Source organism: Nomascus leucogenys, chromosome 5 (genome assembly GCF_006542625.1).
Source record: "Nomascus leucogenys isolate Asia chromosome 5, Asia_NLE_v1, whole genome shotgun sequence".
Taxonomy (NCBI): domain Eukaryota; kingdom Metazoa; phylum Chordata; class Mammalia; order Primates; family Hylobatidae; genus Nomascus; species Nomascus leucogenys.
In genome coordinates this window covers 21,934,386-22,004,911 of record NC_044385.1, presented here as the reverse complement: position 1 = coordinate 22,004,911, position 70,526 = coordinate 21,934,386, and the positions used below count along the sequence as shown (strand labels likewise).

General features: G+C 46.4%; 2 protein-coding genes and 1 pseudogene across 7 annotated transcripts in view; 1 reads left to right on the top strand and 2 right to left on the bottom strand.

Moving 5' to 3' along the window:
- Window positions 1–4,421, bottom strand: part of LEFTY2 (left-right determination factor 2) — a 5,049-nt gene extending 628 nt beyond the window's left edge. Inside the window, exons 1-5 of one of the 2 annotated variants that reach the window (XM_030812803.1) lie at window positions 3,816–4,421; window positions 2,902–2,930; window positions 2,684–2,799; window positions 2,290–2,529; window positions 1–578 (exon numbers count right to left, since the gene is read on the bottom strand). The exon at window positions 1–578 is cut by the window's left edge and continues 628 nt beyond it. In XM_030812803.1, the coding sequence (XP_030668663.1) occupies window positions 215–578; window positions 2,290–2,529; window positions 2,684–2,799; window positions 2,902–2,930; window positions 3,816–4,065 (999 nt within the window). In that variant the 5' untranslated portion in view covers window positions 4,066–4,421 and the 3' untranslated portion in view covers window positions 1–214. Of the gene's footprint in view, window positions 579–2,289; window positions 2,530–2,683; window positions 2,931–3,815 lie in introns of both variants that reach the window. The other variant, XM_030812802.1, reaches the window with a different exon arrangement.
- A 13,920-nt stretch (window positions 4,422–18,341) lies between these two features.
- Window positions 18,342–57,666, bottom strand: SDE2 (SDE2 telomere maintenance homolog). Of its 5 annotated transcripts, XR_004030082.1 has the most exons (10): window positions 57,496–57,666; window positions 53,573–53,690; window positions 51,186–51,297; window positions 50,688–50,857; window positions 49,208–49,328; window positions 45,817–46,309; window positions 40,834–41,394; window positions 30,181–30,255; window positions 25,498–25,727; window positions 18,342–19,190 (listed from the first exon to the last, which is right to left on the bottom strand). XR_004030082.1 is itself a non-coding variant. In XM_030812799.1 (7 exons), exons 1-7 carry the CDS (start codon window positions 57,613–57,615, stop codon window positions 41,278–41,280), a joined length of 1,251 nt encoding a protein of 416 aa, XP_030668659.1. In that variant the 5' UTR covers window positions 57,616–57,666; the 3' UTR covers window positions 40,661–41,277. The 5 variants fall into 5 exon arrangements, 4 of the variants coding, with proteins under 4 accessions (XP_030668659.1, XP_003275138.1, XP_030668660.1 ...); XM_030812799.1 differs by lacking the exons at window positions 18,342–19,190; window positions 25,498–25,727; window positions 30,181–30,255 and having other exon boundaries at window positions 40,661–41,394; XM_003275090.4 differs by lacking the exons at window positions 18,342–19,190; window positions 25,498–25,727; window positions 30,181–30,255; window positions 40,834–41,394 and adding an exon at window positions 42,711–43,435.
- Window positions 27,486–27,739, top strand: LOC115835136 (annotated as a pseudogene).
- Window positions 57,667–70,526: the final 12,860 nt, after the last annotated feature.

Sequence of the window (70,526 nt, the reverse complement as noted above, 5' to 3'; positions counted from 1 at the left end):
TACAGCTCAGCATCTGAGCTGCATTATTTACTCACGTAAGTGCTTAGGATGGGTGATGGACAGGAAAGACAGGAAATGGAAGGACACAGGGCGAAGGTCATACAGGAGCACTAAATTGGGATGGGGTAACTTGCTAAGTATAAAGTTAAGACCTACATTAAGACCACTTCTATGCACACATTCAGTTAGAGGGCTCAATGGATACACCAGGCGCCTATGGCTGGAGCCTCCTTGGCACGAGCGCCCCATCCGAGGCACAGCTGCACTTCTGCACCCTCATGTTGGGCAGGCTGACCACCTGGGGCCTGGTCCTGCCTCCCTCCTTGATGCTGACGATCACGGGCAGTGAGGCAGTCTCCGAGGCGATGCACTGTCGCGGCCCCAGAAATGGCCAATTGAAGGCCAGGGCCTCTGGAGGCTGCTGGCAGGTGCCCACACACTCATAAGCCAGGAAGCCCGGGGGCTCCAGCACCCAGTTCTCGGCCCACTTCATCCCCTGCAGGTCAATATACATCTCCTGGCGGCAGCAGCGGGTGCCCTCGGTCACTGGTGCTTCAGGGTCACAGTCGCCCTGAGCTCTGTGTGGGCAAAGAGAGGCAAGGTCAGAGGTCATCTGGAAAGGCTGAAGTCAGAAGGCCTGGGACACAGCTTAGTGGGCACCTGGGAGGGAGATTTATGACCCAGCTCTCACTATGTTCTAAAAGCTGGATATTTGTGAGAAGATGAATGAAAAAACATATCTGAAACATAAATAATAAATCAGCTACTATTAATTAGAGGTCTCCTAATAGGCCAGACAATGAACTAGGTACTTCACATGTATTATCTCAGGTGATGTCTGCATTTCATCCTCAGGTGGGTTCCAGCATTAACCCCATTCCACCTGGGGCCACTGACACCCAGAGGTGTTCGGTGATGGCCCAGAGGACCTGCAGCCAGTGGAAGGCAGAGCTAGATGGAGGCCAGGCCAACCGGTTCCAAGGCCTCTTCTTAACCACTGTGCTACACAGCCACCATCTGCTCCAGAGAGTTAACTTGTCCATGAGGAAAGAATTCATCAAAGCAGGAGGGAAGCTCATCGCCCCTAGTAACAGCTAAAGCTAGGATTTTTCAAAGATTTAATCACGGAGAAGGGTAAAGTGAAAGTAGATGATTACAATCACGTGTATATGAGTCAATGGCAACATAAAAATCCATTGAAAATTATCAAAGATATTTTTAAATAAAATGAATCATATAATTTCTTTTTTTTCTTTCTTTCTCTTTTTCTTTTCTTTCTTTCTTTTTTGTTTTTTTTTTTTTTTTTGAGATGGGGTTTTGCTCTTGTTGCCCAGGCTGGAGTGCAATGTTGTGATCTTGGCTCACTGCACCCTCTGCCTCCCAGGTTCAAGCGATCCTCCTACCACAGCCTCCCAAGTAGCTGGGATTACAGGCACCTGCCACCACGCCCAGCTAATTTTTATATTTTTAGTAGAGATGGGGTTTCACCATGTTGGCCAGGCTGGGCTGGAACTCCTGACCTCAGGTGATCCGCTGGCCTCAGCTCCCAAAGTGCTGGGATTACAGGTGTGAGCCACCATACTTGGCCTTACAATTTTTTTTTTGTCATTTCTTTTAAACATTTTTTTAAATTTTTTTAAGGATAGGATTTCACTGTGTGGCGGAGGCTGGTGTCAAACTGCTGGCTTTAAGCAATCCTCGACCTCAGCCTCCCAAAGTGTTGGGATTACAGTTGTGAGCCACTGTGCCTGGCCTGAATAATACAATTTCTTTTTCTTTTCTTTTCTTTCTTTTTTTTTTTTTTTTTTTTTTTGAGACGGAATCACGCTCTGTACCCCAGGCTGGATGGAGTGCAGTGGTGTGATCTCGGCCCACTGCAACCTCCACCCCCTGGGTTCAAGCGATTTTCCTGCTTCAGCCTCCTGAGTAGCTGGGATTACAGGGGCGCGCCACCACGCCTGGCTAATTTTTGTGTTTTTGGTAGACACGGGGTTTCACCATGTTGGTCAGGCTGGTCTCAAACTCCTGACCTTGTGATCCAGCCTGCCTCGGCCTCCCAAAGTGCTAGGATTACAGGCCTGAGTCACCACGCCTGGCCAATAATACAATTTCTGCCATTAGAAACCCTGACATGTAGTGGGCAATCGCTGGCATCCTGGGACAGTCCGCACCGCGCTCTCCCCACCCCCTCGCCCACTGCCACCATCCGGTCCCCCAGACAGTCCTGGGGACGGGGGTCTAGACCACTCAGTGGCTGCTTGTCTCTGGTCTGCCCAGTCCCGCACCTACCCATAGTCCCCAAGGTCCAGGGTGTGCAGCTCCAGCTGGGGCTCCCCAAGCCCGGCTGGCGCCCCCTGCGAGGCAAACCGGACCAGCTTGTGGGCGCCTGACGCCAGCGGGCCCAGATGCTCCCTCTGCACCGACACCTGTAGCAGCAGCGGCTGCCGGGGCCGGCTCAGCTGCTGCCAGAAGTTCACGGCCTCGGTCACGTCGAAGGCCTTCCAGCCGCTCTCGTGGACGGACACCAGCCTGAGACATGACACACACGACACGGAGGCCCAGTGCCGCGTGAGGGCGGGGACCGGGACAGGCCCCGAGGACCCTGCGCCGTCCCCCACGTCCCCGCCCCCAAGCCGGGCGAGCAGCCCCCTCCCCCTGTCCTGCGCACCCGCGCGACGCCCACCTGGAGTCGATGAGGGAGGTGCGGTTGGAGCCGTCGTCGCGGACGCGCAACCACTCGACGGTCACCCGGGCCCGGGCGCTGCGCGGGGACAGCCGCCCGTGCCTGTGCAGCGCGGCCTTGGGGACCGGCTCCTGGAAGAGCCGCAGCACGGCCTGCACCAGCTCGCTATTGGGCGGCAGCCGCTGCTCCATGCTGAACACCAGCAGGTGCGTGCTGGCCTCTGACGCCAGGAACCTGCCGGCCACCTCTGGGGACAAGAGCAGGGTCAGCAGGGCCTCCCCCGACTCCAGCGGAGCTCTGAGGATGGCAGGGCCACTGAGCTGGCAGCCAGGCCAGGAGACACCGGTCCTGTTCTATCTCTGGGGCAAACCCAGTTTACAAATCTCCCTTGGATCTGGGCCTTGTTTAGTAACAATTTCCATCCAGCAGGCAGGGGCGCCTGTGGGACCCTGGCTAGCAAGTTTGCCTCAGCTGAGATGCTGGGAGCAGAATCCTCACCCAGGTGCCTGGCATTGGGTCTAACTCTGGGCATTGAGGAGCTAGGGAGGCGAGAGGCTGCAGGAGGATTCAGGCCCAGCTGCACCCCTGACAGCCAGGTATAACCCAGGTAGTCTGCTTAGGTATTTTTCAGTTATCCAAACATGCTTCTGTCCACAAGGACTCGCTTTGATGTTCACCATGCTGGGAGATGGCTAAGACATAGTCATACTCCCCTTCCAGATGAGCACATGGAGAGAGGATTTTAAAGCCATTTACTCAAGGTCAGGCTCAGACCAGAGGGGCAGTGTGAAAACACACTCTGGGAGTCCAGCCGCACCAAGTGCCTTGAGGCACACACTCGCCTGCTCCCCAGCTCTACTTTATCTCCTCTACCCTTCACTTCTCTGATGCCTTGGCTTTTCCAGCAGGTCTAGCCTGGTGCAACTCCCCTGGGCTGGAGGGGAGCCCTCAGTGCACAGCTGGAGACCCTGGGCCCAGGCCCAGCCCCTCCTCACTGCTCCTTGGAACGTGGCCCTCACACAGCCTCCCACAGAGTCCCAAAAGGCCAGGGGCCCTTTGACACCTCCAGAGTGGGCACAACCGGCCTGCCCCCGACCATGGGACCGGGGGCAGCAGGGCGGGAGGGCCTCACCTCGGAAGCTCTGGCTGAACCTCTTCCCGCGGGAGCGGTCCCCGTGGCTGCGCCGCAGCAGGGCCACATACTGGGCCCTCACATGGTCGGGGATGACCAGCTTCTCCATGTCGGCTCTGTCCAGTACGGGCACCTCGCTGAGCTGCAGCTGCCGCAGCAGGCTGCCCAAGAGCTGCTCCCCGGTCAGGGCCGCCCCGGGGCCGGCCAGGGGCAGCACCCAGAGTGCCCAGCAGAGCCACAGGGGCCGCATGGTGCTGCCCTGGAGGGGCAGGAGGCAGAGTGGGGCTGTCCTCTAAGGAGGTTGAAGGAGGGTCTCAGGCAGCTGGGTGTGCTGAGAGCCAGGCTGGACCAGCTTTATAGCTGGCCCTGGGCTGGCCTGGGGTGAAGGGAAGAGGGAGGGAGGGAGGGAGAGAGGGAGGGAGGGAGGTCACACCCCTGGGACCTCCTGGGAGCTCACAGCCAGACAGGTCCCTGAGCCTGGAGGAGGGGGCTGTCTAGAAAGGACAGGGCTGTCTGGATGCCACCCAGGCCTGGGGCCTCTGGCTGTGCTGTCAGCAGCTTGACAACATTTTTAGTGCCTGTTGAATTTTCCTGGCCTTACTCCAGGAAAAAGTGAGTCTATTCTGTGAAAAACAAAGTCCTACTACCCAGCTGCTTAAATCACTTAAAGTCTCTTCTGGAGGCTGGGCTGGGTCCAGGTTTGCGAATCATAAAGGAAGGGCGGGAAGGATTCTGCCTTCCTGCTGGTTCTGGCCACGTTCACAGAAGCCCCTTTGTCATCTCCCTCCAACCTACACTCCTTGCACACGCCCTGCCTCTCCCCGCACCAGGGGTCCCTCAGGGTTGTCTCACCGTCCTTGCCCTCTCCCCATGACATCCTCTGTCTAGACACAAATCTGGCAGCTCTACTGTCTTTAGGAGTCCCAGGAACAGCAATTTCAGCAAGTGCCTTTGCAGTCACATGACCACAGCACAGGAGTCCTCCCTTCAGACAGCAGAATTATTCTGGGGTGTGCTCTCCCCAATGAGCTGGCTGGCCGGTTCATGCCACCAGCACTCCGCTGGAGCCCAGGTCATTTCCAGACACAGACGAGGGACAGGAACTTAGAAAGCAGAGGCCAGAGCTGCCCAGAGGCATGGCCTGTCCAAAGCCACAGGTACTGGGGGCAGATTGAGGTGGGAACCCCCCTGCATCTCCTCAAACACATGTTTTAGACTGGCCGTGTTCAAATATGAGAACTGCCATCTGCTAACTGTTTGACCTGCTAGCAAGTTAGTTAATTTCTCAGTGCCTCAGTTTCCTCATCTACAGAAAGAGGGTGATGACCATAAGGTCTTCATAGGGTTAGTGTGAAGATTAAATGCATTAATACATGCAGGATGTTTCACCCAGTGTCTAATGACAGCTAAACGCTCTGTAAGGGTTTGCTATCATTATTATCCGCCTGAAATCTGCATTCACAGGGTCGTGGCTTTTTTTTTTTTTAGACGTAGCCTTGCTCTGTCACCCAGGCTAGAGTGCAGTGGCGTGATCTAGGCTCACTGCAACCTCTGCCTCCTGGGTTCAAGTGATTCTCCTGCCTCGGCCTCCCAAGTAGCTGGAACTACAGGTGCATGCCACACCCAGCTAAGTTTTTGTATTTTTAGTAGAGATGGGGTTTCACCGTGTTAGCCAGAATGGTCTCGATCCCCTGGCCTCATGATCTGCCTGCCTTGGCCTCCCAAAATGCTGGGATTACAGGCATGAGCCACGATGCCCGGCCAGGTCGTGGCTTTTTATAAAACTATCAACAACAATAATAGCACACATTTCCTGAATGCATGTGCCAGTCATTGTTCTAAGCTCTGAATGTGTATTCACACAGCCCTTAGGAGGCAGGTGTCAGTTCCAGGTGCATCTTGCAGATGCAACGTCAGAGTACTGCCTGGGGAAGTGACCTGCTCGCCAACCTCAATGAAGGGCTTGGGAGCTAAATGGAGCATCTGTCTCTGTAGGCAGCTCCTCCTGGCACTGGCATAGGGGATTTGAGGATGTGCAGGGGGAGGCTCTTCCCAAAACTCCACAGCCTCACTTGCCCATGTTCTGTCTCGTGAGTAAGGATGGTGGAGGAGGACAAGGACTCTGGGCTGAGGGGGCTGGCGGGCAAGGGGCATCTCCCTTCACCTTTTAAATGGGGGCACTCTGGCCCCTTTGTGGGAATGCTGTGTCACTGACAGGTCTCTCCATGTCATCCCCCTGCTTCTGTCCTCAAACATTTCAGGCAGAGGAAGAGGGAATCTTCTGGTGCTTGAAGGTGGAATTTCTTTTGGATGAAAGCCCAGGGACTTCATACCACCATATATATATATATATATATACACACATATATATATGCATTTACATATGTATATGTATATGGAAGTCTCATATTTGAACCCAGCCAATCTAAAATGTGTGTTTGAGCAGGCATGGGGGGCTTCCACCTCAATCTGCCCCCAGTACCTGTGGCTTTGGACAGGCCATGCCTCTGGGCAGCTCTGGCCTCTGCTTTCTAGGTTTTTGTCCCTTGTTCTGTGTCTGGAAATGACCTGGGCTCCAGCTGAGTGCTGGTGGCATGAGCCAGTCCACCAGCTCACTGGGGAGAGCACACCCCAGAATGATACTGCTGTCTGAAGGGCTTTTAGTAATGTGTGTGTTGGGGGAGTGTTTAGCGTCAGAGAAGGGGGAGGGATAAGAATAACACTGATAATAATCGTAATGGGCTGAGTGTGGTGTGACTCACGCCTGTAATCTCAGCACTCTGGGAGGCCAAGGCAGGAGGATCACTTGAGGCCAGGAGTTCGAGACCAGCCTGGACAACGTAGCAAGACCCCATCTCTACAGATAAGCATAAATAATAACCACAATGGCTAATAGTGCTTGTGGGCCATGCACTATTCTGAATGTTCTATATTTATTGTTAACTCTTTATTCTCACCATAACTTGAGGAGGAAGTTGCCATTATTATTTCCATTTTATAGATGAAGAAACTGAGCATAAAACTGTTGTCTGACTAGCCCAAGGTCATACAGATAGTAGATGCTAGAGCTCAGGGTATCTGAAGGGACGGAACAGATGTGATTTGGTCACGTGTCCACAAACCAAGGTAAGAGGAAATACAGAAATCCTAACAGCTGACCCCGGGGTGGGAGAAGGAGACCCTTGGGGTCATAGAATCATGACCTCAGCTGCTTCTCTGTTTCCCTTTCCTTTTCTCTCCCATCTGTATTTCCATGGGATTTGCGTAATTCACAAGGAGGAATTCAAATCCCATCTTGGCACTCATCTCCCATAGCTGGAACATCCCGTGAAATATAAATTCCCACCACTGTGTCCGGTCCAAACAGGACCTCCTGTTCTCTCTGTGACAAGGGTAGCTTTCTTCAAAAGAGAAGCTGTTGCCTTTCTTTGCAAGTGATTAACAGGGAAAGGACTTACTTGATGCAAACATTTGGGTCTTAAGTCAGGCCAAAAGGTGCAGAAGTGTCACATTTACAGGCAAGCCAGGACCTGCGGGCCTCAGTCTCTGGAAGCTGTTCTGGGCTGGTGTTTCATAAATATGCAATAGTCCACTACCCTTGCCGCTGGGCGACAGGAAGCCCTGTGGCTTATCACTGGTGCCAAGGATATTAACACCCAGGCTGTCCTTGCATGCCACTACCCCCTCCCCAAACCCCCAACATATAGACCCACTGGGAGCTCCCTGATGCTGGACACTCACAATGAGACCTCACAGGCCCCTGTTCTGGTTCAGCAGGGACCTGCTGTTCCAGGGCTGAGGGAGGCCAGGCCCCTGCTGCTGCTGCTTCCCTGACCTGCAGATGCCCATTCGAGGTTCTCTTTCAGCTAGGAAACGCCACAGGACTGAGAACCTCTGGAAGTCCCCGGGGGTTCAGGAGCTCCTTCTACATCTGGGGTAACAGACCAGCTAAATTGAAACCTCATTTCTAGAGAAGATAGCAAAGTGGAGGGACCCCCCCACACACCTTCTTGATTCCCTGCCTCCCCCTGAAGGGACCCCCCCACCTTCTTGATTCCCTGCCTCCCCCAGATGTCTTGCTGATATTTCTGCATCGGCCTCTCAGCACAGGACCAAAGCTAGAGCAGAGCCCTCAACAGAAAGTGAAACTACACAGTCAATATCCAGCCTCTCTAAGGACCGATCCTTCCTGCAGGGATGGGTGTCTGGGATGTAGTGCTCAGGGTGGCCCTGGGGGCCGCTGGTAGCCTAGGCAAGTAACCCACGATTGGGAAACTGAGATCCCTTCCTGATGTTGGGGAACCTCCCTTAGGTGGAGGAGCCTGGGAACATTTAGCACCAATGGAGGGGTTTGTCCAGCCGGACTACTTACCCTCTTTATTTCACCTGCTAATTTGTAGAATCAGAGAGAGCTTAGCGCTGAAATTGGCTATCCAGGCCATGCTCCTGCCACCCAGGTTTTAGAAACAAGAAAATGAGGCTCAGAGAGATGACAACTTCCCCAAACACACACAGTCGATGATCCATGATCAACAGCCCCATAAAGTCAGGTCTTCCCACTCCCAGACCAAAGTTCTTTCCACACCCTCAAACTATTTCCAGTCCTGCCCTGACTCCCTGAAGCCAGTAGGGTCATCTGTCAGCCCCAGGCAAGCTGGGGACTCAGTCAACCCAGGGTCGGGTCTGGGTGGGGGGCAAGGAGGCGTGAGAAGCAGACAAACAGACAAAGGCCAAATCTCCCAGACTCCTAAGGCCCAAGATACAGGCCTGGGTCCTAAATGTGGATTCCCGGCAGCCTGAAGAGTTTTGTTGGGGAAATAAAATAATTGGGCAATTAGCTAGCGGCCAAAAGAAGAGCTCGAATGTGGATTGGGAAACTTTTTACAATGGGCTGATTAGTCGTCAGGAGGGAGGGCAGCCACCCTTTGTCATGCAGCGGAAGGAGCTGGGCCTCTGAGGGTCTGAGTGGAGAGACTGGCTGTGGGGTCAGGTCAGGCTTGAAAAATTGTAAAATAGCCTCTTCTGTCCTGGTGGGAGGGAAGGTGTTTGGAGAACAGGGAATACTACTTAACCAAGCTGTCTCAAAAGTGGAAAAAAATGCAGACTGTTTCTGAACCTCTATTGTTAGGGGTTTTAAGATGTTGTGAAGACTTTTTTTTTTCTTCTTTGGAGATGTTATGTTGCAGATGCTCTAGGTGTAATTGTCTGGATTGTGTGTGAGGATATGGATGCTTTGCACTGCCAGCTGTTTTGTTGGTGTGCATATCCGTTAGGACTGAGGCACTTAGGACCAAAGTCTCTTCCAACCCAGACGACCTTCAGATAACCCAAACTTCTCTGCTTGCTCTGTCCTCCCCTGGACCACTCCTGTCTCCCTAATATGGTGTTATCCGGCCCAGCCATCCCACCCGCCCAGCTTGGCCATGATGGAACCACAAGGCAAACTGCCCCTGAGCTTTGGGGATGGGCTCCCCGTTCCTTACCTCCTCTCAGCCCCAGACAACTTTTCCACAACCCACTGCTCCAGCACCTCCCACCTTCCACCAGGTCTGGGGATGTTCCATGGGGGAGTCTCTGGGGGTAGTGATTTCTGCCCAGAATCACCTGAGAAACCTGTGTAAATACAGATTCCTGGACCCCAACTCAGGCCTCCTGAATGGACTTTGCTGGGAGCAGTGTCCAGGAATCTGAGTGTTAAAGATTCTATGTGCATTAGGTTTGAGAAGCAGGGGAGGGTGAGGATAGGTGGGGGCCAATAGCAGGCAAAGAAGCTGCCGGAGATTTCAGGTGAGAAGAACCCCATCATTCCATTAAACTTATAACCTGGCCCTTCTGGATGATTCCTCCACTTCCTGATTGCCAGTGATGAGAGAAAAGAACACAAATGGGAAAAAACTAGAAAAACATTTTTTCCTGAGGTATTTTCTGGGCTTTCTCTGAATATTTGAGAGTAAGAACAGGTGAACAGAGAGGTTTCTTTTCTCTCTCTCTAAATACCCTGAACATAATCATGTTATATACAAATTCAGCATTAAAACATTTATTTATTCATTTATTTTTTTGAGATAGAGTCTCACTCTGTTGCCCAGGCAGGAGTGCAGTGGTGCGATCTCGGCTCACTGCAACTTCCACCTCCTGGGTTCAAGTGATTCTCCTGCCTCAGCCTCCCAAGTAGTTGGGACTATGGGCACCCACAATTACGCGTGGCTAATTTTTGTATTTTTAGTGGAGGTGAGGTTTCACCATGTTGGCCAGGCTGGTCTCGAACTCCTGACCTCAAACGATCCACCCACCTTGGCCTCCCAAAATGCTGGGATTATAGGCGTGAGCCACTGCGCTTGGCCTCAGCATCATAACATTTAATGCTCCAAAGTTAACAGTATGTAGGTCAATAGATCTATCAAAATGTAATTATTTCCACCTTCCTCTAAATTTTTGTTTCTTCTCCACTCCCTCTGCCTCCCTCTCCTGCAAAAAACCCCTTTGTGTCTTTCCCCACAGCTTCAATACTTCTGGAAATTTTCTCCTACAAGACCCCTGACATAGGAGGCAGGAGACCAAGGTGCTGATTCTGACCTGTGCCTGCGTGGGAACACTTAGCCTGTCATTTCCATGCTCATGCAGAGAAGTTCCTATCTTGCCCCTGATCAGAAGCCACTATCATGACTCCCCGCATCACAGACAGAAGTTTCTTCTCCTTAGTTTACCCGGAAGCTCTTCTCCAGGTTCCACCCTGGCTTTCCAACCCCCACATCCTGCCCTTGCCACTGCCCTCCGCCCCCAGCATTCTGAGGCCCTGAATGCTCATCTCTTGCTCATTCTTTTTCCCATGCCTGCGTGCCCTTCATCTCTTCTTTACCTTTGAAATCAAGCTCATCTGGCAAGCCTCGGCATAACACTCACTTTCTTCATGAAAATCCTCCCGTCATGTTCTGACCACTCCCGCCTCTCGCTGCCTTGCTCATCACTGTGTTCTCCGGGTGCCCCTTGGTCCCTCATGAACACAGTGGGATGACACCTTCTCCTAGCATCATAGAGAGATATGCCCAGGTGCTCCCATACAGCACAGGCTCAGCAAAGGGGTTCCCTCTTACTCCATCCTGTAATTATGCCGAGCACAGTGCATAGAAAATAACTGGTGCTCAAATGCTATTTGCTGAAAGAAAGAAAAAGAGAGAGAGAATAGATGGATCATAGCTTTTTTGCTTAGAAATTTAAAATGGAAAATTTGAGACTTGAGATTTTAGTCCAGATTAAGGCCAGTATTACTTAAGGAAACTGGTAACCAACAAACACAACTTTAAAGTTGAAAAAACAGGCTGGGTGCGATCGCTCAACGCCTGTAATCCCAGACCTTTGGGAGGCTAAGTCTGGAGGATTGCTTGAGTCCAGGAGTTTGAGACCAGTCTGGGCAACATACTGAGACCCCATCTCTACAAAATATTTAAAAATTAGCCATGCGTAGTGGCATGCACCTGTGGTCCTAGCAACTCGGGAGGCTGAGGCAGGAGGATACTTTGAGCCCAGGAGGCAGAGGTTGCAGTGAGCCAAGATCGTACCACTGCACTCCAGGCTGGATGACAGAGCGAGACCCTGTCTCAAAAAAAAAAAAAAAGAAAGAAAAAGAAAAAAGGAAAAAAAAATACAGACAGTGAAGACGGTAAGAAGTGTCTCTCCTATTCTGACACCGAACCCCTGGTCAGCTTCCCCAAAGCAGCGCTCTATCTTGTATGCACTTCCAGGACAGTCTAAGCTTGCCAAAGCCCAGGTGTGTGATAACACTGTGTATGCAGTAACATTGTTCCCCTGTGCCCTGATTTCACGTGGGGGACACATCTTCAACCACCTCCCTTCCCTCGGAGACGCAGTTCTCCTGACCTCACAGGATTCCCTTGGCCTTTCTTTAGGATCACCCTGTTCTAGATGGAAAATGTTAAAGACTCGGATCATGTCTTCTAGGCTGTGGGTACTAAGTCCATGAAGCAGAGGGAGCGTTCCCACCAGCCCAGGGAAGAGGATCCGTGGGGGCTGTGGTATTGATAATGAGGGTCATTATCCTTTTCCCTAATCTCCAGAGTGTGGCTGATAAGCAGGGAGGGAGGATTTGCACATTCTGACAGATAATTGGAAAGGTGGGCCAAGTAAACAAAATTCAGAATAACGAATATGGGGTCATTTTGGAATCCCTGGGATAAGCCCTGTCCTGCTGGGGCAGATCCTCTTCTCCGAAGCTTCAGCATTTCATCAACAGCTCAGCCCTGCAGCTGTCGTGGAGAGGAAACGAGCTTTTGCCATCCACACTTGTGAGAAGCTACTGGCGTGTTTGACCCCCTTCCTGCATGTTCATTAGGGAATGTGACACTCCAGCCACCAAGCGGCCCTGACACCTCCTAGAAACACTTTTTGCTTCCTCTGCAATGCAACCCTAAGCTATCCCTTCAGCATTTGGCCTGCCTCTTGGTTTTGGAGCCCTGAGAGGTTCCTGGTGGGAGCTGATGAGTTTTCCAAAGAACCTTTTGGGTGGGTAGGGGTGTGTGTGTGTGTGTGTGTGTGCATGCACGTGTGGTGTATGTAATTAAAGACATGTCTTGGTACAAAATCAAATAGCACAGAAGGGTCTACAGTGAAAAGCAGTAAGCAATAATCTCCACTCCACCCTTCCCCACTCCAACGGTCAGTTTTGAGGGTTTACCTCCAAAACAACAAACAGAATACTTGTGCCTCTTTTTTTCTTTTCTTTTTTCTTTCTTTTTTTTTGAGATGGAGTCTCACTCTGTCGCCCAGGCTGGAGTGCGGTGGCACGATCTCGGCTCACTGCAACCTCCACCTCCCGGGTTCAAGCAATTCTCCTGCCTCAGCCTCCCGAATAGCTGGGACTACAGGCAGGTGCCGCCATGCCTGGCTAATTTTTTGTATTTTTAGTAGAGATGGGGTTTCACCATGTTGGCCAGGAAGGTCTCAAACTCCTGGCCTCAGGTGATCCACCCACCTCGGCCTCCCAAAGTGTTGGGATTACAGATGTGAGCCACTGCATGAGGCAATTCTTTTTTTTTTTTTGAGACAGAGTCTTGCTCTGTTGCCCAGGCTGGAGTGCAGTGATGCAATTTTGGCTCACTGCAACCTCCGCCTCCAAGTTCAAGCGATTCTTGTACCTCAGCCTCCCAAGAAGCTGGGATTATAGGTGCGAGTCACCACGCCAGGCTAGTTTTTTGTATTTTTGGTAGAGACAGGGTTTCACCATGTTGCCCAGGCTGGTCTTGAACTCCTGGCCTCAAGTGATCTGCCCGACTCAGCCTCCCAAAGTGCTGGGATTACAGGCATCAGCCACCACGCCTGGCCTGTTTTTTCTTTTTAGCTTCGTTCTTTTATCCATTTAACAAATATTTACAGAAGGTCTGAACCAGCCATACATAGTGCTATGCACTTTAAATGGCTTTGCTTTTCCCTGAAACCAAGAGGCAGAGAGGAATGAAAGGGCTGGTTGAGGGAAGAGAAGCAGAGTAGGAAGTCAGGGCTGGTCAAGGCTGGGTCAGGAGACCCCACCTGCAGGAACCTGCTCCTGCACAGAGGCCAGGCTGCTCATCCCGACTGGATGCTTCTGTCCACCCATAATGCCCACTCGATGGGCAGTTTCAACACTGTGCTGCCAGGAAGAGGGCTTTCAAATTTGGCTGGGAGTGGGAAGAATCTAAAAGGGGAGAGGGTCCCAGAGCAATCCCCCCTACCACAATGAGAGGAGCTGGGGACAGAGCCCCTGGACCTTAGGAGAGGCACCATGAGTTCCCTGGGCTCCCACTGATCTTTTGAATCCTGAACTAGAGAAGGTAGAATGACCAGGTCCATGTGTAAGACCTGCAAAGACCTTAAGCCCTGAACACCACTAGGCTGTGAACTCTGCCCTCCAAGGCTGACAGTGAAGCTAGGTTGGTCTTCAGGGCAGCAAGAAGGAGGAGTCAGGAGGTGGCATCCACACACTACCCCCATACCCAGAAGTGGGGAGGGGAGACCTAGAGGCACAGAAGGCAAAAGTAGCTTGAAAATGGCAGACAAGAGGGCTGGCAGGGGACAACAGGCTTTGCCACCAGCATCCACACAGCCCACAGGCCTGAGGGGCTCCTTTTTGAGGAGGGACTCTGGGGAGGGGGTCCTGAAGGAAAGAGCTGTGGAATCAGGCCAGGGGCTCCGGCTTCTTCTGCCTAGGCGGAGCAGCAACCGGCTCAGCAGCGTCCCAGCCCCCTGCTTAGCTCCTCCCCCTAGGTCCCCCGCTGGGCAGAGGGCGGGACAGACAGAGGCAGGGAAGTAGAGGGAAAGGGCGAGCAGGCAGATGGAAGTGCAGGGAAATGGTGCGACTTCCATCCATCTTTTAAAAAATGACACACAAGAGTCCGTGTTTAAGGAACTCTAAGATGGTGCCAAGAGACAGAAATGTTTCTGGGCCAGAAAATAGGAAGTTAGTGGCAGGTCCCCAAAAAGAAAAGGCGCTCCAACTGTCAAAAGGAAGCAAGGCAGGAATACTTTTTTAAGTTTTTTATTTTCAGACAGGGTCTCACTCTGTCGCCCAGGCTGGAGTACAGTGGCATGATCTCGGCTCACTGCAACCTCTGCCTCCTGGGCTCAAGCGATCCTCCCGCCTGAGCCTCCCGAGTAGGTAGGACTATAGGCACACACCACCACTCCCGCCTAATTTTTGTGGGTTTTTTTTTGTAGAGACAAGGTTTCACCATGTTGCCCAGGCTAGCCTTGAACTCTAAGTTAGGATTCTTAACTTGGACAATATCTACTGGCTCCCTGTTGTGAAAGACAAGAATTTAGCCCTTTCCCCTTCACTTGGCATTTCATTCCCTATCCCCCACCAATTGTAATACGTGCACTGGTAATTTCAGTTCTTTTTGTTAATTTTGCAAATTTAAACAATACACTAAAACCTCTATTTCCTGCTCCCCAAGCTTTAGGGAGTGTCTCAGTGTTTCACCAGGTGAAGCCAGACAATGAGACACCCCTCATCTACCACCTCTACCAGCTACATCCTTACCTGTGCGTTCTCAGGCCTGACAACCTTTACATTCTGTTCAGTCCTTTATTTACAAATTGATTTTAAATGTTGAAAACACCAATTAACAACATTATATAATTTTTAGATTAAGTAAATAAATTTCACTGTAGAAGATTTAAACAATCCTGATAAGGCCGGGCACTGTGGCTCACGCCTGTAATCCCAGCACTTTGGGAGGCCAAGGTGGGTGGATCACCTGAGGTCAGGAGTTAGAGACCAGCATGGCCAACATGGTGAAATCCAGTTTCTACTAAAAATACAAAAATCAGCTGGGTGTGGTGGCGGTTGCCTGTAATCCCTGCTACTCGGGAGGCTGAGGGAGGTCGAGGTTTCAGTGAGCCAAGATCGTGCCACTTGTACTCCAGCCTGGGTGACAGAGCGAGACTCTGCCTCAATAATTAAATAAATAAATACATAAATAAAAATAAACAATCCTGATAAAACAAAAACGTCCATATTCTAATACCCCTTCATCTTCCCTGCCTCCTTGCAAACTCTTTTTTTACATTTTTTTGTTCTTTTTTTTTAAAGACAGGGTCTCGCTCTGTCACCCAGGATGGAGTGCAGTGGTGTCATAATAGCTCACTGCAGCCTCAAACTCCTGAGCTCAAGCAACCTTCCCACCTCAGCTTCCTGAATAGCTGGGACAACAGGTGCCTGCCACCACACCTAGCTAATTTATTTTTGTAGAGATGTAGTCTCTCCATGTTGCCTAGGCTGATCTCAAACTCCTGGGCTCAAGCGATCCTCCTGTCTCAGCCTCCCAAAGTGCTAAGATTATAGGTATGAGCCATCATGCCCAGCCTCTGAAAACTCTTGCAAGGTAATTAATCATTGCTATCATTCTGGTATGCATCCTTTGAGACATTTTTTCTATTAATTGGTACTTATATGTACATATAAAATATATATTTTGCATTCTTTTCTCTTTCACATAATTGGGATCAAACTGCACATAACTCCATGCAACTTGCTTTTCTCACTTAACAGATGTCTTAGAGATATTTCCATGGTGGCCCACCAAGTTCTATTACATTCTTTTCACTGCTGAATACTATGTCAAAGTGTAGAAGCATTCCTTTGGCTTGAGCCCAGGAGTTCAAGACCAGCCTGGGCAACACAGTGAGACTCTGCTTAAATTGTCTTAAAAATTAGAAGCATTCCCTTGATGGACTTTTAGATTTTTTCCATGTTACAAACAATGCTGCAATGAAAGTTCTTGAGCATTCCTCTTTGTGCACCTGTAGGTGGGTATTTCTCTAAGGTAGATACTGAGAACCAGGGAGAGGATGTACATATTTTACGGTGTTATCAGATTCTGGCAAATTGCCCTCCAAGAAGTTTCCACCAATTTATAGACTCATTCATTTGTGTGAGAGAGCCTATCTCTGCATGTCCTTACCCTTTTTTTTTTTTTTTTTGAGATAGAGTCTCGCTCTGTCACCCAGACTGGAGTGCATTGGTGTGAGCTCAGCTCGCTGCAACCTCTGCCTTCTGGGTTCAAGCAATTCTCCTGCCTCAGCCTCCCAAGTAGCTGGGATTACAGGCGTCTGCCACCATGCCCAGCTAATTTTTGTATTTTGGTAGAGACGGGGTTTCGCCATGTTGGCCTGGCTGGTCTCGAACTCCTGACCTCGTGATTCGCCCGCCTTGGCCTCCCAAAGTGCTGGGATTAAAGGCATGAACCACTGCGACCGGCCTGAAGTCCTTTAACTGTGGGAAATCTCTGCCTTTCCTGTCTTCTTTTAATACTATCTCATCCTACCGACCCTCTTCATCTCCTCTCCATGATCTCTGTTCTCTAGATCTAGAACCGATGGAATCTCTACGTTTCATCTTTCCTTTGTTTTTCTCTGCCCTTGGCCCCACATTCTGAAATATCATATCTTTATAGTTTACCCCTTCTGTTGCTGCTTTTTAAACAAAGTTTTTATTTTAGAATAATTTCATATTGATAGAAAAATTGCAAAGATGGTACAGATAGTTCCCATATATCCCACATAAGTTTACTCTATTATTAACAGTTACATTAGTGTGGTACCTTTGTTATCATCATTGAAGCAATTTTGATACAAAATCCACACTTCACCCAGATTGTCTTAGTTTTTAGCTAATGTCCACTTTTTGTTCCAGGATCCCATTCATCACACTATATTACATGTAGTTGTCTTGTCTCCTCTTGGCTGTGACATTTGGGTTTTTATTTTCACAAGTAATATTAAAATGTCCAAAGCTTCTTTTTTATTATGGAATCATTCTGAGAATATGAATTATAATCTTAAAGTATTTTATGTTCCCCCCAAGTATTTGTTTGCTCTACAGTCAGTTCTTCAAAGGGGACCAACCTAAGCCATCATCTATTACCATAGAGAAAGTAGAGCTGGGAGTCATCATAATGAACACTTGTTCTTGGACAAAGACTCCCATTGGGCAGCTCTCCCATTGTGAATCTCAGCCATGTGCTGACTGCAATGGACAGGAGCATATGCATCGAGGCCTTATCCACTGGCAGGTCCACAGGGACTGTGAGCACAAGAGGCCACCTTGGACATCACCCAGATCCCTTCTCAATCTGGGTGATGGGCAGCTTCTGGGCTTCCCTAGGGGTACTGACCTCAGGGCTGGGTGGCCTCTTCCCTCTGTCCTGAGGAAGCCTCCCCTAAACAAAGGAGCATCTACCTGTGCCCAGAGCCTGGAGAAACCTCTGAGGTATGCAGATTGGGGGACTGTATGTAGGAGCCCAAACTTTACCAAAACACCTGTAGAGTCCGTGAAAAAGGAAGGCTCCAGCTAGGTGGATGGGATGACCTCTGCAAGGCAGTCTGGAGACCGTCTGGAGGCCATGGGGATGGCAGCTCTCACTGGAGTGAGCCAAGCCACCTTTTCTTTTTTTTTTTTTTTTTTTTGAGTTGGAATCTCACTCTGTTGCCCAGGCTGGAGTGCAGTGGCCCAATCTTGGCTCACTGCAACCTCTGCCTCTCAGGTTCAAGTGATTCTCCAGCCTCAGTCTCCTGAGTAGCTGGGATTACAGGCGTGTGCCACCGCGCCCGGCTAATTTTTGTATTTTTAGTGGTCAGGCTGGTCTTGAACTCCTGACCTCATGATCCACCCGCCTTGGCCTCCCAAAATGCTGGGATTACAGACGTGGGCCACCGTGCCCAGCCACTGAACCACCTTTTCTAAAAATTGGTATGAAATAGATAACATATATACGGTCACCTTAAACAGGTCGCTCACATTCTCTCCTCAGTTGAGGACCATGGAGCAAAGGCCCGAGGCTGGTCTGACACTCGTGGGGAGGGTAGCAGGGGTCTGATTGTTTGCATTGTCCCAGCATGAGGAACCACCAGTCTGGCTGAGCCCGGCCCCTCAGATCCACCATGGCTTGGTTTGTATGTATCTGTGTAGCAAGCCAACGAGGTCTTGGTTCTTGAACCTAGCGGTCATTAGAGGTACGGGAGTGGGGGACCATATCAGCAGTTTCCACTTTATTCTGAAGACAGTGGGTTTTCTGAGACAGTCATGGTTTGAAAAGCTCGCTCAGCAGCCTTGTGTGGAATGGAGGAAAGGAGGCCAGGAGGAGTGGCCTCTGTAGTCACACAGAAGAAAAATTGTGGGACCTGAATCATGGCAGTAGCAAATGGGATAAAGCCACTAGCAATCCAGGAGGTGAGTCTATGGTGACCAAGGACTGAGTAGATGTGGCAGAGGAGACTCCCAGCCTGTAAGAGGAGGCGGGTCCAGATTTCAAGGGAGAAGACATCAGGTTCTGTCTGAGTGATGAGGAGCCTGTGGGAAATCTGGGAGGAGAAGTTATGGAACCATGACCCTGGGCAACATCAGCACAGCATGTAGGTGGTACCTGGAGCCATGGGGGGAAGAGGCCATCATCAGATAATATAGGAGAAGGACACTTATGAAGCCTTTTGGAGACGTCCACCAGAACCTCTCCAGAGAAAGATTGCTGTGTAACAAATTATCTTGACTTGGTGGCTTAAACACCAAGCATTTATTGTCTCACTGTTCCTATGGATGAAGAATCCAGAAACAGTTTAGCTGCATGGTTCTGGCTCGGGGTTTCCCATGAGGTTGCCATGAAGATGTCGGCTAGGGCTGTAGTCGGCTGAAGGCTTACCTGGGGCCCGAGGATCCACCTGCAGGATTCACTCACATGGCTGTTGGCTGAAGGCTTCAGCTCCTCTTTGGTTCTTTGCAGAAGGCATCACGTCCTCCCTGAGTGGACCTCTCCATGGGTCTTCAGAAGGCAGCTGCAGACCCACAACTTTTACTCAAGAGAGGAAGTCAGTGTTTAAAAGAGAAATCTGTGAATTGTCCAAACAGAAGTAATACCTGATGTCACAAAAACAAATGTCACAGAAAGAGAGAGACTGATTCTGAATTTATTTAAAAGTCTGGGGCCGGGCGCGGTGGCTCACACCTGTATTCCCAGCATTTTGGGAGGCCGAGGCAGGTGGATCACCTGAGGTCAGGAGTTCAAGACCAGCCTGGCCAACATGGCAAAACCCCGTCTCTACTAAATATACAAAAATTAGCCTGGCATGGTGGCGTGTGCCTGTAATCCCATCTACTAGGGGGCTGAGGCAGGAGGATCGCTTGAACCTGGGAGGTGGAGGTTGCAGTGAGCCAAGATCATGCCAGTGCACTCCAGCCTGGGAGACAGAGTGAAACTCTGTCTCAAAAAAAAAAAGTTTGGGCCAGCCACAGTGGCTCACACTTGTAATCCCAGCACTTTGGGAGGCTGAGGTGGGGATTGCTTGAGCCCAGGAGTTCAAGACCAGCCTTGGCAACATGGTGAAACCCCACCTTTACAAAAAATACAAAAACAATTAGCCAGACATGGTGGTGCACGCCTATAGTCCCAGCTACTTGGGAGGCTGAGGTGGAAGGATCACCTAAGCCTGGGGAGGTCGAGGCTGCAGTGAGCTGTGATTGCACCACCGTACTCCAGCCTGGGCAACAGAGTGAGACCCTGTCTCAAAAAATATATATATATATTTTGATATTTTGCTCATCGTGATTTTTTGGTGTTAATTTTCACTTAAAAATGTTAAACTAAAATATTGTTTATCTTGATTACTGAATTCTTTGGTGCCCTCTTAGACTTTGCCTCCAAGATGAGTACCCCACTGACCCCACCTGGGTCCAGTCCTAGGGAGAGCGGAGGGTCCCAGCTGGGGCCTGGGAGAATAGCAGGAAAGTGAGAAAAGTCGAGAGAGGAAAGGGTTTCTGAAGGAAGGCATGGTCAATGAAGACACAGCAGCGGAGATGGGACCCTTCCTTCCTCTACCTTTGCCACATCACTGTGGTTTTTTCTTAATTTATCAAAGGTGGGAGGAGAATTTAGAACTTCCTAGAGTCCGGCCTCAGGCAGTGAGAGATATTTCCAGGCAGATCCCCAGAGGGCTTTGTGGCTTCGATTCCTGCCTCCCAGAGGTTGCAGCACTATCTAAAGAGCAGAGCCCCCTGTAAGAAAATCATTTTTGATGAGGGGGAAAAAGTCTACCCTGAAGCTTCAAATGGTGTTGCCTCTCTTCGGAAGGACCAAGAATGTGAGTGAACTGGGCACAGTGGCTCACGTCTGTAATCCCAGCACTTTTGGAGGCCATGGCGGGAGGATCCTTGAGCCCAGGAGTTCAAGGTCAGCCTGGCCAACATAGTGAGACCTCGTCTCTAAAAACAAAATAAGATAAAATAAAAAATAAAAGAATGGGAGTGAACGAGGAACCCTGTGGCTCCCTGATCCCCGTTTAAAGTTCAGTGTGCAGCGTTTGCATCTACCCAGGCTGGGTCTCCTTGCTGTCACACGTGTTCTATTTCTACCCTCAAAACAATGGAGGACTTTGGAAGGGAAACTGAGGCCAAAACGCACAAACTAATTCATTCAAGGCCTTGCAGTGTGACTGCCATGTCAACAGGGTCAGGGTGTCCTGCTGGGATTTGAACCCACGCCCCCTGACCAGTCTAGGCTGCACCTTTGGCCCCTTAATCTAATGGGTAAACAATCTCCTAATCCTAGTAGATGAGCTACTTCTGGGCAGCAGGCTAATCCCATCCACAGTTCATTCATGCAATCCACATCTACTGAGCACCTATCCATCATCAGCCACCTCAGAGCTGGGGATACAAAGCCCAGGTCCCACCCTTGAGGAGCTCAGTGTTTAGTTAACAGGATGATAGTGGACAGGATATGAAGTGTGGCTGGGCCCAGGCCATGCTAATGTGGATTTCCATTAGCTTCCCACTGAGCAGCTGATTTCAGATTTTCCTTCTTTTGGGGTCAGAGGCCCTTCCACGTTGACTGAACAGATGCAGCCCTGCCACCGGCTGAGCAGTGGGCCTGGAGAAGGCCCTGGCACAGGGACGCACAGGTATAATCCGGGGATAATCTCTTCAGACCTGCCTCTACTCTTGCCTCATTGCAGGAGGGCTGAGCCACAGCCTTGCTTGCAAAGTAAGTGGCATTCTTGCCACCCTAAAGGACACTGGCCCCAGTTAACGTAACCTGGCTTTGAAAGACCGTCAATGAACCAGTGCGCAGGACACCTAAAGAAATAAGACTGGGATGGCCGGGCACAGTGGCTCACGCCTGTAGTCTCAACACTTTGGGAGGCCAAGGCGGGTGGATCACTTGAAGTCAGGAGTTTGAGACCAGCCTGGCCAACATGGTGAAACCCTGTCTTTACTAAAAATACAAAAATTGGCTAGGCGTGGTGGCTCACACCTATAATCCCAGCACTTTGGGAGGCTGAGGCGGGCGAATCACCTGAGGTCAGGTGTTTGAAACCAGCTTGGCCAACATGGTGAAATCCTGTCTCTACTAAAAATACAAAAAATTAGCTGGGCATGGTGGCAGGCACCTGTAATCCCAGCTACTTGGGAGGCTGAGACAGGAGCATCGCTTGAACCCAGGAGGCGGAGGTTGCAGTGAGCCGAGATCATGCCATTGCACTCCAGGCTGAACAACAAGAGCGAAACTCCATCTCAAAAACAAACAAACAAACAAACAAACATAAATTAGCCGGGCATAGTGGCGCGCCTGTAATCCCAGCTACTCGGGAGGCTGAGGCAGGAGAATCACTTGAATCCAGGAGGCAGAGGTTGCAGTGAGCCGAGAACACACCAGTGCACTCCAGCCTGGGTGACAGAGACTCCATCGCAAAAAAAAAAAAAAAAAAGGGAAAAAGAAAAAGAAATAAGACTGAGCCTAAAAGAAATAAAGTGATGAGTCAGGAAATCCGCGGCTGAGACCCACATCAAGGATGCTGGCTTCTTCATTCAGCAGAGACCCCTCCAGCCTGCACTTTCCCTTCCTGCTTCCGAGTGGCCTTGCGCCCACTCCCAGGCAATGTCATGTGCTGGCCAAGCCCACAGAGCCCCGAGCCACATTGCCCAGGCTGGAACCCAGTTCACCACTCCAGAGTCAGGTGGTCTTGGGTACTCTCCTTGCCTTGGTTTCAACATCTGCAGAATGAGGAGGATAATAGAGTCTTTTTTCTAGGTTTTGTAAATCACTTGCTATTTATTAGGCTCTAAACAGTTCCCAGAACATGGAAAACACTATGTAAATGCTTTAAAAAACAAAATAAAAGGGAGCCGGGCACAGTGGCTCACACCTGTAATCCCAGCACTTTGGGAGGATCGCTTGAGCTCAGGAGTTCAAGCAGCCTGGGTAACAAAGTGAGACCCTGTCTCTACAAAAAATTAAACAATTAGCTGGGCATAGTGGCATGTACCCATGGTCCCAGCTACTCAGGAGGCTGAGGCAGGAGGATCCCTTGAGCCCAGCAGGTCGGGCTGCACTGATTTGTGTTTGCACCACTGTACTCCAGCCTAGGTGACAGAGCAAGACCCTGTGCCAAAAAATAATAAAAACAAAATAAAATAAGGAATCCAAGAGGCTCTTTGATCCCACTGCTTTCAGCAAGGATCCCATCATCTATAGAGTGTGGAAAGCCTTAGAACACAGCCTTGGCTGGCTGAGGTGGCTCACGCCTGTAATCCCAGCACTTTGGGAGGCCGAAGCAGGCAGACCACGAGGTCAGGAGTTTGAGACCAGCCTGGCCAACATGGTGAAACCCCGTCTCTACTAAAAATACAAATAATTAGCTGGGTGCGGTGGCGCACGCCTGTAATCCCAGCTACTCAGGAGGCTGAGGCAGGGGAATCCCTTGAACCCAGGAGGCGGAGGTTGCAGTGAGCCAAGATTGTGCCACTGCACTCTGGCCTGGACAACAGAGCGAGACTCTGTCTCAAAAAAAAACAAAAAAAAAAAAAACAAAGAAAAACAGCCTTAATCAGCGGAAGGTGGCATTGTTCAGGCAGTAAATTAGTAAAGACTTCTTTTGACCCACCTGGGCAACATGGTGAAACCCACCTCTACAGAAAATACTAAAATTAACTGGGCATGGTGGCAAACGCTTGTTGTACCAGCTACTTGGGAGGCTGAGGTGGGAAGATTGCTTGAGCCTGGGAGGCGGAGGTTGCAGTGAACCAAGATAATGCCACTACACTCCAGCCTAGGTGACAGAGCAAGACCCTGCCTCAAAAAAAAAAAAAAAGACTTCTTTTGAGAAGGGAATAGCGTTGGTGAGGGAGCAGTGAGATGGTTGTTAGGCACGCTTACAGGTGTCATCTTGTCATGCAGTATCTTGGTAATATGTGTTAAGAACCTTAAAAATATTTATATCCTTGGCTGCGCATGGTGGCTCACACCTCTAATCCCAGCACTTTGGGAGGACGAGGTGGGCAGATCATTTGAGGCCAGGAATTCAAGACCAGCTTGGCCAACATGGCAAAACCCCATCTTTACTAAAATACAAAAATTAGGGAGACTGAGACAGGAGAATCACTTGAACCTGGGAGGCAGGGTTTGCAGTGAGCCGAGATCGCGCTGCTATGCTCCAGCCTGGGCGACAGAGTGAGACTCCGTCTCAAAAAAATATATGTATATATATTCATAGACTAGCACCAGTAAGGGCCTATTTGTGAATGTCCCAGGGAGATCATTTAAGATTCAGGCAAAGGTGAATATGCAAAGATTTTATACAATTTCAAAAAAATTAAGAAATGCAAATGCCTCACAAAACAAGAAAGGTCAAATGATGGTGCATACAAGAGAAAACTGTTACATAGTCATTAAAAACCACGTGTGGAAGAATTTTACATGCCATAAAGAAAGCTCATACTATGCAATGTCAAATCAAAAAGGAACACATATCATCACTCATAATATATGATTTCAGTCAATATACACAGAAAAGCAAACAAACAAGGATATTTACCAAAACATTAACAATGACTATTACTGAGTTGAGGACATCTGGGTGATGTTTAGCTTCATCTTTATATTCTTTATGCATTTTCCAGAATCTCTGAAAGCTTTTTTTTAAATAATCAGAAAAAAAGATTTTTATCCTATTTTATTTTATTTATTTTTATTTTTTTTGAGATGGAGTCTCGCTCTGTCACCCAGGCTGGAGTGCAGTGGCGCGATCTCGGCACACTGCAAGCTCCGCCTCCCGGGTTCACGCCATTCTCCTGCCTCAGCCTCTCCGAGTAGCTGGGACTACAGGCGCCCGCCACCACGCCCGGCTAATTTTTTGTATTTTTAGTAGAGACGGGGGTTTCACCGTGGTCTCGATCTCCTGACCTCGTGATCCGCCCGCCTCGGCCTCCCAAAGTGCTGGGTTTACAAGCGTGAGCCACCGCGCCCGGCTATCCTATTTTATTTTTAATGCACAAGCTCTGAAGTCTCGACAGATAAATTCCACCAATAACCTGCCTAACCTACCTACTTAGAAGTTTAGGCAAGTTATTTAACCACTCGGACACTCCGTTTGATCAACCATGAGATGTGAGAACATCAACTCCATGAAGTGTGGGGATGGAGAATGAAGCAAGGCACCAGAACCTGTGGTCCAGACCCCACCCGCCACACACTTTAAGCTAGAGGGGATGCCTAGGGGAAGAGTCCTATCCTCCCTCGGGATGTCTTAGAATTTTTAGTTAGTTTGTTTCTTTCTTTCTTTTTTTTTTTTTTTTTTTTGATAGAGTCTCACTCTGTCACCCAGGCTGGAGTGCAGTGGCGGGATCTCTGCTCACTGCAACCTCCACCTCCCAGGTTCAAGCAATTCTCCTGCCTCAGACTCTCGAGTAGCTGGGATTACAGGCATGTGCCACCATGCCAGGCTAATTTTTGTATTTTTAGTAGAGATGGGGTTTCTCCATGTTGACCAGGCTGGTCTCGAACTCCTGACCTTGTGATCCGCTCGCCTCGGCCCCCCAAAGTGCTGGGATTACAGGCGTGAGCCACAGCGCCTGGCCAGAATTTTTAGTTTCTGAAGGAGGTACTTCTTGGCTGTATAAGCTGTCTTCATAAACCCACACATTCAAAGAAATTTCCTTCTGAGCACGCCAGTGAAAGGGTATTCGTGAAAAAGGTCTTGCACACTAAAGTGGTCGAGCAATGTCCAAGGGTGGGGGATAGTTACCTGGAAGAACTGTGTGAGGTCTCTCAGGGTCCCTGCCCCACCCCAGGCTGTAGCGGGGGGAGGAGGAAAGAAGAGGAAAGGTTGGAGTGGGGAAAACGGACTCAGAAGACCCACCTACCTGCAGCTGCCCAGGCTCCGGGGCAGTGCCCTCCAGGAAGCACAGAAGTAGGGGCTGGAGACTGGCTTCGGTGGACCCTGAGCCCGGGCCGGCAGCCAGCAGGGGTCGCTTCAGACATGGGAATCACGGCGCTGACCGTGCATCTGTAGCGCTGTCTTCAGGTGCTTTTGCTGAACGGTCATCTCTTCTCTAAACCCAGGGGGTGCAGAGGGTCCTCCCAGATGAAGAAACTGAGGACAGAGAGGTCAAAGGACTTGCCCAGAGTCCCTAACTGGTTAATGGAAAAACTCTTGCTCTTCTAACTTACGTCAAGCCGGAGGATTCAGGCAGCGACTATGAGACTTCCTGTAGGAGAGGAAGGGTTAGGGCAAGAGCTTATCAAATGTTTAAAAATTATGTATTTTATAATAATTCAGCCAGGCGCCGTGGCTCACACCTGTAATCCCAGCTCTTTGGGAGGCCGAGACGGGCGGATCACCTGAGCTCAGGAGTTCCAGACCAGCCTGGCCAGCCTCTCCTCTCTCTGTAGTAGAGAAACTCTGTCTCCACTAAAAATTCAAAAATTAGCTGGGTGTGGTGGATGCCTGTATTCCCATCTGGAGGTGAAGGAACGAGAATCGCTTGAACCCGGAAGGCGGAGGTTGCAGTAGGCCGAGATTGCGCCATTGCACTCCAGTCTGGACGACAGAGTGAGACTCTGCCTCAAAAATGATAATGGTAGTAATAATAATAATAATAAAATTAAAAATTAAAAAAAAATCTTGAGCAATGAAATGAGAGTATTTGTTTCCCAGAATCCTCAGCAGTACAGGGAAGTTTCAAAATTAGCTTTCTTGTTTTGTTACTGGTATAATAGCTATAATATGACTTCGCAGTATTGATTTAGGCTATTCTTATTTACAAAAACTTGGTAATTAAACTATATTAAATTTAAGAAGTCCTGTTCATCAAAAGACACCAATAAGAATGAAAATTCAAGCCAGAGTGTGGGAGAAGATATTCATAATTCATATATCTGACAAAGGACTTGAATCCAGAATATAGAAAAACCTCCTAAAAGTCAGTAAGAGTCCGGGCGCAGTGGCTCACGCCTGTAATCCCAGCACTTTGGGAGGCCGAGGTGGGCGGATAACCTGAGGTAAGGAGTTCGAGACCAGCCTGACCAATATGGTGAAACCCCATCTTTACTAAAAATACAAAAATTAGGCAGGCTTAGTGGTGGGCCCCTGTAATCCCAGCTACTCGGGAGTCTGAGGTAGGAGAATCTCTTGAACCCGGGAGGCAGAGGTTGCAGTGAGCTGAGATCACACCACTGCAACAGAGCGAGACTCCATCTGAAAAAAAAAAAAAAAGTAAGAAAAGGACAGACAGACAATTCAATGAAAAAAATGGCGGCCGGGCGCATTGGCTCACGCCTGTAATCCTAGCACTTTGGGATCACGAGTTCAGGAGATCGAGACCATCCTGGCTAAAACGGTGAAACCCTGTCTCTACTAAAAAAAATACAAAAAATTAGCCAGACGTGGTGGTGGGCGCCTGTAGCCCCAGCTACTCGGGACGCTGAGGCCGGAGAATGGCATGAACCCAGGAGGCGGCGCTTGTAGTGAGCTGAGATCGCGCCACTGCACTCCAGCCTGGGCGACAGAGCGAGACTCCTTCTCAAAAAAAAAAAAAAAAACAAAAAAAAAACTCACAAAATGGGCAAAAGACTAGAATAGGCACATGGTAGAAGAGGATATCCACGTGGCCAATCAACAGGAAAAAATGCTTGGCTTCATTAGTCATCAGGGAAATGCAAGTTAATACACGATGTGGCCAGGCACAGTGGCTCACGCCTCTATTCTCAGTGCTTTGGGAGGCTGAGGTGGGAGGATTGCTTGAGCCCTTCAAGACCAGCTTGGGCAACATAGTGAGATGAAATCGCTAATCACACACAAACACACACACTCCCACTGTAATAAATATATATATATATGGCCAAGACCAAGATGGTTGTGAGACTTGGCGCCTTCCTCAAGAACGCCTGGGCCAAGGAGCCAGTGCTGGTGGTCTCCTTCATCATCGGGAGCCTCGCTGTAATTCTGCCCCCACTCAGCCCCTACACCAAGTACTCCATCACAATCAACGAGACCACACCCTAAAACTATCCAGTGCCTGTCCATGATGATGGGAACATGTGGACATGCGCAGCCACCCCCAGGGCCCCCAGGGCCCCAGCTTGGAGTGGCTGAAGAAACTGTGAGCACCTCCACTGACAGAAGAGGCCCCTCCCATGGCTCCCAATAAAAATGTGAAAACCAACAACAACAACAAAAAAATACATATATATGCATATCAAGTGTTGCTATTTCTCCCAATAGCTCCTAAAGCTGAATATTTACATATCCTGTGACCAGCATAGGTATATACTCAACAGAAATATGTTCATGTGTGTGATGGTTAATATTAAGTGTCAACTTGATTGTGGCCAGGTGTGGTGGCTCACACCTGTAATCCCAGCACTTTGGGAGGAGGCTGAGACAGGCAGATCACTTGAGGCCAGAAGTTCAAGACCAGCCTGGTCAACACGGCAAACCCCGTCTCTACTAAAAATACAAAAATTAGCAAGGCATGATGGCGCGCACCTGTAGTCCCAGCTACTCAGGAGACTGAGGCAGGAGAATCGCTTGAACCAGGGAGGCGAAGGTTGCAGTGAGCCAAGATCGCGCCACTGTACCCCAGCCTGGGCGACAGAGCAAGACTCTGTCTCAAAAAAGAAAAAAAAGTGTCAACCTGATTGGATTGAAGGATGCAAAGTATTGTTTCTGGGGTTTTTTTCGTGACAGTGGTACCAGAGGAGATTAACATTTGAGGCAGTGGACTGGGCGAGGCAGACCCACCGCCAGTCTACGTGGGCACCATCCAGTCGGCTGCCAGTGTGGCTAGAAATAGCAGGCAGAAGAATATGGAAGGGCAGACTTGCTGAGTGTTCAGGCCTTCATCTTTCTCCCGTGCTCGGTGCTTCCTGCCCTGGAACATCAGACTCCAAGTTCTTTGGTTTTTGGACTCTTGGACTTACACTGGTGGTTTGCCAGGGGCTCTCCGGCCTTTGGCCACAGACTGAAGGCTGCACTGTCAGCTTCCCGACTTTTGAGGTTTTGAGACTCAGACTGAGCCACTACTGGCCTCCTTGCTCCTGAGCTTGCGGAGAGTCTATCATTGGACTTTACCTTGTGATCTTGTGAGTCAATTCTCCTTAATACACTTCTTTTCATATATACATACATCCTATTAGTTCTGTCCCTCTAGTTCTGTCCCTAATACAAGGTGTTGATCAAAAGCAAGTTCTAGCATGTTCAGGCTGATTCTGGGCACAGTGCCTATGGGTGAATCCTCCTACGAAAGGAGCAGCACCAGTTCAGTAAAATTGCTACAGAGAGAGAGAGAGAGAGAATGTTCCATCGTGTAGGGAAAAGAGAGATCAGACTGTTACCGTGTCTATGTAGAAAGCAAAGACATAAGAGACTCCATTTTGAAAAAGACCTGTACTGTCAACAGTTGCTTTTGCTGAGATGTTGTTAATTTGTAGCTTTGCCCCAGCCACTTTGCCCCAGCCTGGAGCTCACAAAAACATGTGTTGCACGAAGTCAAGGTTTAAGGGATCTAGGGCTGTGCAGGACGTGCCTTGTTAACAAAATGTTTACAAGCAGTATACTTGGTAAAAGTCATCACCATTCTCTAGTCTCAATAAACCAGGGGCACAGTGCACTGCGGAAAGCCGCAGGGACCTCTGCCCCTGAAAGCGGGGTGTTGTCCAAGGTTTCTCCCCATGTGATAGTCTGAAATATGGCCTCGTGGGATGAGAAAGACCTGACTGTCCCCCAGCCCGACACCCGTAAAGGGTCTGTGCTGAGGTGGGTTAGTAAAAGAGGAAAGCCTCTTGCAGTTGAGATAGAGGAAGGCCACTGTCTCCTGCCTGCCCCTGGGAACTGAATGTCTCAGTATAAAACCCGATTGTACATTTGTTCAATTCTGAGATAGGAGAAAAACTGCCCTATGGCGGGAGGCAAGACGTGTTTACAGCAATGCTGCCTTGTTATTCTTTACTCCACTGAGATGTTTGGGTGGAGAGAAACATAAATCTGGCTTATGTGCACGTCCAGTCATAGTACCTTCCCTTGAACTTAATTATGACATAGATTCTATTGCTCACGTTTGTTGCTGACCTTCTCCTTATTATCACCCTGCCCTCCTACTACATTCCTTTTTACTAAAATAATAAAAATAATAATCAATAAAAACTGAGGGAACTCAGAGGCCAGTGCCGGTGGAGGTCCCTGGTATGCTGAGCGCCGGTCCCCTGGGCCCACTGTTGTTTCTCTATACTTTGTCTCTGTGTCTTATTTCTTTTCTCAGTCTCTCATCCCACCCGACTAGAAATACCCACAGGTGTGGAGGGGCAGGCCACTCCTTCACATAGCAGCACCATTAATAATACCCCCAAACTGGGAATTATCCAAATGTCCATCAACAGTAGGGTGGATGAATTGGTGCACACTGGAATACTATAAAGCAACGAACATGAATGAATGACCACTACTCATGAATGAATGAAACAGCATGGGGAATCCCACATACATCATACAAGCAAAAGAAAACTTGCATTCTTTTAGATTCCATTTATACAAGTCAGGATAATGGTACCCTTGGAAGGTGGTGACCAGAAGGGGTCTCCAGGGCTTTGGAGTTCTTATAATGTTCTGTTTCTTGATCTGGATGCTGGTTACACAGTTCATTTGTAAAAAAAAAATTCACATTGTACATTATGATTTATTCATTGTTCATATTGTATGTATGTTATATTCAATAATACAATTTTTAAGACACCATTAAGGAAATGGAAAGCTAAGAGTAGGAGGAGATATTTGCAACACATAAAAAATATCACTTAGGTCTTTGCCTTTACTCCAAATTAAGTAAGGGGTCAGGCACGGTGGCTCACATCTATAATCCCAGCACTTTGAGAGGCCAAGATGGACAGATCACCTGAGGCCAGGAGTTCAAGACCAGCATGGCCAACAGAGTGAAACCCCATCTCTACTAAAAATACAAAAAAATTAGCCAGGCATGATGGTGCGTGCCTGTAGTCACAGTTTCTTGGGAGGCTGAGGCATGAGAATTGCTTGAACCCTGGAGGCAGAGGTTGCAGTGAGCCAAGATCACGCCACTGCACTCCAGCCTGGGCAACAGAGAGAGACTCCATCTCAAAAAAAAAAAAAAGCAAGGTTTTGCCCTGTTGCCCAAGCTGGTCTCAAACACCTGGGCTCAAGGGATTCACCTACCTCGGGCTTCCAAAATGCTGGGATTACAGGCATAAGCCACCACGCCTGGTTCTATTAGTATTTTTATAAACAGCATCTAGGACAGGTGAGCAAGTGACAACAAATCACGCCAGGTGGCACCCCCAGCCAGCCGGCCAGCGCCGCATCCAGGTGCACCGAGGCATCCTTACTGAGCCCTGAACACAGCAGTGACCCCGATGAGCCTGTGCCATGAAGCCCACATTCCAGTGAGGGGAGACAGACAGAAGCCTCCAGGGAAACCAGATAATGGGAAGGAAGCAAACAGGGTGATGAAAGGGAGCGACTAGGGAGGGCTCGCTGAGGAGGTGACTTGAGAATGAACGGCACAAAAAGGACTGGGAAGGTAGTTCCAGACAGAGGGAGCAAGAGGCGGGGTTGAGAAAGGGCTTGGCGTAGTTCAGGATAAGGATAGAGCAGGAGGCGAAGGCCAGGGGCCACAGGAGGAAACCCAGGCCGTGGTGAGGCTCTGACCCTGACAGCCATAGGCAGCCACTGAGGAGCTTCAAGCAAAAGAGTGACATGGTCTGATTTGCATTTAAAAAAACAATCAGACCAGGTGCGGGTGGCTCACGCCTGTAATCTCAGCATTTTGTGAGGCCAAGGCAGGCGGATCACTTGAGGTCAAGAGTTCGAGACCAGCCTGGCCAAGATGGTGAAATCCTATCTCTACTAAAAATACAAAAATTAGCCAGGCATAGTGGTGTGGACCTGTAATCCCAGCTACTCGGGAGGCTGAGGCAGGAGAATCGCTTGAACCCGGGAGGTGGAGGTTGCAGTGAGCTGGCATCACGCCACTGCACTCTAGCCTGGGCTACAGTGAGAATCCATCTCAAAACAAACAAATCAAATGGATAAACAAAGTGGAGTCTATTCATACAATGGAATATTATTCAGCCTTAAAAAGAAAGGAAATTCTGGCCGGGTGTGGTGGCTCACACCTGTAATCCCAGCACTCTGGGAGGCCAAGGCAGGTGGATCACAAGGTCAGGAGTTCGAGACCAGCCTGGCCAACATAGTGAAACCCCATCTCTACTAAAAATACAGAAATTAGGCCAGGTGCAGTGGCTCACGCCTGTAATACCAGCACTTTGGGAGGCCAAGGCGGGTGGATCATGAGGTCAGGAGTTCAAGACCAGCCCGGCCAAGATGGTGAAACCCCATCTCTACTAAAAATACAAAAATTAGCTGGGCATGGTAGCGCTCCCATAGTCCCAGCTACTCGGGAGGCTGAGGCAGGAGAATCACTTGAACCCAGGAGGCAGAGGTTGCAGTGAGCCGAGATCCTGCCACTGCACTCCAGTCTGGGCAACGGAGTGAGACCTGTCTCAAAGAAAACAAAAGATACATCATTTTTTTCAACAACAAGATTTTAAAACCCACAGGACAACAAAGCAGGGTGCAGTGGCTCATGCCTGCAATCCTAGCGCTTTGGGAGGCCAAGGTGGGTGGATCGTTTCAGGCCAGGAGTTCAAGACCATCCTGGGAAACATATCAAGACTCCATCTCTACAAAAAATAACTAACTAAATATTAGCCAGGTATGGTGGTACACATCTGTAGTCCCAGCTACTCAGGAGGCTGAGGTGGGAGGATCACTTGAGTCTAGGAGTTTGAGGCTGCAGGGAACTATGATGGCACCTCTGCATTCCAGCCTGGATGACAGAGCAAGACTCTGTCTTGAAAAAAATAAAAACCGACAGGCAAGGCCACTGCAAGTCCCCAAGCCCAGCATATGTCCATGTTTTGCCTGGGTTGGGAGGTAGCTTTTAAAACCCAGGGCTCAATTCACCTCCCCAGTGACCTCGTCTCACTCCACCAGATGGAATGCCACACCTCCACCCACTCCCCGGATGACTGCACTTCATTACTGCACGCTGTGTGTATACAACAACTGTAGTCACATCATAGCCACCTGCTCTTGCTAGATTTGAGTTCTCTCGGTGAGGGAGGCATCCCGGGCTGGTATAGAGCAGAGTACAGAGCAGGTGCTCAGCAGGCACTTGTTGAATAAAATTGAACTAAATCATCATGATATGCATATTCCAACAAAAAAGCCCTAACTTTTTTTTACTATTATAAAAGTATATCTGGGCCAGGTGCGGTGGCTCACACCTGTAATCCCAGCACTTTGGGAGGCCGAGGCAGGTGGATCACCTGAGGTCAGGAGTTCGAGACCAGCCTGGCCAACATGGTGAAACCCCATCTCTACTAAAAATACAAAAATTAGCTGAGCGTGGCGGTGCATGCTTGTAATTCCAGCTACTTGGGAGGCTGAGGCAGGAGAATTGCTTGAACCTAGGAAGCAGACGTTGCAGTGAGCTGAGACTGAGATCACACCACTGCACTCCAGCCTGGGTGACAGAGCAAGACTCCGTTTCAAAAAAAAAAAAAAATGTGATCATAGAAAGCTTAGAATAACATAAAAGATTGGGAAGAAGGGAAAATAATCCACTTTCATATCCCCAAGGAAAATTTTGGGAAACCTGTATTTTAAAACCCACAGGACAACAAAGCAGGGTGCAGTGGCTCATGCCTGCAATCCTAGCGCTTTGGGAGGCCAAGGTGGGTGGATCGTTTCAGGCCAGGAGTTCAAGACCATCCTGGGAAACATATCAAGACTCCATCTCTACAAAAAATAACTAAATATTAGCCAAGTATGGTGGTACACATCTGTAGTCCCAGCTACTCAGGAGGCTGAGGTGGGAGGATCACTTGAGTCTAGGAGTTTGAGGCTGCAGGGAACTATGATGGCACAGGAGTTCAAGACCAGCCCGGCCAAGATGGTGAAACCCCATCTCTACTAAAAATACAAAAATTAGCTGGGCATGGTAGCGCTCCCATAGTCCCAGCTACTCGGGAGGCTGAGGCAGGAGAATCACTTGAACCCAGGAGGCAGAGGTTGCAGTGAGCCGAGATCCTGCCACTGCACTCCAGTCTGGGCAACGGAGTGAGACCTGTCTCAAAGAAAACAAAAGATACATCATTTTTTTCAACAAATGTATTTTTGTATTTTTAGTAGAGATGGAGTTTTGCCGTGTCAGCCAGGCTGGTCTCAAACTCCTGACCTCAGGTGATCCGCTCACCCCGGCCTCCTAAAGTGCTGGGATTACAGGCATGAGCCACCGCACCCAGCCCCAGATTTATTTTTGATAACACAAAAATAAAGACATGGTTGTATACACAGATACTGAAATTCCTCTAGCGGAATACAACAGCAAATGATTAAGATAACGTTGTTTGTTGAGGACAGAAGTAATAATGTTATGGGATATTCAGCAAGACTGTAAATGATTTATTCACCACCTGTACAGTGAAAACTGAAGCTAAATCTGAGAATTCAAGAATCAGAAGGAACAGAGCACCGGGCGCGGTGGCTCACGTCCGTAATCCCAGGACTTTGGGAGGCCAAGGCAGGCGGATCACGAGGTCAGGAAATGGAGACCATCCTGGCTAACACGGTGAAATCCCATCTCTACTAGAAATACAGAAAATTAGCCGGGCGTGGTGGCGGCAGGCGCCTGTAGTCCCAGCTACACGGGAAGCTGAGGCAGGAGAATGGCGTGAACCCGGGAGGCGGTACTTGCAGTGAACCGAGTTCGTGCCACTGAACTCCAGCCTGGGCGACAGAGCGAGACTCCGTCTCAAAAAAAAGAAAAGAAAAAAAAAAAGAACAGGGCCTAGCCCAACCCAGGCCAGCTGCACCTAATCATCAGTCTGCCACTTATGGTATGTAGGGGAGTGTAGGGACGGGGAAAGGTGGGTCTCACAGGATTTGGCCATCCTGCTACCTGCTATCCCACTGCCAGGCAACACTGCCACGCCACCTCCTCCCCACCTTCCCCAGCAGTCTCTCCCTGATGGCTTTGGCTGGCATTTGTTAGTGCACAGCGCCCTCTAGTGGTTACAGGAAGAGTCTTCCTCAGAAATAGGAATGGTTGGCTGGTGTTGAGCGACTCAACAGAATCCCTTTCTATAGAATTGCCACTCGTGCGCTCACTTCAGTTGCTCTCAGATTTTGGTAAAACAGTAAGTCCCAGTCATTTTCCTCAACCACCTTCAAAGACACCCATTTCTTTCTTTCTTTCTTTTTTTGAGAAGGAGTCTCTGTCACCAGTGCAGTGGCGCGATCTCGGCTCACTGCAACATCTGCCTCCTGGGTTCAAGCGATTCTCCTGCCTCAGCCTCCCGCGTAGCTGGGACTACAGGCGCCTGCCACCACGCCCGGCTAATTTTTTTGTATTTTTAGTAGAGACGGGGTCTCATCATGTTGGCCAGGTTGGTCTCGATCTCTTGACCTCGTGATCCACCCGCCTCAGCCTCCCAAAGAGCTGGGATTACAGGCGTGAGCCACCGCGCCCGGCCTAGAAGACACCATTTCTACAAGCAAATGTTTCAAAGCAGGTACATACATACACCCCAGCGGACATGTCACATAGTGTGTTGAGAGATGATGAATTTATTTGGAATTCTGTTTGTTGTTTTATAAATATGTTAGTACACTGGATTCATTCAACAGATATTCATGGAGCACATTTTAGGTATCCGGCACTAATAAAACAGATCAAGTCTCTGCCCTGGCAGAGCTTATTTTCTGAGGGGAGAGGGACATTTAATTTAAAAAAAAAAAAAAAGTATGATAAGGGGTAATAAGTACTATTAAAAAAACAAAACAAAACAAAACAAAAAAACCTGTCAGGACCCGGCACGGTGGCTCATGCTTGTAATCCCAGCACTTTGGGAGGCTGAGGCAGGCGGATCATGAGGTCAGGAGTTCAAGACCAGCCTGACCAACACGGTGAAACCCTGTCTCTACTAAAAATACAAAAATTAGCCGGGCGTGGTGGCACGCACCTGTAATCCCAGCTACTCAGGAGGCTCAGGCAGGAGAATTGCTTGAAGCCAGGAGGTGGAGCTTGCAGTGAGCCGAGATCGCGCCACTGCACTCCAGCCTGGGCTACAGAACAAGGCTCCATCTCAAAAAAAACAAAACTGTCGGCCAGGCGCAGTGGGAGGCCGAGATGGGCAGATCACCTGAGGTCAGGAGTTTGAGACCAGCCTGGCCAACACAGCGAAACCCTGTCTCTACTAAAAATAGAATCAATCAATCAAATAAATGAATGAATGAATGAATAGCTGGGCGTGGTAGCGCACACCTGTAGTCTCAATTACTTGGCGTGGTAGCGCACACCTGTGGTCTCAATTACTTGGGAGGCTGAGGCAGGAGAATTGCTTGAACTCCAGAGGCACAGATTGCAGTGAGCTGAGACAGCACCACTGCACTCCAGCCTGGGCAACACAGCAAGGCTCTGTCTCAAAAAAACCAACCAACCAACCAACCAGTCAGGAAAGAAAGTGATGGGGGTGGGGGTTGCCATTTTAAACCCAGTGAGAGGTGAGAGTCTTCCCTGGGGACGTCTGGGGAAAGACTGTTCCCAAAGGAGAGACAGTCAGTGCCACGGCGGGGGGAGCACAGTGTGTTTGGCTGGTTCAGGAAACAGCAAGGAGGCCCTGGGGGCTGCGGTGGAGTGAGGAGGAGTAGATGAGGTCAGAGAGGGAAGAGGCGTACAGTCTGAGAGGGGACTGCCGGCCACTGCAAGTGCGTGGGCTTGTACTCCAAGGCAGATGGAGGGCTCTGACAGATGAGTGTCATCATGTGGGGTGCACCCCCAAATGTTTTACTGATCAGACATGCACAATTAATGTTTGGAGGCTGGAGGGCTGCAGAATAAATTCCACAACAAGCCCACTGTTTCCTCACTGAGGCTCGCAGTTGGAAGAGGAAGCCTGTGAGCCGTCTTGAAAGGTAAGTACCAGCCTGGCCACACAGTGAGACCTTGTCTCTGCAAGTACTTTTTAAAAGATTAGCCGGGCAAGGTGGCACATGCCTGTGGTCCCAGCCTGAGTGGTGGAGGCTGCAGTGAACTGTGATTGTGCCACTGCACTCCAGCATGAGCTACATAGCAAGACTTCATCTCAAAAAAAAAAAGAACTTCAACAAGGAGAGATAGGACATACCAGGCTAATCACCATTCCTACACTACCCCGTAATTGGACCAAATGATCTACTTGGTAAACTGAGGGATCCAGCACTACGGTATGGTGCAATACCCAGTATCACACTCCTGTTTTCATTGAGCATTTGTCTACAACTCCTAATTCCTTACTACTTTTTTGCAAGATGCTTTAAAGTCTGTCACCCCCATGCAAATTTCAGCTATGCCTCACAGCTCAATTCATAAAATTAAACAGATACCACAGTTTGCCAGATGAGGTCACCCAGCCCCGCACCAGCAAGGCCAAGGTTAGGACTCACAGACCACAGCTCTCCAACTTGTTTCTGCACCTGTGCCAGCCTGGCATGTAAGGAGTCCCCACAGGAAAGACATCTGACTGGTCATAAAGCTTTTATTTTACATATATTCCACTTATCACAAGGGTGGCTGAGGGAAGAGCAGAGCGTGCTAAAAGCCCCAAGTCCTCCCAGCCTCGTTGGCTTTGATTCAGCTCTGTACACGTGTGTTTGGATTAAGGTGGACAGTTCTGCTGTGCTCACTGCCTTGCCTTAGATGTGTTCTAGAGGGGCACTGCCTAATACAGGAGCTGAAAGTCACACGGCGCTATTAAGCACCTGGAATGTAGCCACTGTGAATTGACAAGTGCTGTAAGTGTAAAATACACACCAGATTCAGACTTAGCACAAAAATGTAAACTATCTCATTAACAATTTTCTTTTACTTATTGAAATATTTTGAATATTTTTGGGTTAAATAAAATATATTGCTAAAATTAATTTCACCTGCTTCTTTGTATTTTTTATTTATTTATTTATTTTTTGAGATGAGGTCTCACTCTGTCGCCCAGGCTGGAGTTGCAGTGACGCCTTCAAAGTTCACTGCATCATTGGCCGGGCGTGGTGGCTCATGCCTATAATCCCAGCACTTTGGGAGGCTAAGGCGTGCAGATCACTTGAGGTCAGGAGTTCAATACCAGCCTGGCCAACATGGTGAAACTTTATCTCTACAAAAAATACAAAAATTAGCTGGGCGTTGTGGCGCGTGCCTGTAATCCCAGTTACTCGGGAGGCTGAGGCAGGAGAATCACTTGAACTCGAGAGGCGGAGGTTGCAGTGAGCCAAGATCATGCCACTGCACTCCAGCCTGGGCAGCAGAGTGAGATTCCATCTCAAAAAAAAAAAAAAAAAAAATTCACTGCAGCCTCCAACTCCTGGACTCAAGCAATCCTCCCACCTCAGCCTCCCAAGTAGCTGGAACTATAGGCATGCACCACCACACCTGGCTATAATATCCTTTCCTGTATTCTAGTTCAGGCACACAAATAAGGCCATAAAGTTTAAGTCAATGTTTTTATGATTTTGATCAGAACCAGCCTAGAATTAACATCTGGTGTTCCTAGACTTTCTCGGGGGGTACTTTTCACCTTGAAAATCACTAACAGGTGCTGGCTTAAGATGGTAATATGAGCATATTTGTTTAATTCCCTCTTGCAAACTCCCATTTGAACTGACAAAAGGAATATGAGGAAGCTTGCAGTATAAGCACCAGAAGAGGAAGGAGGAAGGTAGCTATCTCCAAATCAAAATGTGTGGGTGAGTGAAATGGACCCACAGCAAAAGCCCATTAACATTCCCACGCACAGATCAGTGAGGGCTAGAAGAACTACAGCCACCTAGGAGAGTGGCAAGATGGTCAGTTTCTGCTCATCAGCAGCCTCCTTACTTTTAGCCTTTAATGCTACAAGAGGGGGCAATTACAAAACTCTAGTCTTTTCATTTGCCAGTCAAGGTCTATTTGCCTGCAGGGAGCAGGGCAACGGCTGCTCACACTCCCATGCTAAATAAAGCAGGGCCCAGCTAGAGCTCTGGCAACCTGAAGAGGATAACCAGGCCAATTAGGAGAGGGGCACTGGCCCAGCCAGCTTCATGCTGCCACAAAAGAAAGAAATTCTTTGGGCATGGCTGCCTGAGTCTCCCAAAGATGAACCTCTGATCTTGTAAAGTAAACCTTCACTAGGCTGGGCACGGTGGCTCAGGCCTGTAATCCCAGCACTTTAGGAGGCCTAGGCGGGTAGATCCCAAGGTCAGGAGATCGAGACCATCCTGACTAATACAGTGAAACCCCATCTCTACTAAAAATACAAAAAAATTAGCCGGGTGTGGTGGCACGTGCCTGTAGTCCCAGCTACTTGGGAGGCTGAGGCAGGAGAATGGCGTGAACCCGGGAGGTGGAGCTTGCAGTGAGCCAAGATGGCACCACTGCACTCCAGCCTGGGCGACAGTGCAAGACTCTGTCTAAAAATAAAATAAAATAAAAAAATTTTTAAAAGTAAACCTTCACTAAATGTTTCCCTGCTCCCTTTGGGTGTGCTTTTTAAGATCTGAACAGGCACCCACATAATTTGAAGAAAACTGTTTCCAACTACCCAAACTAGAAAAATAATCCTCCCTAAGCAACAGAACATACTGTGGCAGCCACGAAAATATGCCTCTCAGATCTCCTGCTGTGGGGAGTATCACTCAGTGATGCTCTGGGGCCACCGGGTTCACACTCAGGCCACACTTTCTGGGGACTCTTTATAGCCAACGAGCACAGTGCAGGTGCTAAGGCAGGCCCATTCTGGCAAGATGCCAACTCCTCCAAAAGGCAACTTTAGCTTGAAAATTCTCCATCAACTTAGCTATATTACAGAAATCATCTGAAGAACACAGAGAAGCGTCTGGTGGGAAAAAAAAAGAAAAAAAAAAAAAGACAGAGACTCAGAGACTGAGACCGAAGCTTAGTATATTTATAACTGAAGTCCCAGGAGAGAGAAAACATGGGTCAGGAAAAAGATCTGAGGAAATAATGGCTGACACTTTCCTATATTTGATTAAATGGCATAAATTTAGAGAGCCAAGAAATTCATCAAACTCCCAAGATAAAATACATAGAAAACCACACCTGAAACCTGCCAAAGAGAAAGATGCATTCTATAAAGGGAACAACTATTTGAATACCCACTGACTTGTCATCAGAAACAATGAAGGCCAGAAGACAGTGGAACAAGATCTATAAAGAGATTCTTTTTATTTTTTGAGACAGGGTCTCACTCTGTCACCCAGGCTGGAGTGCAGTGGCACAATCTTGGCTCATTGCAACCTCCGCCTCCTGGGTTCAAGCAATTCTCATGCCTAAGCCTCTCGAGTAGCTGGGATTACAGGCACGCACTGCCACACCTGGCTCATTTTTTTGTATTTTTAGTAGAGACAGCATTTCATCATGAAGGTCAGGCTGGTCTTGAACTCCTGACCTCAAATGATCCGCCCGCCTCAGCCTCCCAAAGTGCTGGGATTACAGGCCTGAGCCACTGCACCTAGCCAAGAGATTCTTTTTAAAAAAGAAAACTGGCCAGGCGCGGTGGTAATCCCAGCACTTTGGGAGGCCAAGGTGGGTGGATCACAAGGTCAGGAGTTGAGAACAGCCTGACCAACGTGGAGAAACCCCATCTCTACTAAAAATACAAAATTAGCCGGTTGTGGTGGCACACGTCTGTAATCCCAGTTACTCGGAAGGCTGAGGTAGGAGAATCGCTTGAACCCGGGAGGTGGAGGATGCAGTGAGCCGAGATTGTGCCATTGCACTCCAGCCTGGGCAATAAGAGGGAAACTCCATCTCAAAAAAAAAAAAAAAAAGAAAAAAAAAGAAAAAGAAAAAGAAAACTAATTTGTTGCCAGGAGACACAAAAAATGCTACAGAAAGTTCTTCAGGCTTAAGGGAAAGGCTACTAGATCTTCAAGAAGAAATGAAGAATATTAGAAATGGTAAATATGTGAATAAATAGAAAAGATTTTATTTTTTCCTCTTAATTTCTTTAAAATACATATCATTATTTAAAGCAGAAATTGTAACTTATGACAGGACTTACAATATATGTAGATTTAATATGTATGACAACTACAGCATAAAAGACAGGTATGATAAATGGATGTACATACTTACAAGATTTCTACATTTTACGTGAAGTGGCACATCAACTCTAGGTAGACTGAAAAATTAAGAATGTATATTGTAATTACTAGAACATCCAACTTAAAAAAATTATTACACCAGTATAGGTAAAGAGCCAATAAATTAAAATACAATTATAAAACAATCTTAACAGGAAACATGTAAAATATTAGAAACCTATCAATAATTACATTTAATGTTAATAAACTTATTAAAAGGTACAGAGAGAATAGATAAAAATGCAAGACTCAAGTATATGTTGTTTAAGGAAACTACTTTAAATAGGCACAGAAGCACAAAGTAAATTAATAGAAAGAGGTATACTGTGCAAACACTAAGCTTAAGAAGGCTGCAGTGGCTATATTCACATAAGACAAAGTAGATTTCAAACCCAAATTACCAGAGACAGAGGGAAATTTCATAATAATAAAATGGTCAATACATTAGGAAGACATAAGTTATTAGAGCTTCATACAAAAACTGGTAGAATTTAAGAAAGAAAGAGACAATTCCACAATCGTAATTGAAGATTTTAACATCCTTTCTCAGCACCTGATAGAAATAAACAAAAAAAATCAGTAAAGACATAGAAAATCTGAACAATACTATCAACCACTTAATCTCATCGATATTACAGAACATATTAACCCAACAATTCAAATTACATATTGTTTTTCTTAGAGACATGGTCTCGCTATACATTGCCCAGGCTGGTCTCGAAATGATCCTCCCACCTCAGCCTCCCAAAGTGCTGGATTACAGGCATGAGCCACCACACCCGGCCTAAAATATGCATTCTTTTAAACTGTGTGTGGTACATTCACCATGACAGACAATATATTGGGTCATAAAACAAGTCTCAATAAAACTAAGAGGATTGAAATCATAAAGAGGATATTTTCTGACCTCAATGGAATTAAAGTAGATATCAGCAACAAGAAGATATTAAGAGAAAAAAAACAAATGTTTGCTAATCAGACAACCCACTTCTGATAATCCACGGGTCAAAGAAGAATTGAGGGAGGAAATTAGAAAATAATCAGAGGCTGGGCATGGTGGGTCACACCTGTAATCCCAGCATTTTGGGAGGCCGAAGTGGGTGGATCACCTGAGGTCAGGAGTTTGAGACCAGCCTGGCCAATGTGGTGAAACCCCATCTCTACTAAAAATACAAAAATTAGCCAGGCGTGGTGGCTGGAGCCTATAATCCCAGCTACTGAGGAGGCTGAGGCAGAAGAATCACTTGAACCCAGGAGGCAGAGGTTGCAGTGAGCTGAGATCGTACCATTGCGCTCCAGCCTGGGCGACAAAAGCGAAATTCCATCTCAAAAAGAAAAAAAAAAGAAAATTAGAAGTGAATAATAAAAATACGACATAATAAAATTATAAAGTCGCAACTAAAGTAATGCTTAAAACAAAATGTACAGCTTTAAATATGTATTTTAAATAATGTCTAAGATCAATGACCTAAGGCTTATCTTAAGGAACTAAAGAAAAAAGATCAAAGGAGACTCAAGCTAAATAGAAGAAAGAAAATAATAGAAATCAATTATATAAACAATTGAGAAAAATAAAACCAAAGGTTGGTTCTTTAAAAGTTAAATCATCGGCCAGGCGCGGTGGCTCACGCCTGTAATCCCAGCACTTTAGGAGGCCAAGGCGGGTGGACCACGAGGTCAAGAGATCGAGACCATCCTGGCTAACACAGTGAAACCCAGTCTCCACTAAAAATATAAAAAATTAGCCGGGCGTGGTGGTGGGCGCCTATAATCCCAGCTACTCGGGAGGCTGAGGCAGGAGAATGGCATGAACCCAGAAGGCGGAGCTTGCAGTGAGCCGAGATCGTGCCACTGCACTCCAGCCTGGGCGACAGTGTAAGACTCTGTCTCAAAAAAAAAATAAAATAAAAAGCCAGATCTGATAAACCCCTACCCAACCTGATTAGGAAAATGAGAGCAGAAATTACCAGTATCATAATGAAAAGGAAATTAGCAACACAGCTCCTAAAGACATTAAAAGGGTAAGAAGGGACCATTATAAATAACCTTATGTCTACAAATTTGATAACCTGGGTCAAAAGGATAGATTCCTTGGATAGATTCATTACCTAAATGACAGAAGATCAAATCAAAAAATGTGAATAGCCCTATATTTATTAAATACATTATAGAAAACCAGACAAAGAAAATTTAAGGCCGAGATGGTTTCAGACATTAATTCTACAGACCTAACAAGGAAAAGGGGAATAGTTAGAATTGGGTTACTAAAAAGTTAGCTTTTAATATCAACAGGAATACTGGTCAAGAGTCCACATTACGCAGGTTATAAATGGTAGACACTATAAAGAAATAGGAATCAGCTCTGATGATACTCATTTTTTCTTCCCTTTCAAAGGCTTGGCAAATAAAGCCGGGTCAATTTGCTCCTTTGCCAGTCCTCTGACAGAGAAGAGTCTTGCTGCCCGCTCCTGCAGAGTGCCCCCACATTTCAGTCCAAGGGCCATCAGTTCACATTTGAGCTTCTCCAAACCCAGCAACTCCAGTTCTGCAACAGAAGTGAACGCCAATAAATCTATAGTTTCCTTATCAATAACCTGAGGGAAAAAAATAAGAAAATATTTAAAACAGGCTCCTTCCTCTGAATAAAGACTCTTTAACTGTCAACTACATTTCTTGAGAAATTTTCATTTAATTTGCCATACCTTGCAACTGAATTTTAACCATCATCCATCCACATGTTATTCCATAAGTATTCTCAATACACATAATAACTAATTTTTCATCTATATATTTAGAAACAGGCATTCAGAACAGTAACAGAAGTATAGCATTCCCAAACAGATTTTAAATATTGCTTTCTTTTCTGATTTTTCTAGTAAACATCTAAACAGTAAAATATAGCCAGCCCATCCCCACACTATTCCCACAGAAAAGAACAGGCACTCCTAAAAGCTTAATGAGAATCCCATGCCTCTGAATCTACTAATTCCATAATCTTAATGCTTTCTATTCTAATTGAGTAATTAAAACTAATTGTCAGAGCTCTCCCTTATATAACTCAACAAACTCAAATGCTGTTCAATAGACTCGAAACTGTTCTACCCACCAAGTGCCTTTATAGACTTTAAGACAAAATTAGCCTGTAATCCCAGCCCTTTGGGAGGTGGAGGCAGGCGGAACACTTGAGATTAGGAGTCCGAAACCAGCTTGGTCAACATGGTGAAACCCCATCTCTACTAAAAATACAAAAATTAGCCGGGTGTGGTGGCGTGTGCCTGTAGTCTCAGCTACTCGGGAGGCTGAGGCAGGAGAATTACTTGAACCTGGGAGGTAGAGTAGAAATCACACCACTGCACTCCAGCCTGAGCAACAGAGTGAGACTCTGTCATTTAAAAAAAAAAAAAAAAAAGACAAAATTAAATACTGCTAATGATAACTTGAAAAGAATGAAAATGTTCATCTTTGAGTGATTTTTTTATATTCAAAGAATAACTTTCTCTCACAGTTTTAAAATATTAAAGAGCTCTGTAGACACACTCTATCTTTCTAGTTGATCTTTGTTTTCTTAAAAAAGCTGTTTTGTTAGATTTCTGGGAGTTAACCTTGGCTTATTTATGACCAAATTCTAAAATACCACTTATGTGTGTTTAAAGAATCACACCTGGTTGTCAGGAATACAACAGCTATTACTACAACATAAAGAACAAAACTCCATGGCTAACATTGAAAAATATCAGGTTTTATCCTATGATTCCTTTTTTATTTTTCTAAGACTTCAGTCAGGATAAAGCTCTTAACCTAATGTATACACATAACACAAAAATTACATACTTACAACTCCAGAGATTGTAAAGACCTTAGTGTAAAAAAATTCCAATATTCTCACCAGAAAGGGCAATTTATGCATTTTTACTTACTTACTGGGGGTAGGGGAAGGTGCTGGCTAAACAAATGGTAGGTTTTGTGTTTATCGAAGGAAATTAAGTAGTTTAGGTTTCACCTATTCTAAAAAGCAAACCATTAGATCAAAGAACAGAGATTTTTGCTGGAAGCCAGTCCATTGTAGATAGTGGAAAAACCAACTTTTTGAGAGAATGTACTATGAAAATGCCTATTTTATTTTATTATTATTTCTTGAGATGGAGTCTCACTCTGTCGCCCAGGTTGGAGTGCAGTGGTACAATCTCATCTCACTGCAACCTCTGCCTCCCAGGGCACAAGTGATTCTCGTGCCTCAACCTCCCATGTAGCTGGGATTACAGGCGTGCACCACCATGCCCGGCTAATTTTTGTTGTTGTTGTATTTTTAATAGAGACAGGGTTTCACCTTGCTGGCCAGGGTGGTCTCGAGCTCCTGACCTCAAGTGATCTGTCTGCCTCGGGTTCCCAAAGTGCTGGGATTACAGGCGTGAGCCACCACGCCTGGCTGAAGATGCCTTTTTTAAAAGGCTGACTGTAGGTACTTAAGATTTAATGATAAATTTAAAAGGAGGTTCCTCTTCTATAGAAGAGGTCTTCACATTCAGCTGAAACTATTGTTCAAGCTATCCTCACATTAGAAAAAGCTGAGTAGCAATTTAGCGACAGGAAAAATGAGCACATTGCATCAAATCTAAAATGCCATCTGTCGTAATATACCCTCGTTCATGTATTACTAAGAATAAACAATACCAATTAAGTTATAATATGTTATACACATCTCATTTTAGACATGCTAAAATGTGGAAAACATGCATCTTACAATTGATGCAATATGGAATCAAGGACACCACCTAGTGGCAATACAGTATAAATGCCAGAGCTTAAAAAGAGTCTTTCTGGGGAATAAGGCAAGCTTCACCATAATCTGTACTTCTTAAAATCAAATAAGCCTTTCACTAAGCAGCTGATGGGCAAAAGCACATTTTCATTTTAATGACTTATTGTGGAGATTAAATTGATTTGGCTCTAGGTATCAACCCCAAAACATACTTACTGCATTTCCTGGCTGGCTATCCTGCAGTTTGGCAATGGCAACGTTTTCCCTTTCTTCAGGTGCTACCTCAGCAACTCTTTCCCCATCAGTCCTTTCTTTTGTCTCTTTATCCTTATTCAGTCCAGCCCCAGTGGGTTCCTCTTCTATGGGTTCTTTACTCTCTGCCTTCTTCTCCTGGGTCTTTTCTGTTTCTGTAGCCATCCTGCTTTCCATATGCTCTTTGGACTCCCCCAGCTCAGCACATGAGTCTTCTGAAATACGCCTCCCAGAGTCTGTCACCGGGATCTGCAGTTGTTCTGGTGATCCAGGGTCTGTATTCACTACTCTCGCCCTCTGAGAACCACTGGGAAATTTGGCTGCCATCTCGACACCATTGCTACCAATTTTTGGAGCATGGAAACCCATTCCTGAAGTGCTTGGTGCTTCTTCACTGTCATCATCTGAACTCTCAGAGCTGGACCCTTCTGCAGTCTCTAGTCCCTCCATGTCCAACCTGTCAGAAGCAACAGAAAGGTTTAACAGCGTTTGTAGCTTCTATCTAAAGCAAAGAGTTGGCTGCGTGCGGTGGCTCAGGCCTGTAATCCCAGGACTTTAGGAGGCCAAGGCAGGCAGATCATGAGGTCAGGAGTTTGAGATCAGCCTGGCCAGCATAGTGAAACCCCATCTCTACTAAAAATACAAAAATTAGCCAGGTGTGGTGGCATGCGCCTATAGTCCCAGCTACTCAGGAGGCTGAGGCAGGAGAATCACCTGAACCCGGGAGGCAGAGGTTGCAGTGAGCCGAGATCGTGCCATTGTACTCCAGCCTGGGTGACAGAGTGAGACTCCGTCTCAAAAATAAATAAATAAATAAATAAATAAATAAATAAAGCAAAGAGTTATAGTTTGTTCAGGAAACAGAATCTGTTTCTGCTAGCTTGAGATGGAGAACAGGCAAATTTTGGAAAAAGATATTCCAGAGCTTATAAAGAGAAGGAAAAAACATTTCAATGAGACTGGAACCAACTGTCCCAAAGATCCAAGAGGATCTCCTTTCTAAAGTTCTGAATCTCTAAAAGCAAAATTGATTTTGCTTAAAGCTTTTTTCCCCCGCATTAAATTACCTTCGACAGTTGGAAATTAGATAAAATAATAAATAGTTGGCCGGGTGTGGTGGCTCATGCCTGTAATCCCACCACATTGGGAGGCTGAGGAGGGTGGATCACAAGGTCAGGAGTTCAAGATCAGCCTGGCCAATATGGTGAAATCTCTTCTCTACTAAAAATACAAAAATTAGCCAGGCCTGGTGACGGGTGCCTGTAGTCCCAGCTACTCGAGAGGCTGAGGCAGGAGAATCACTTGAACCAGGGGGCAGAGGTTACAGTGAGCTGTGATCGCACCACTGCACTCCAGCCTGGATGACAGGGCAAGACTGTCTCAAAAAAAAAAAAAAATAATAATAATAATAATAATAAATAGTTATAAAGAAAATCCATCCGGGCATGGTGGCTCACACCTGTAGTCCCAGCACTTTGGGAGGCTGAGGTGGGTGGATCACTTGAGGTTAGGAGTTCAAGACTAGCCTGGCCAACATGGTGAAACACCACCTCTACTAAAAATACAAAAATTAGCCGGGTGTGGTGGTGCATGGCTGTTGTTCCAGCTACTGGGGAGGCTGAGGCAGGAGAATTGCTTGAATCTGGGAGGCAGAGGTTGCAGTAAGCCGAGATCGTGCCATTGCACTCCAGCTTGGGCGACAGAGCAAGATTCTGTCTCAAAAAAAAAAAAAAAGAAAAAAGAAAATTCTTCGGTGCTGCCCCTTGACTTGATTGGTGAAAAAAATATATAAAGAAAATCCTAGGAATAATTATTCTGTTTTATAGAGGTGTTGCCCAATAATAAATATTAATACACACACACACACACACACACACACACACACACACATTTATAAATCCTATGCTTGGGCTGGACGCGGTGGCTCACACCTATAATCCCAGCACTTTACGAGGCTGAGGCGGGAGGATCACCTGAAGTCAGGAGTTTGAGATCAGCCTAAGCAACATGGCAAAACCCCGTCTTCACAAAAAAATAAAAAAAATCAGCTGGGCATGGTGGTATGTACCCTAGCCCCAGCTACTCAGGAGGCTGAGATGGGAAGATAGCTTAAACCTGGGAGGTCAAGGCTTCAGTGAGCCGAGATCGCACCACTGCACTCCAACCTCAGCAACAGAGTGAGGAACCTGTCTCAAAAAAAAAAAAAACAAAAAAAAAACCTATGCTTTATTAATAATTACTCAAACCCAGAAACTACCCAAATGTCTACCAAATGGAGACTGGACAAACAAACTGTGTTACATTCATACCATGAAATGATACTGAGTAATAAAAAAGAATGAACTACTGATACATACACTACCATGGATGTATCTCTAAAGCTTTATATTAAGTGAGAGAAGACAAACACTAAAGGCTATAGGACATCCTAGAAAAGACTAAACCATAGTAACAAATATCACACTGGTGACCAATGGTTGCCAGGGCCTGGAGGTGGGAAAAAGGACTTAACTACAAAAGGGCACGTGGGAACTATTTCAGGTCATTAAAATACACTCTATCTAGATTGTGGTGGTGGTGATGTGACTACATAGTATACATTTTTCAAAAGTCATAGAACCAATCAACCAAAAAGGGTGAATTTTGCTATATATAAATTATACCTCAATAAACCTCATTTAAAAAGTACAAACCACAGGTAGTGTCACCACCCTTTCTCTCAGAACATTTAATTTCCATTTCAGAAAGAACAAACACTGTATGCTGAACTCATAGTGCTATATGATCTTTGATTAATAATTATCTGTTTATCCCCAAAGGGGATAAACTTATTTTCAAGAACTTGGCCCAAGGGAAGTCACTGGCAACAAGAGGACCAACTAGAGGGACAAGAGAACTATCAGAAAAATGGACAAAAAAAAGTACTGCTGTGCTTTTTACCCTGAAGTGCAAAAGTGGTGAAGAGAAGTCTGGCAAAGTGACCAAAGACCTCAATGATGACTGCGAAAAACCACAGAAAACAACCACCTGGAAAGTACAACTTGATTTCCACCTAGAATTTCTAAAAGTTAAACCCCTTCAACACCAAAAAAGTAATTCAAATATAAAGCCATTTTTATGTTTCAGTGTAAGGAAAAAATTCATCCTTTACATTCAATAAATGGCATTCACAGCAGAAACCATTACCAGTATGTACAATGTGACAATCACTGAAACCTAAAGCCTGAAGCACTCTGGAAATTTTCTGAGCTCCCACCAAACATTACACAAAAATGTGTTTATGCCAAATAAATAAGGAGGAAATGTCTCATGTCAGTCCTCAAAGATCAATTGGGAACGAAAATGAAACACTTACCAGAAGCATCTCCTCTTTCCCGCACTGGCTCCCCTGTCTGTTTTAGATTTAGTAGGCCATTGCCGTTTCCGATTCTCACTGATTTCTGCTGAAACCATCTTGCTGGAGGCAGCCTGCATACCTAACCAGAAATTTTAACAACTCAAGTTTCTACTATAGGGACTAAGTTTAAATAAATCATAAATAACATGGATTGCAAAAAGAGCTGCAACCTACAGCTCTAGATTTAAATTTCTTAAGATATCAACATTTTAGGGCCGGGCGCGGTGGCTCAAGCCTGTAATCCCAGCACTTTGGGGGGCTGAGGCGGGCGGATCACGAGGTCAGGAGATCGAGACCATCCTGGCTAACACGGTGAAACCCCGTCTCTACTAAAAATACAAAAAATTAGCCGGACGTGTTGGCGGGTGCCTGTAGTCCCAGCTACTCGGGAGGCTGAGGCAGGAGAATGGCATGAACCCGGGAGGCGGAGCTTGCAGTGAGCCGAGATCACACCACTGCACTCCAGCCTGGGGGACAGAGCAAGACTCTGTCTCAAAAAAAAAAAAAAAAAAAAAAAGATATCAACATTTTATACAGTTAATCTCAAATTTACACAGATTTAAAATAATAAACATTCTAGTCTAGGAGCAGATTTTTTAAAGCACCATTGCACAATTTGTAACTTTGAGACTGACAAGTTCATACCCAGCCCTCCCCAAACCTATTTATCCCTGCATTAGTTATTTGCATACACTTGTCTTTTTCCTGTTATGTAATAACCTTTTTGATGGAAAAAGATTGTTTCTTATTCCATTGTTCCCATACTAGGCCTGCCATGTTTTGGATGCTAAAAACAAAAGTTAATGAGAATCATTCACATTAAAAACTGACTTAAAACTGGCAGCAAATTCTTTGAGGTCTAGACATCTTCTGAAGACTTAGCTTATCCCTAAACACAAACAAAACATGTTCTTACCCGGGGCCCATGGCCCCATGGAATTCAGGGGTTAAATATGCCAAATGTTGGCTGGGCACGGGGGCTCATGCCTGTAATCCCAAGCATGAGGTTAGAAGTTTGAGACCAGCCTGGCCAACATGGTGAAACCCCAACTGTACTAAAAATACGAAAATTAGCTGGGCGTGGTGATGCGTGCCTGTAATCCCAGCTACTCTGGAGGCTGAGGCAGGAGAACTGCTTGAACCTGGGAGGCAGACATTGCAGTGAGCCAAGATCACACCATTGCACTCCAGCTCTGGGCAACAGAGCAAGACTCCGTCTTGGGGGGGAAAAAAAAGCCAAATGTTGTGTATGAGTTCTTTTTTAAAAAATATACTGTGTTCATTTTTAAGGATAAAAGTTCCAAGGTTTTCATCAGATTCTCAGACATCTGTAACCTAAAAAAAGCTTAAGAACTGCTCTTTGTGTGTAGTGTAGAGCAGTCTGAACAGCTGGCTTCAGGGGTGCCAGCTCAACACACTAAGGAATCCTCATTCTCACCTTTGAGGACAGAATCCTCCAGACGCTCAGCCATCTCATGGCACTGCTGCTGGTAGTCGGGGCTGGTGAAGCAGTGCTTGGGTTCTACAAGCTTCCGCTGCAGTCGCTCCAGCCTCTTCTGCTCCTTTTCAGCCTCTCGCTCGGCTTGTTGTTTTACCCATTCAGCCATTCTGGGGATGAGGGAGGACGAGATATAACTGAATAGATATATTACATATACCCTTTTATATATAAAATGTCTCTGACGAATTAATGCACTTGTTCATACTGTGATATTCTCTTAGAAAGGTGAGCCATGCTTACCACTAGCATATGGTACTGATCTTAACTAAATCCCAAAGATAATTATTAAATTGTGGAAAAGGTTAAATCTGATAATAAATTTGGATGTAAATATTTTAAGTTTCCATTTCCAATATGCGTGGCATATGTATAATCACTACTGATAGGAAAGTATATGTCTCTCTTCAAAAACACAAAAAAAGGTGGGCATCTTACGCTTTTTCATGATTGACATCGCGTAGTCTCCTTCCACTGAGATCCCGACAGGCTTCTCGATTGGTTGTCTTCTCAATCTGAGCACCAAGTGCTCGGAGCATAGATCCAAAACCTGAGCAGACGTATTTGGAGAAAGCAGGTTAAAATGTGTTCAAGGATCGATAAAAGCAGAATTTGTGAAAACAATCTATATCACAAGATTAACAATGATCTCTTCTTTTTTTTTTTTTTTTAGAAAAGATGAACATCAAGGTTCTAATTCAGGCAGTGAAAGTAAAAAAGACTGATTTAACCTCATGCCTTTCACCTTTCATTTTATAGTTCTGAGATAAAATACCTAGCCTTCCCAAACCTAATTATTTATCCTTGTGTTAGTTATTTGCATACAGGTATAATACCTGTAGAGCTAGAATATTTAAAAAGCTTTACCCAGGCCAGGTGCGGTGGCTCATGCCTGTAATCCCAGCACTTTGGGAGGCTGAGGCGGGCAGATCATGAGGTCAGGAGATCAAGACCATCCTGGCTAACATAGTGAAACCCCGTCTCTACTAAAAAATACAAAAAATTAGCCAGGCGTGGTGGCGGGTGCCTGTAGTCCCAGCTACTCAGGAGGCTGAGGCAGGAGAATGGCATGAACCTAGGAGGCAGAGCTTGCAGTGAGCCGAGAGCGTGCCACTGCACTCCAGCCTGGGCGACAGAGCCAGGCTCCGTCTCAAAAAAAAAAAAAAAAAAAAAGCTTTACCCAATGACAGAGATCCCAAGATTCTCAGATTAAGAACTTAAAAAGTATATAGTGAGATTTTTCAATGAGTTTAGAAGGAAAGGCAATTTTAAGCTCTCACTGGCTAATACAACATGCTTCATTCATTCATTCTTTTTCCCCCCTAAGAGATGGGGCCTTGCTCTGTCATCCAGGCTAGAGTACGATGGCTTGATGTAATCAAAGCTCTCTGCAGCCTTGAACTCCTGGGCTCAATGGATCCTCTTACCACAGCCTCCCAAGTTGCTAGGATTACAGGCGTGTACCGACACAAGTAGCTATTTTTTTTTTTTTTTTTTTTTTTTGTAGAGACCAAGGTCTCACCATCTTGCCCAGGCTAGTCTCAAACTCCTGGGTTCAAACTGTCCTCCCACCTTGGACTCTCAAAAGTGTTGGGATTACAGGCGTGAGCCACCATGCCTGGTCACATGCTTCATTCTTTTTTTTTTTTTTGAGAGAGAGTCTCACTGTGTCGCTCCGGCTGTAGTGCAGTGGCACAACCTCGGCTCACTGCAGCCTCCACCTCCCAGGTTCAAGTGATTCTCCTGCCTCAGCCTCCCAAGTAACTGAGATTACAGGCGCCTAACACCGCACCTGGCTAATTTTTATATCTCCAGTAGAGACGGGGTTTCGCCATGTTGGCTAGCCTAGTCTCGAACTCCTGACCTAGGTGATCCGCCTGCCTTGGCCTCCCAAAGTGCTGGGATTGCAGGCATGAGCCACCGTGCCCAGCCCATGCTTCATTCTTAATGATACAATTTCAAACAGCCGGATATAGTTGGAGATGTCAGCTCTCTGAAAACCAAATCAAATCACTGTAGAGTTTGAGAAAGCTTAGGGATCACATGTTACTACATTAGGAGAAATACCAAGAACTGTTTATATTGCTTTCGCTCTTTGTTATTTTCTTTCTTAGTAGTTGTGTTAAACAAACAAAACCTTAATCTGCCTCAACTTGTAAACAATTTGTGTTTCCTAAGGTAACTTTAGACTCCCTTTGGAACTACAAAAATGAGACAAAATCCTGATTAAAGCGGAAGGAGATTTAGAAAAAAAACTCTTTATTCAGCAAATTGAACAGAATAATGGCCATCTCTCTTCATCTAATTTTCCCCAAAGTTTTAGAGCCTAGGTTCCCTAAGAGCTATCCAGCTGAAGAAAGTGGGAATTGTATCATACAATATTTCCTCCTCGACCAAAATAAAAGACAACATGGGCAACATGGCGAAACCCCATCTCTACAAAAAATACAAAAATTAGCTGGGCATGGTGGCATGTGCCTGTAGTCCCAGCTACTAGGGAAACTGAGGTGGGAGTATTGCTTGAGTTCAGGAGGTCAAGGCTGCAATGAGCCGTGATCGTACCACTGTACTCCAGCCTGGGTGACAGAACAAGACAGTGTCTCAAAAGAAAGAAAACAACAGAATAAAAGAGAAAATGTCCAAAATCAGGTTAAGTAAATAAAAGAATTCATAAGGCAAAACAATATTGGCATACTAAAGAGACTAAGAAGTTTGTTAATTTAATACCATGGCTAAAGACAGCAAATGTCAGCAACAGAATATGAAAATAAATAAATAAAGACCGCAAATGCGCTACAACTAAGTAGTCAATGTTCACGTCCTACCTCCTTTTCCACCGCAAAGTCTGGGTTCCAAACTATAAACAGCTCCATGCTGCACTGTGTCACTGGTGTTAATGAGTGCTCCATTGCATTTCACAAAGAAGTTTTCCACTGGAACATTCTAGAGACAAATTTGTTTTTTTAATGCCTTTTATGAGATAATAATCTAAGTTTGTTACAAGAAGGGACCTAGCTGTCTTTTTATTACTCTGGTTACAACAGAGGGTGTTCAATTAATATTTGTTGAATTGAAAATGTAAACTACTAGGAGAAAAAGTCATTTCACATTATGCATTTTGGGTATAATTTTTTCCCAATATTACCTAATCATCACATATAGAAGAAACTTCAGTCTTTTCGGTGAAAACAAAAACTGCTTCTTCTTCTCTGATAGGTAATCTGAGTCAAGGTAGAAGACTATGCAGGACTCAGATAACTGTGGAGGTCCTATTTTCTGACGTTCTTAAACAGGTAAAATTAAATTGAACATCAAAAGTAGTCCTCAATCCTAAAAAGTGCAGGTAGGAATAAGAAGTAGAGAAGGAAGGAGTCAAGAGTGTGGTTTTTAATACACCAATATAAGTACACCATGGGAGACATAAAAACATGAAAAATGCGCAAAAATGAGCAAAGTTGCTGAAGATAGGCTAAGATGCTGGGCAGCCCCAGATTCTGTGTAGCTGCCCCAAAGCCTACATCAATCAATACTCTCAGCAGTCCTGTAACCCAGTAAAAGCCCACTCTGGACCAAGGAAATACAGAATTACCAAGCAGCACCAGGCTGGTGGATGTATGGAGACTGAGCTATGTGATTATAGTTCTCTACCACAGTCACTGCCCAGATGCCAGGGCAGAACAGGTGGAAAGTTGGACTTATGTTGTCTGGGGTTCTCCCAGGCAAATATAATGGCGGGAGAGACGAGCAAGGGAGCTCAGGCTATTTGCAATGAGGTAACATGAACGACTATTCTTGTCTTTAAAATACTGTCTACCTTAAAGAGCTGTTGTAAACATTAAATGAGATATGTAATACATTTTTTATCTGTTTAATGTTTACACATTAGAAGCCTTTTGTATGTCTAATGGGTATGGTATTTCTAAATAATTTTAAAAGATATTAATATGAAGGCAGAAAGTATACACCATGAAATTGATGTATACTTCATTTCCAAATAGAATGGCTTATTAAACAAAACAACTGATCAACAAAATTGCATTTTCTACTTAAGATTCTTGTCAATGAAGTCACAAGCAGAAAAAAGGATACAACATTTAGACTCAATTTAACTATTTTTAACCATTTGTGCATTGTAAAGTTCTTCAAACACAAATTATCATGTGTGTTTTAGCACAATCAGCCTAAGGCTATTAGAGATAAACCTGTCAAACTTACTGATTCACTGCAACGAGGGGAACTGCACACCAGGAGTCATGGGTATCTCACCAACCCGAAGAAAGGAGCGTCATTATAAGATTTGGGGCTAGGGTGGAGTTGAGGTGAAATTTACATCAAGCAGTGTTTAAACAGGTTCAAAATAAAGCAGGACTGTATATAAAAACGTCAACATCAGATCTGAATTGTGAAGGCTCCTCTTTCCTTGGAAACTACAAATTTAAGATAAACGTGTAAAGTTGTGTCCAGAAACCCTTAATGGGAAGCTCTGACCTGGGCTGGAAATCAAGAATGCTTCTCTACAAGGCAAGAGTGGGAAGGTTCACTCTTATTGAGAGAAGTTCAAACAGCAAAATTTCTTATATATTCCATGGTTTTTGAGAGCAAGGTTTCTCAGTGAGTAAGAAAGCAGCAGACCTTCGTGGGGGTCATTATGACATTATGACACATCACCATTTCCTGTTAACTCTGCAGCTGTACATCGGTGTCGTGTGGGGGGAAACAAAAACAAAAAAACAAAAACTTTGCAGCTAGCTTTATCTGTGTCTGTTATCCCAGCCTGATGAAAAGCAGGGCAGATTTTTATTTTCTCAGTGGGAGTTAACACTAACTTCATCACGTCTCAGAATAGTTTTGTTTTTAAAAACATAGGTGTGAACTTGAGCTATTCTTAACTTGTTCCAGTATCTCATCAAATACTCTTCTGTGTTTCTATTCATATTTGCTATGGTCATGTTCCCTGAGTTTCTGACTGAATCCACTCATTTATATTTCTTTATATATTTTTTTAAGACCGAGTCTTGCTCTGTCACCCAGTTTGGAGTGCAATGGCTCAATCTCGGCTCACTGCAACCTCCACCTCTCAGGTTCAAACGATTCTTCCGCTTCAGCCTCCTGAGTAGCTGGGATTACAGGCATCTGCCGCCACACCTGGCTAATTTTTGTGTATTTTTAGGAGAGATGGGGTTTCACCATGTTGCCAAGCTGGTCTGGAACTTCTGACCTCAGGTGATCTGCCCGCCTCGACCTCCCTAAGTGTTGGAATTACAGGCGTGAGCCACCACGCCTGGCCTATATTTCTTGCTTCCGATTTAAAAATTCTTTTTTCCACGTACCTCATGATTAAGATCCTATTTTTTCTGGTTTCACTTTGGATCAATTGTCAGCAAGTTTGAAAACTGTACTCATAGGCCGGGAGGAGTGGCTCAAGCCTGTAATCCCAGCACTTTGTGAGGCTGAGGTGGGCGGATCACCCAAGGTCAGGAGTTCAAGACCTGGCCAATATGGTGAAACCCCGTCTCTACTAAAAATACAAAAATTAGCCAGGCATGGTGGTGGGGGCCTGTAATCCCAGCTACTTGGGAAGCTGAGGCAGGAGAACCGCTTGAACTCAGGGAGGCGGAGGTTGCAGTGGGCCGAGATCACGCCATTGCACTCCAGCCCGGGCAACGGGAGTGAAACTCCGTCTGGCGGGGGGGAAGAAGAAGAAAAGAAAACTGTACTCATGAGATAAGAATTATTTTCAAAGGAATTAGAATGCAATTATTTTCATGGTCAAAAACAGTTGTGCTTACAGTTTTTAGACTGGATTACAGAGCAGGAAGGAAAACATGGAAAGTGAAAAACCGTATTATTTGCAAACACACATTGCTTCTTCACGGAATCGATCCAAGTCGCTTAAAATTTTGGTTTAGACTGCAGTGTTAACATTTGTTAAGCTTATAAATAGTAAGCAGAGGAAATAGCCAAGGAAAGCACGGATGAGGTGCGGAAAGAAGAACAGAGTTCTAGATCAAGTGCCAACAATAAAATTAGATTCAGAGAAACCACTAAATTCTTTTGACAACTGAACAGGTTTAATATCTTACAGCTGGTAAAAGCTTACTGACTTGAGAGTTCAGTAAAAGCTCACGTGTGACTTCGGAAGTCCCTGGTGGGTTTTCACAAATATGCACGGACAAATGAGACCATCGAATGAATAGTGAACACTTTTACATAACAGGCCCTAAGAACCCAGGCCCTCAACAGGACACACGTGTGAATGCTTGGTCACAACGAGTGACCAGAAGAATCAATTTTCCTTCCCAATCATCCTTTGGCCTGGGTTTGGATATGACATACTTCTCTAGGCTGGGGCTAACAAGGCTGTGTGATGAGTGGACAAAATACACGTCACATAACCATAGTAAGAAGGTGAAGACTGGAGCCTTAAAAATCAGCCGGCCCAACTGCCAGAAAACCATTATATTTACGGATAAAGAGAAACAAAATATTTGTAACTGTGAGCGGGACTAAGTGCCTGTAACAGTTTTTTTCTCCCTCTTGGTGGGGAGGCAAAACCACCACCACAAAAGAAAAGCAAAGGAAGGTCTCAGTAACAGTTCGAAGCATTTTAACACTGAGGAACTCTCAGCCTCAACGAGTGAAAACCCCAGAAAATAGACGTATCGCCGCCCCGGACAGACCTACTCCGCACCCAGCGCTGCCACCTGTCTTCCTCTTTCTCCTTCCTAACAGGAACTGAAATCCTCACCTGATCTTGGCAGTGCCAGTGGATAAAATCCCGGACGGTGCACCGAGCCGAGGCACACCGCACCGCTTTGCACCCGAAGCCAGGGCCGCTAATCCACACCAGCGCCGCGGCCTCCGCCATGTCACCGACTACCCGAACCTCAAGCCTCCCTGAGACACCAGGCGCCGCAACTCTCCCGGCGCATCTTGATGACGCGAAGCGTCTTCCAGCGCCCCGTCCCTCACGCTTCCGTTCACCCCTCCCCTCCCCTGGGGCGGGTCAAGTGAGCCGGGCGGCCGGGCGGCGCGGACTGGGGGAGGGGAACAGGAAAGGCCTGGCGGAGGCAGATAAGGCGGCAGAGCACGGGGCGAGGCGTTGCTAGGAGAAGTTGCTAGGGCGGGGCTCGAGGGACCGGCTATAAAAGGCTGGCGCTAGCTTGGGTTTCGAGCTTCCTGGCCGTAAGCGATAAGGGTGTAACTACGCACTGCCTTGTGCCGTAGGTTTTGGCCCTTTTCCTCACATCTGTGTAGTTATTTTTGGGTCGCGGAGAATTGTGGCCCGAGAAGGCTCTGCTCCTTGAGAGTGTGGGGAGAGAAGCTGCAGTCCCGGAAGCGGTTTTAGGGGGCCGCTTCCTTGGCCTGGAGGAGCCCCCCCAACCCGAGGGGGCAAGGGAAGCGACCCCCAGGAGGCCCCTAAACAGTGGCCCGCGTGGTTTCTCCTCCAGGTTTACAGAGCCTTCTCTTCCCATCCAGAAACAGCCAACCTCCGGGTTTCTGCCTGCCACGCACGGTTTATTCTTATTTCCGCCTGTTTGTGCTCTGCGTTATCTCCACTTCAGCTCTGTTTTCAAAATATTTCACAGCAAGTGGGTTCTTGTGAAAGGCAGTGACAGGAGTGACGTTTATAGTCATGCTGCTTCAAAAAACCCTACCATAACTCTTATTCTGCACCATGGAAACACACTCGGACAGATTTGCATAACGTAACCTTAAAGCTCAGGGAATCCGAAAGAGTCGTTTAATATTTAATAGAATGAGATTATGGTATTTCTAAAACCCTGAACAATTCAAAAGCCACCAGTGTGAAGATGGGAAGGTTATTTGGAGATATCTGTGCCTCCTAAACACAAATGCATCAGCCCACAGAATTGCCTTCTCTGCTGTTAGAATGCTTGGCAAATGGAACTCCTAGCTGAGGGGGTAACAACAAAAAATTCAGAAATCGTTCAGCGGTGGCAGTATGTGCGAAAATGGAATTTCAAGGCCTGGGAAGTTAATAGATTCAGTGGTCTTTATTTCACACACGAGGGAAAGTTGGGGAGAGAAAGGGCCTCCATGAGGATGCCAGTAGATAAAGAAAAATTACAAAAAAATAAAGATAGATTGTACTGGCCGGGCGCGGTGGCTCATGCCTGTAATCCAGCACTTTGGGAGACTGAGGGCGGGGGTGGGGGGGGGGGCGGATCTCGAGGTCAGGAGTTCAAGACCAGCCTGACCAACATGGTGAAACCCCATCTCTACTAAAAATACAATAATTAGCCGGGCGTGGTGTCGCGCGCCTGTAATCCCAGCTATTCAGGAGGCTGGGGCAGGAGAATCGCTTGAATCTGGGAGGCAGAGGTTGCAGTGAGCTGAGATCGTGCCACTGCACTCCAGCCTGGGCGATACAGCGAGACTCCGTTTCAGGAAAAAAAAGATATATTGTACCTAGGGAGCAGTATTTCGGAAAGGTGGTGCCATGGCAACCCTGGGGCGTGAAGGTGTCACTAGGTTACACGTAAGCCGTCCAAACTCCAGAAACCTCAAGTCCCTCCGCAGTCTGCTGCCCAGCTCTCTGTCCTCCGGGTTCCTGAAAAAGTAATCTACAGATCTGAGCCTTAAGCCTCCTTTTTTTTTATTTGTGATTTCTTCCTTCTGGTGATCAAAAATGACTATTTCAAATAAATAATTTTTTTAAATGACTATTTCAAGGGTCTGAGATCCTACAAGTAACTGTATAAAGCTCAGTTTGGGTTTCCAAAACATTTTTTGTGTCGGGATAATGCTGTGTATCTTGTAAGGAATGATTATGATTAGTCTTTTCATTCTTTCTTTCTTTTTTGAGACAGTTGCTCTGCCACCTGGGCTGGAGTGTAGTGGCGCAATCATAGCACACGCAGCCTTGAACTCCTGGGCTCAAGTGATCTGCCACAGCCTCCAGATGGAATTACAGGTGCATGCTACCACACCTGGCTAATTTTTAAAGTTTTTGTAGAGACGTGTTTTTCCCTAAGTTGCCCTGGCTGGTCTTGAACTCTTGGGCTCAAGAGATCCTCCCGTCTCAGCCTCCCAAAGTGCTGGGATTACAGGCATGACCTGCCGTGCCTGGCATAAGTAGTACTTTCCAGTAAGGAAACTCCACATCATTTATTACTAACATTATATTTAGTCTTCATAAAACCTGATGTCTGAATGGAATTTTTCGCTTTTTATCCGTCTGTTGCATTAAAATTCCTATTATTTAAAGAATCCCAAGTATTGAATAGGTATTTGTCATTTAAAATATGAAATAACCATTGATATTAGCTTTTTTTTTTTTTTTTTTTTTTTGAGACGGAGTCTCGCTGTCGCCCAGGTTGGAGTGCAGTGGCGCGAACTCGGCTCACTGCAGGCTCCGCCCCCCGGGGTTCACGCCATTCTCCTGCCTCAGCCTCCCGAGTAGCTGGGACTACAGGCGCATATTAGCTTTTTAAAGACACAAATTTCCAAGTAATATATAATTTGTTGTTAAAACTTCAAAATGAGCCTGTAGTACCATGACATGTACGGAGTAGACATTAAGTAAATATCAGTTGGATACTTGATGGATTACTAAGGTAGAAGTTAATTATTCTCAATGTACATATGATGAAATATATTTTGCACTAATATAACACAATCTATTCTAAGGATGCAGAATTTAACTTGGATTGCTATTAAATTCCTTTAAAGAATGGGGAAATTGAAGCATGTAAAGTTAGGGCTATGGCCAAGAACACAGTGCACATCAGTGAAAAAAAAAATCTAGAAAGACAGCTATTAGCTGGGTGATTATGTGTGTGTGGTAGCTTCCAGTTGACAGTGCTATGTGGCGGGGCTGATCAGTGATTATGGAAAAGAGCCAACTGCTGCTACCTTTCCCACCTCATGATGTCAGGTAGGAAAGGCACAGGAAGGCACGTGTGTGGTTGTGACAACTAAATGGTGAGTGGGAGGGGAGCCAGTTCCTCTATTGTCTACATAGTGTGGCCATGCTCCTAGGACTATATTTGGTGTGCTTTCCAGTAAACCACACTGGCTTTGTTCCTGCCTATGTTCTCCAGAAGAATGCTCTGGCCACACATTTGCCTTTTGAGGACTGGTTCTGCTGCCATGAGAGGGACACTGGGAGGGCGTCTTGACGCAATGTGGAATAATTGTTCACTGCCAGGAAATGACAGCACCAGACAGACAATGTTTGTGTGGCAACCCATGACAGGGGCTCAATTGAGCCAAATGTCATGCTGGTCTGCAAGAACAGGAAGCAGAACTGTATGCTGGCAATTTCCATAAACAGCAGCCACACTCCTAAACTAGTGAATCTATATCCATGTGTGACATACAAGTCGCACTTCTGTGTTTTCAGCCATGTTTGTGCGCAGAGAGGAAAGGTGGTTGCTAATACCTTATTTATGACAAAAGACAATGGGACAGGCTGACTCCTTCTGTGCCAGAAACGCAAAACTGCCATAAACCCCCAAATTGGCAAGTGTCGCCTTATAGATGGCTCCAGCCCCAGGGACAATGAGGTCAGCTCCTAGGATGGAAAAACAGCATCTGGGTGAGAGCTGTGTAGCCCACAGCGGGTGGTGGATGGTGTGGGAGGTGGAGCCTGAAGCAAGTCCCAAGATGCTGGTTGCCAGGGAAGGCACAGCCCCGCCCTCCTTCCTTATTGGATGGAAGAAAACAGGACAATGGTGAGGTGGAGTTGAGAGGCAGAGAAGGGTTGTGTTCAGCACTGACACTGGAAAGGAGCATAAGAGGGCAGAAAAGAACACTAGGGTAGAGGTGCAGAGCAGAGATTAAAAGCTGGCCTCACAGTCAGTGCTGAGTATAGAAGCCCACCTCTTTGTAGTATCAGCAAGACAAAAGGAGCGTCCTTCAGAGTGGACTTCCGCCAATAAATTCTATCACTCCCAGTTGCTCTAGATATTGTCTTGTTTGCATGATCATGACAACACTAGTTTACAGAGCCCTACTGGTTATCATTACTCTTATCATCACCATCAAACAATGTTGTTTCATTTAAAAAATAATAATTTCTATATTATTCACTGTACTAAAACTATAAAGCAAAACTAGCATAGTGCCTATCTTCCAGAAATTTAGTATCTCAGTACTAGAATTTTTTTCAACATTGAACTTGATTTCTCTCAGGTCAATAAAAATCCATGATCCTGTTTGAATTCTGTATAGCCAAGCATTTCAAAGGGGGATTTTCTTGCTGGAGAAGTGATAGGCCTTTGGGAGTAGTTTAATTAGTTGACATTAGTGTATGTCTACTCTATTAGGGTTTTCCAGAGAAACAGAACCAACAGGATGAATGGATGGATGAATAGACAGATGGATCAATAAATACATAGATAGATAAGGAATACATAGATAGATAAGGAATTGGCTCACATGATTATGGAGGCTGACAAGTCCCAAGATCTGCAGGGTGAGTCGGCAACCTGGAGACCCAGGAGAGCTAATGGTGTAGTTCCCACAAGAAGGCCAGCAGACTGGAGAACTAAGAAAGAGTCTGCGTTTTAGTTCAAGTCCTCAAGTCCAAAGACAGGGAAAAGCTGATGTCTCAGTTCAAAAGGAGTCAGGTAGGAGGAGTTCTTCTTTACTGGGGGAAGTGTCAACCATTTTGTTCTATTCAGGCCTTCAACTGATTGGATGTGGTCCACCCACATTAGGGGAGGCAACCTGCCTTACTCAGTCTACTGATTCAAATGTTAACCTCATCCAAAAACACCCCACAGGAACACCCAGAATCATGTTTGACCAAACATCTGGGCACATGATGGCCCAAGCAAGTTGACATAAAATTAACCATCATATCCACTAACTGAGTATCGTTGATAAATAAATAACCTTTGGCTGGGCACGGTGGCTCACGTCTGTAATCCCAGCACTTTGGGAGGCTGAGGCAGGCAGATCACTTGAGGTCAAGAGTTTGAGCCTGGCCAACATGGTGAAATCCCCTTCTACTAAAAATACAACAATTAGTCAGGCATGGTGGTGCATGCCTGTAGTCCCAGCTACTCGGGAGGCTGAGGCACAAGAATCGCTTGAACCCAGTGGGCAGAGGTTGCAGTGAGCTGAGATCACACCACTGCACTCCAGCCTGGGGAACAGAGCAAGACTCTGTCTCAAATAAATAAATAACCTTCATTATTTTATTTAAATTTAGCTGTGCAACCGAAGAGGAAATGTTATTTAGCAAACAGAGAGAGACTGACTGAAAGTCAAATGTCTCTTACTCCCTAGATGTTTTGCTATGTGAACTCAGGAAGCTCATCTGACTATTTTACACATTTGTTTCTGAATGGTTGAAGAATTATGAATTTACCTATATACCACAGGATGTGGCCAGACATCCAAATTGTGAATCCTTTGAGATTTCTTTTCTTTTCTTTTCTTTTCTTTTTTTTTTTTGTGAGACAGAGTCTAGCTCTGTCACCCAGGCTGGAGTGCAGTGGTGCTATCTCGACTTCCTGCAACCTCCACCTCCCAAATAGCTGGGATTACAGACATGTGCCACCACACCTGGCTAATTTTTGTATTTTCAGTAAAGATAGGGTTTACCATGTTGGCCAGGCTGAACTCTCGACCTCAGACGATCCACCTGCCCTGGCCTCCCAAAATGCTGAGATTACAGGTATGAACCACCGTGCCCAGCCTTCTTTGAGATTTCTAAAATAGAAGGTGTTGTGCCCTATCAGTTAAAAAGTCAGGGGCTGGCCGGGCACAGTGGCTCATGCCTGTAATGCCAGCACTTTGGGAGGCCGAGGCAGTTGGATCACTTGAGGTCAGGAGTTCGAGACCAGCCTGGCCAACGTGGTGACCCTATCTCTACTAAAAATACAAAATTAGCCGGGTATGGTGGTGCACACCTGTAATCCTGGCTATTTGGGAGGCTGAGGCAGGAGAATCGCTTGAACCCAGGAGGTGGAGGTTGCAGTGAGCTGAGATCGCGCCATTGCACTTCAGCCTGGGCAACAAGAGCAAAACTCCATCTCAAATAACAAAAATGCTGGGTGCGGTGGCTCGCACCTGTAATCTCAGCACTTTGGGAGGTCGAGATGGGCGGATCAGGAGGTCAAGAGATTGAGACCATCCTGGCCAACATAGTGAAACCCCATCTCTACTAAAAATACAAAAATTAGCTGGGCATGGTGGCGCACACCTGTGGTCCCAGCTACTCGGGAGGCTGAGGCAGGAGAATTGCTTGAACTCAGGAGGTGGAGGTTGCATTGAGCCAAGATCATGCCACTCTACTCCAACCTGGTGACACAGCAAGAATCCATCTCAAAAATAAATAAATAAATAAATAAATAAAATAAAATAAATAAAAATAAAAGTCAGGGGCGGAAGCTGAAGTAGGAGGATCATTTGAGCCCAGGAGTTCAAGTCCAGCCTGAGCAATATAGCAAAACACTATTTCTGAAAAAAAAATTTTAAATAAAATAATATAAAAGGTCAGGGGGTCATTGGGCAATTGAATTAGCATTCAGCTTTGAATAAGTTTACTGAATTTACTTGAAAAACCCAACGTTCTGGTTAACTCACCTATCTGGAATACATTTTTGTTTTTTTGAAACAGGGTCTTGTCTGGGCGTGGTCACTCATGTCTGTAATCCCAGCACGTTGGGAGACCAGGGTGGGTGGATCACTTGAGGTCAGGAGTTCACGACCAGCCTGGACAACATGGCTAAGCCCCATCTCTACTAAAAATACAAAAATTAGCTGGGCATGGTAGTGCATGTCTGTAGTCCCAGCTACTCGGGAGCCTGAGGCAGGAGAGCCTAAGGCTGAGGTTGCAGTGAGCTTAGACTGCACTACTGCATTCCAGTGTGGGTGACAGAGCCAGACTCTGTCTCAAAAAAAAAAAAAAAAGAAAGAAAGAAAAGAAAAGAAACAGAGTCTCACTCTGCCACTCAGGCTGGAGTGGGCAGTGGCCCAATCTTAGCTCACTAAGCCTCAAACTCCTAGCCTCAAGCAAACCTCCTGCCTGAGTCTCCCAAGTAGCTAGGACCACAGGTGTATACTACCACACCCAGCTACCTTTTTTATTTTTAATTTTTTTTTTTTTTTGTAGAGACAAGGTCTTGCTTTGTAAATTTTAAAAAGCTTTTTTGTAGAGGTTTTTTATAGAGGTTGGTCTTGAATTCCTTGCTTCAAGTGATCTTCCCACCTCAGCCTCCCAAAATGTTGGGATTATAGGCATGAGCCACTGTAGCACCCTGAAAAACATTTTTAAAAAGTAAAAATAGAAATAAGTGCAATGGCTTCTGAACAGTTAATATCTGTATAATTTTCTTGCAGAATTCTAGGCCCTTCTTGTTTTAAAAAATATTCTAGGCCATGCGGGGTGGCTCACACCTGTAATCTCAGCACTTTGGGAGGCTGAGGTGGGATAATCACTTGAGTCCAGGAGTTCAAGACCAGCCTGGACGATATGGAAAAGCCTTGCCTCTACAAAAAATACAAAAATTAGCTGGGCAAGGTGGCACACGCCACCTGAGTCCCAGGTACTCAGGAGGCTGAGGTGGGAGGATCACTTGAGCTTGAGAGGTTGAGGTTGCAGTGAGACAGGAGTGCATCACTGCACTCCAACCTTGGTGACAGAGCAAGACCCTGTCTCAAATAAAATAAAATAAAATAAAACATTCTAAAATAGATTATATTGTGCTCTGCTTAACAGCCTGCAGAATATTAGTGAGGAGACAGGAAGAGAAGAGAGCAAAATGGGGGCTGCAAGAGGCTGGCATAGGGACAAGAATGAGAAATAAGAGCTGCCTACCAGAGTGATTTTTTTTTTTTTTTTTTTTTTTTTTTTGAGACTGAGTCTCTCTATGTCACCTAGGCTGGCGTGCAGTGGTGCAATCTTGGGTCATTGCAACCTCCACCTCCCAGGTTCAAGTGATTCTCCTGCCTCAGCCTCCTGAGTAGCTGGGATTACAGGCACCCCCCACCACACCCAGCTAAGTTTTGTATTTTTAGTAGAGACGGGGTTTTACCACGTTGGCCAGACTAGTCTTGAACTCCTGACCTCAAGTGACCCGCCTGCCTCAGCGCTCCACAGTGCTGGGATTACAGGTGTGAGCCACCGCCTGTATTTAAAGACAAAAATCAGGCCGGTGTGGTGGCCCACGCCTGTAATCCCAGACCAGGAGTTTGAGACCAGCCTGACCAACATGTCGAAAGTCTGTCTCTATTTTTTTTTTTTTTTTTTTTTTTTCGAGACAGAGTCTCGCTCTGTCGCCCAGGCTGGAGTGCAGTGGCGCGATCTGGGCTCACTGCAAGCTCCGCCTCCTGGGTTCACGCCATTCTCCTGCTTCAGCCTCTCCGAGTAGCTGGGACTACAGGCGCCCGCCACCATGCCCGGTTAATTTTTTCTGCATTTTTAGTAGAGACGGGGTTTCACCGTGGTCTCGATCTCCTGACCTCGTGATCCGCCCGCCTCGGCCCCCCAAAGTGCTGGGATTACAAGCGTGAGCCACCGCGCCCGGCAAGTCTGTCTCTATTAAAAATACAAAAAACTAGCTGAGTGTGGTGGTGCATGCCCGTAGTCCCAGCTACTCCAGAGGCTGAGGTGGGAGGATCGCTTGAGCCTGGGAGGTCAAGGCTGCAGTGAGCCATGATCATGCCACTGCACTCCAGCCTGGGTGACAGATTGAGGCCCTGTCTCAAAAAAAAAAAAAAAGAAGAAGAAGAAGAAGAAGAAGAAGAAAGGAAAAGGAAAGAAAGAGAGAGAGAGAAAGAAAGGAAGGAAGGAAGGGAGAAAAAAAAAACAACACAGAGAAGGAACTCCAAATCACCATCAATAGGGAAAAGATTGTATTGGGTCAAACAATGGGACACACGACAATAGGCCCTAAAGGGATTTCCATATCCCGAGTCTAATGGAAAGGCTCAGTTATGTTTAGTGTTTTCTAGTTATCATGGCAAGGCAGCACGAAACACATTTTAGAAAAAGTCGGCTGGGCATAGTGGCTTATGCCTGTAATCCCAGCACTTTGGGAGGCTGAGGTGGGTGGATCACCTGAGGTCAGGAGTTCGAGACCAGCCTGGCCAACATGGTGAAACCCCGTCTCAACTAAAAATACAAAAATTAGCCAGGCATGGTGGCAGGCGCCTGTAATCCCAGCTACTCGCGCGGCCGAGGCAGGAGAATTGCTTGAACCTGGGAGGCGGAGGTTGCAGTGAGCCAAGATCACACCATCGCACTCCAGCCTGGGGTACAAGAGTGAGACTTTGTCTCAAAAAAAAAAAAAAAGAAAAAGAAAAAGTTCTCCAAAAAGGGAAGAATTTTGAATATTCGTGAATTTATAGGTTAAACCCTAACAATCAGGGAACCTCAGCTATCCAGAACAGCAGGTTTTCTAAAAGTTCCAGACAGTGAAGGTCTTAGCTGTTTAGGCACTCCTCCAAATAATTTTTATTTTTATTTTATTTATTTATTTGAGATGGAGTCTCGCTCTGTCATCCAGGCTGGAGTGCAATGGCTCGATCTCAGCTCACTGCAACCTCCGCTTTGTGTGTTCATGTGATTCTCCTGCCTCAGCCTCCCGAGTAGCTGGGATTACAGGTGCGCACCACCATGCCCTGCTAACTTTTAGCAGAGACAGGGTTTGTATTTTTAGTAGAGACAGGGTTTCACCATGTTGGCCAGGCTGATCTCAAACTCCTGACCTCAAGTGATCCACCCACCTCGGCCTCCCAAAGTGCTGGAATTACAGGCGTGAGCCACTGCGCCCAGCCGATAATTTTTATATTCTAATGGATTTCAGACAGAGGGTAAGACAAGCTGCTTTATGTACAAATGAACAATTTCCTCCTTGTTAGTGTAATGTGACATTTAATTAAATACCTCACTTTTCTTTTTAATTACCTGTAGCCTTTGAATACAGACAACCTACGTCATTTTGAATAAGAAGGTAAGGATAGGAACGATACAAAAATTCTCTCATCTTCCATAAATTAGTAGAGGGTTTTCCTTAGAATATTTACCAGAAATCTAGAATCCATGTATCTGGGCTGTGTAAAGGATTCATAAAGAACATGAAATGCATAGTCACTGTTGAAGTCCTCTGGACATTGATAGAAGGAAAGTAATAATGCACATCATTAGGAGATGAAACAAATCTATATACAGGCTCCAGATTCTATGAAGGTTAAATCAGAGCGGTATCTTCCAAACTGCACTCCAGAAAACCCTAGACCACAATGCGCTGTTATAAAAGAATTCCATTTTCAGATACATTTGAGAACACTCCTGTCTTAGTCTGACTTGGGCTGCTATTACAGAATACCATACCAGGCCAGTTGCAGTGGCTCACGCCTGTAATCCCAGAAATGTGGGAGGCCGAGGTGGGAGGATCACTTGAGGTCAGGAGTTCGAGACCATCCTGGCCAACATGGTGAAACCCTGTCTCTACTAAAAATACAAAAATTAGCAGGGTGTGGTGGCGCCTGCCTGTAATCCCAGCTACTTGGGAGGCTGAGGCAGGAGAATCACTGGAACCCAGGAAGTGGAGGTTGCAGTGAGCCGAGATCATGTCACTGCACTCTAGCCTGGGCGACAGAGCGAGACTGTCTCAGAAAAAGAAAGAAAGAAAGAAAAACATGCCAGGTAACCTACACAACAGATATTTATTTCTCATAGTGCTAGAGGCTGGGAAGTCCCACGATCTAGGTGCTGGCAGATTCAGTTCTTGGTGAGGGCCCTCTTCCTGGCTTATAGACCGATGCCTTTTCGCTGGCATGTCCAGATGGGAGAGAGAGAGAGAGAGAGTGAGAGCAAGATGCAGTCTCTTCCTCTTCTGATAAGGGCACTAATCCCATCATGAGAGCTTCATCCTAACCTAACCCTAATTACCTCCCAAAGGCTGCCTCTCCTAATACCATCGCAATGGGGGTTAGGGCTTCAATATGTGAATTTGAGCCAAGCATGGTGGCTTGAGCCTGTAATCCCAGGAGGCTAAGGCAGGAGGATTGCTTGAGGCCAGGAGTTTGAGGCTGCAGTGAGTTATGATGGTGCCACTGCACTCCAGCCTAGACAACAGAGTGAGACCCCAACTCTTAAAAAAAAAATTGAATTTGGCAGAGACACAAACATTCATTCTGTAACAACTCCCATACCATATGCCCTCTTTTAGAGATTCACAAAATGTATTAACATAATAAAAGCCCTGAGAAATTTTGTTTTCTTTGTTTAATCCAGTATTTTGCAAACTTAATTGACTATGGAACTTCTTTCAAGTCACACCTAATAGTATGCCCTAAGATTGGTATTCAAAGAAGTCTACACAAAAAACCAGAGATGCAGATTACAGAGGCACTGCCTTCGATTCCTCAGGATATTATAGAGCTCAGTGCTTTTATTTATTTATTTATTTTTTTTTTTGAGACGGAGTCTCACTCTGTCACCAGTCTAGAGTACAATGGCAAGATCTCGGCTCACAGCAACCTCTGCCTCCCGGGTTCAAGCGACTCTCCTGCCTCAGCCTCCCAACTAGCTGGGATTACAGGCACCTGCCATCATACCCAGCTAATTTTTGTATTTTTGTAGAGACAGGGTTTCACTATGTTGGCCAGGCTGGTCTTGAACTCTTGACCTCAGGTGATCCACCCACCTCAGCCTCCTAAAGTGCTGGGATAACAGGCGTGAGCCACCATGCCCGGCCAGAGCTCATTTCATTTTAATTCATAAACACCCACACTCTTTTTTCTCCACACACCATCAAAATCCACTTTATCTTTTTTTCTAGTTGTTAAGACTGACGTGATGAGCTAAGTCTCCCTTCCTTCTTCCACTTGGAGGATAAGGTAATTACTGAACACAGCTACCCTATGTGTCCTCTTTATGCTCACGTGCAGAGCCAATAACCACAAAAGAATTCACTGTGTAAAGATGAAACTCTGTATCATCACAGCTCACTCTAAAGATTTAGAGACGTGCAGTATGAGTGGCTTGTTCAATTCAATTTAACAACCATTTATTTCTTACCTCCTAAGTGCAGGAAAAGAGGGATGAGAGGGAGGGAACTTGACAGAGAGATACCAGGATAAAAAAGGTAAGGGCCTACTCTCCAGATGTTCTAAAACCATAATCAATAAAAAATCATTCTTGAAATGTCTCAGACCAGTAAATGCTATAACGGTCACACAGGCACACACAAGCTACATCCCAAAGGCACTTAGGGGAGAGAGAGAGAGACAAAGAATTGGGGTTTTGAATGGGTATGCATTGGATAGGCTGATCAGGTTAAAAAATGAAAGCGTTGATGACAAACACACAGAAGCACTTAATAGAAAGGCACTGAGGAGGAGCACGGGGTTCGTTCCAGGAATGGAAAGAAGTATGACGTTACTGCAAGAGCATACATAGCAGGGGAAAGGGTGAAAGCATGGAGGATAACGGCTGAAGAGGCAGACTGGGCTTTTAACACCTGGCTGAGACATCTGGACCTCACTCCGTAAGGAAGGAGAGACCACAGCAGGTTTTGAACAGAAAGGAGACATGGTCAGATCCGTGCTTTAGAAAAATAACCCTAGGGGCCAGGTATGGTGGCTCACATCTGTAATCCTAGCACTTTGGGAGGCAGAGGCGGGCAGATTACTTGGCTCACATCTGTAATCCTAGCACATTGGGAGGAAAAGGTGGGCAGGTTACTTGAGGTCAGGAGTTCAAGACCAGCCTGACCAATATGGTGAAATCCCATCTCTACAAAAATACAAAAATTAGCTGGGCATGGTGGCACGTGTCTGTAATCCCAGCTA

What these genes read in the sequence shown, in the direction of transcription:
- SDE2 (XM_003275090.4), bottom strand. Translation starts at nt 57,615, where the DNA reads ATGGCGGAGGCCGCGGCGCTGGTGTGGATTAGCGGCCCTGGCTTCGGG. An exon ending in GATGTCAATCATGAAAAAGC is followed by an intron (nt 50,858 to 51,185) that starts GTAAGATGCCCA and finishes CCTCATCCCCAG; the next exon opens with AATGGCTGAATGGGTAAAAC. An exon ending in GGAGGATTCTGTCCTCAAAG is followed by an intron (nt 49,329 to 50,687) that starts GTGAGAATGAGG and finishes ATTTCTGGTTAG; the next exon opens with GTATGCAGGCTGCCTCCAGC.